Raw genomic sequence first — 71,079 nt, forward strand, 5'->3', positions numbered from 1 at the left:
TGAATTAGTTCCTACAATTTTGGGATTTTTCCGCCTTTTTTTTCTCGTGGATGAGTAAAATGCCAAACTGTCCTTACTGTGTGACTTTAAATCCATTGATTTCAATCTCAATACGTCAGTAGGGTTCACCTTTTGCCGTCAATGCCCTTTTTCTCATCCATTTTTTTTGTCTCTTCTTTTTTATTTTTTGGGTTTTTTTAATCCAATATTCAAGTATAAGAGGCGTATCTGCGTTGACTGTTGTAGCAGAGACTTTTCTCTGTAAAAAGAGGGATTTGGGGTTCGATTCAGAGTGTGTTTTGAGTTCTCTGAGAATTTTTGAGGTGACCCAAGTGATAAACAGAGGAGAAAGAGGTTGACAAGGTTCAACAATGGCGGGTGGTTTTATGGCTGCTGGGAAACCTGGAAGAGCAGAGCAATATAAGGGGGAAATAACTCGTTATGTGGTGTTTGCTTGTATGGTTGCAGCTCTTGGTGGATCTCTCTTTGGTTATGACTTGGGTGTTTCAGGTACAAAAATTGCAGATTTTACAATAAATTGAATGACATTTTTTTTAGTTTTTTCTGCATTTTTTTTGGGATTTTTTTTTTAGTAACTCTCAAAGTTTTATTTCTTAAATCTTAATTCTATTTAATTATCTGCAACTTTTATGAAATGGTGGATTTTGGATTCCCTGTTATCTGTGTTTTGCTGATAAGCTTTGGAAGATCTTTGAGTTTTTTATTTCCGAATTTTGATGCAGTTTTGTTGAATGTCCAGGATCATTTAGTTTCTATCAGTAATTTAAATATTGGCGAGTAGTTTCTCCTCGGTCGAGTTACTTGTGCTCAGGCTCTTGTCGAGCCCGAGTTACCGGAGCTGGGTATCCAACTAGTGATATTAAATAAATAAAAATAAAAATCATCAAAATTCTAAACAATTAGGAATTTATTTGGGATACGTGCTTTTATGTTTTCTGTCATTGGCAAAAGATTGGAAAGTGCTGCGGTCATAAATACTTATTTTTTATATTTTTTTTATCTTTTTTGAGTTATTTCAAAAATACCTCTAATCACAAGTTGATTTTTTCAAATCTATTTTTTGTTAATTTTTAACATCATTTTGATGTGTTTTGCTTAATCTTGCTTTAAATATATATTTTTCTTCTTTTTTTTGGAAATTTTATAGTTTTTATAATTTTTTGGCCTTTTTTTTACTGCGGCAATATTTGGCACTAATCAGGCCAAGTTACTCGGGCTCGGCTGAATAATCGGCTCAGGCCAGGACCAATTACTAGGTCTGAGTCACACTCTAACACTGGTTTTGTGGTTGAAAGACAGTTTTTTTTTCCAATCAATGATGGTTTTTCCCCTTCAATCTGTCATTTATTTGTTTGAATCTGAGGATTTTGGGTTCATGTAGTCATCATGGTTTTCTATTTAGGGAAACTCCAAAGGCGGGGTTTAGGTTTGTTAGAATAGGCTGTTGGGTCACTCTAAATAAAAATGATGTCAAATCTGTGAAATCTTTATCTGATTTTTTTTGAAAAATGGGGGCTTTGGATTCTCTATTTTTCTATAAGTTTCACTTCTTTCCATGTTGAGCTTGAAAATAAGACATAGTGAAGGATTATCATGCGCTGAAATCTAATCAGTTTCTTAGTCTGTTGATTTCTGTTTTTTTTTTCTTTTTTCTTTTAATAACTTTAAGGTTAATTTTTGTTTTTTTTTAGAAATGTAGTTTCTTGAAAGAAAATCGTATGTATAGTAGTCCGAGAAATCTCCATCATTTCTTGGTTTGATGGAAAGTTATAGCAATTTCTTTTACATTGAAGAAAAAGTTCAAATGGAAATTCTGCAACTAATACTTTTATAATAGATAAAAGGTAAAAGTTTATCTAGAGCCTGAGGCTTTAAACAGTCAAATTAGAGCCTACCTCAAAAATTTCACTAGAAGAGGTTGTTTTGATGCCCAAATATATTCAAATTGATCATCTAAACATCAAGATGCATGGACATGAGAAAAAAAATGATTTCGAGTTTAGTATATTTTGTAATGATAGTTTTGGACCGTCAATTTTCAAGATTTTCATGGATATGTTGATCTACACTATTTTTGAAGCTTTAAACTTTATAAATAAAAAAAATCTATTTTAAGGCTATCACAAAGATTTTCAGTATTGAAACCTGGTAGGCTCTAATTTGATTGTTTAGAGCCTAAGTTCTATACAAACCGTAGATAAAAAGATGGCAACTTTTTCTTCCAATTGATAAAATGTTCGCAACAAAGTCATTGCAAATTTTCTACTTTTGTGTCTGATAGTCTCAATCATTCATGAGAATCTCAAAAGCTTTGAAGATGGCTACCTCCTAGTATGGAATAAAACTATCTCTCTCTCTCTCTCTCTCTCTCTCTCTCTCTCTCTCGTACACACACAGACACACAGCTAAAATAGAACCTTAAAATTAAATGTCAACTCATTGATTTTCATCTTGATGCAGGAGGAGTGACTTCCATGGATGATTTCTTGAAGGAATTTTTCCCTAAAGTTTACAGGAGGAAGCAGCTACATCTACATGAAACTGACTACTGTAAATATAATAACCAGCTCCTAACTCTCTTCACTTCCTCTCTCTACTTTGCTGGCCTTGTCTCCACCTTTGGAGCCTCACATGTTACAAGAACAAGAGGAAGGAGAATAAGCATTCTATGTGGTGGCTTTAGCTTTGCCTTGGGTGCCATTCTGAACGCTTTTGCTCAGAATATTGCCATGCTAATTATCGGTCGATTGCTCCTTGGAGTAGGCATTGGATTTGGAAACCAGGTAAGAGTGAGAAAAAGGCACAACCTGTGTTAATGTTATGCTCATTTGGTTTAAATTGAGGCTAATGCTAATTGCCCTCTTGTTCCCACAGGCTGTTCCTCTGTATCTCTCTGAGATGGCACCTGCAAGGATCAGGGGAGCCATGAACCTAATGTTTCAGTTAACAACATGTGTAGGCATCCTCGTTGCCAATATTGTAAACTACTTCACTGAACAAATTCATCCATGGGGCTGGAGACTCTCACTTGGTTTAGCCATTGTCCCTGCAACTTGCATGATTGTTGGGGGCTGGTTCCTCCCTGAAACCCCGAACAGTCTCGTCGAGCAAGGAAAACTCGACAAAGGAAGACAAGTTTTAGAGAGAGTAAGAGGCACAACAGAGGTGGATGCGGAGTTTCAAGATCTAGTTGAGGCTAGTGAAGCTGCTAGAGCAATTAAACACCCATTTAGAAATCTATTGAGTAGGAAGAATAGACCCCAACTGATCATTGGGGGTCTCGGGATCCCAGCTTTTCAACAGTTATCAGGCATGAACTCGATCTTGTTCTATGCCCCTGTGATATTTCAGAGCTTGGGTTTTGGCTCTGGTGCTGCCCTCTACTCGTCCATCATGAGCAGTTCAGTACTCGTCGTCGCCACTTTTGTTGGAATGATGGCAGTCGACAGGCTGGGGAGGAGATTTTTGTTTTTGGAGGCTGGTCTTCAGATGATTTCTTCCATGGTAATTGCTTCTCTCTCTGTAGGCTCAAGTTCTCTCACAAATCATAACTACTAAAAAAAGGTTCTCGCGAATCGTAACCACTCAACAACCTTGCATCTATTTTAGCTAGACGATGAGGATGTCGTAATGCAATGTCAAAATCTAATATAAATTTTAAGATAATGTCAAATCTTCACTCTCTAACTAAAATAGGCAGTATCTATTAGATGGTGTAGATTACTACATTTTGTAATCAATCAGCCAATAAACCAAAAATACTGAATCCCTCTCAAATCGGAGAACCCACTGTGTGTGTAGCATGATGTATCATGTAACCGATTGTGGCTCATTGCACAAATCAAATTGGACTGTCTGTTATTCTGTGTGTGTATAACGCTAATATATGATCCTTTCTTTTGCAGTTGATCATTGGCATTGTCCTTGCACTCAAGTTTGGACATGGCTTGACGCTTCCGAAAGCTTATGGTGCAACCCTAGTGATCATGATCTGTGTCTTTGTGGCTGCCTATGGGTGGTCTTGGGGACCTCTAGGGTGGCTCGTTCCATCTGAGATCTTCCCTCTTGAGACACGATCAGCGGGCCAAAGTGTTGTTGTCTGTGTAAATCTCTTCTTCACAGCTGCCATTGCGCAAGCATTCCTTGCGTCACTCTGCCACCTCCGATACGGGATCTTCATCCTTTTCTCCTGCATCATCGTTTGCATGACTCTGTTCATATACTTTCTTTTGCCGGAGACGAAGCAGATCCCGATAGAAGAGATGGCACTTCAGTGGGAGAACCACTGGTACTGGAAGAGAATTGTCACCACACCTTTGCCATCATCTAGCAAAATTTGAAAAATAAAAATTCTTTTTCATTTTTTATTGAGACAAAAATTAGATGAAAATGATCAATGACTAATTATGAAGAAGTTTGTTGATGTTTTGCATTTACAAGGATGTTCTAAATAAGTGAAGTGAAAATGATCGATATATGACTAATTCTGAAGAAGTTTGTTGATGCTTTCCATTTACAAGGATGTGCAAAATAAGTGAAGTTGCATTTGGTATTAGTTGTAACTATTGGTTTTTGGATTTTTCTTTCAATTGAATGTATTTGCCATAAAGTAAGATTGATGTTCATGGATTTTCTTTTAATGGAAAAATCCATAAACATCAATCCTTCTTATTTACCTTAAAGAAAGATTGCTGTCTAATGTTGATTTTGGGTTTTTTTTTTTTTTTTTGTCTTTATTCTGTGTTCCTTTTGTGCAATTTATATTAAATCTTTTAACCGGACATCCTTACTGTACGTCTTTGGTTCCTTTTACTGTATGGTTGGCTGCTACTGGTTTGGGTCTCATTTGAGAGTTATAAATTCTTTTGAGCTTTTGTTCGTTTCAGTTGTAGAGAAACCTTTAAATGTATGCGTCATGCCAACACCCATATCATCATTATCATTTTAGCTTTTTCGGATTGCTACCGACCATTTCTTTGGGGTCTACCCTACACCTACATATATTTATTACTGCTATTTCAAAATACCCACACCTACATATATTTATTATATAAAATATATGTTACTGCTATATATTAAATTTTGATAAGAAATTTGGGAGTGCCCTCTTCTTTGTGGTATCACCTAATAAAAAATATTTTAATAAACAAAATATTTTAGAATAGTTTAGTCTTTTATTTTTGTGAGAAATATTTTGTATTACTTTTATTATGCACCCCCCTAAATTTCATGTTAAAATAATATATAAAATCTTGTGACATTATTTCCGGAGTCCCATACATTGGATAGTCGGGAATAATAGTTGTACATATACATTGGATAGTTGGGAATAATAGTTGTACATATTTTACACATGGGTGGTACCAAATAGAAAGCCTCTTTTAGTGTTGAAAAACCTTACAATGGCTTGAAAATTCATGTTCAACCTTAATTATAAAATTTAAAATTTTAAAAATAAGATTTACCCAATAGATATATAAAACCTTTAAAATCTTTAAAATGAAGAACTTTGAAAATATGCACTACTTTTAGAATTTATATATATTTTTTCTTTATATCTACATCTCGAAATCGAGATGATCAATTATAAGTTTTCCGACTTCATAACACTTAATCTAGTGGATTTTTTAAGTGTACCTCACTTCAATAATATATAAACTTTTTCCTATACTGTAACATTGGTTTTGATTCCTTTTTTTTGTTCCCCACTAGTGCTTTGGATCTCAACCAATTTCTTGTAACTTGGGCCATCTAAAATAATATGGTCTTGTAGGCCAATCATATGATATATCTAATTATGGTTTGGCATAGCTATAGTAGGCATAATATTAAACATAGAACATGCTTCTAACACAAAAATTTCAACCATTAGGAACATTAAATTCCCATAAATTCACATATGGAAAAGCATAAAATAAGATCAAGGTCACAATTACTCCTACTTGTAGCAAATGGATGGGATCACAAGTGACAACAGTCGAGCAATGAAAATAGTCACCTTTAGTCATGGATGTGAAATCATAACATACGATGGGGGCATACAATTGATTGTGCTCAGAAATGACACATCCCAACTTCATATTTTGACTTGGGTTGTTTGTGACCTTTGCATATGAAAACTTACGAGTGTTGTTGCACACAATCCCTTTGTATTTATGACCGTGAACTATAGGAGCATAATGTGCAACAACTCCCTTGAACTACATAGCTATTTGGGAGATCTATTTTTATTCAAAGTTGGGATCCATTTAACTATCAATATGTAATCATTTTATGAAGAAAAAATTTAAATTTGAGTTCTTGAAATATCTAGATCTTTCCCTCTAAAAAATAGATGGTTCCTAATCAATCTTTGGATATCAATATATTTTTCAAGCACATAAGAGAGTACCAATTTTTTTTTATTTATTTGAGGGATCATTGGGTTCTAAAGATATCGCAAAATTGCGATCTAACACATATTTCGAACATATTTTTTGCCTAAGGAAATGAATAGATAGTATGCTCCCACGAGAGCAAGAATTTTTTCACCTTATTTATAGACCCCAATCTCAAGAGGATCGAGACTACTTGAGTATGGTCTCAAGTTGTGTTACCAGGATCTGACTTGCCACTTTGGCAAATAAGAGTCTAATCCAATCATAACCAGTCCAGCAAAAAAACTGGTTGACTTAAGTTTTAGCAAATTTAAAAATAAAAACAAAAGTTTAAAGAGTAACATACTCCACAATGGAAAAAGTAACAATTTCATACAAAAAAAAAAAACTGGATAGATAACAATTCCACTAACCCAAGAGCTTGGCCAACTCATCAACAGCCAAATTCCCATGAGGAATTGCATCAAAATGCACCTCCCTCCTCTTCTGAACCTTAACACTACTCTTCTTTCTCTCACTACCCTCTTTAACCTTTCTCTCACTACTTTCCTTAGCTTTGACCTGCACCACCCCCACATTCTCTCTCCCCCTCAACTCACTCCCTCTCTCCTTACCCTTGTTGACCAAAACCTCTCTCTTATTGTGCCTGTTGTGCACAAATACTGGATCTTTTGGAGCAGTCAAAGCCAGCTTAACAGCCCTATCATACACAATATTAGCATCAATATAACTTTTCTCATCTAGAACCACGGCCATGCCCTCCACGACGGCTCGCTCTCTAAGTCGCAAGACCCCTAAGACTGCCATCCTTCCCTTTCTTTCAGAATCTTCCGACACAGTTCCAGGAGCTTCCCGCAACTTCAAAACTGTACCACTGTCATTGCTTCCAGAAGCATTCAGAACAACCATCAGATTGCCTTTGCTTCCCTCCTGGTCCAGCTGAGTTTTGCTTTCGGAGCCTTCCATTGAGACCACCATTTTGCTTCCCAAACCTTTTGGAGTAACTGATAACTCACTGATGCTTCTAGAACCTTCAAAAGAAGCCAGTGTTTCGCTTTCTGAACCGTTCAATTTAACCTCCACCTCACTTCTGGAATCTTCCAAAACTGGTTGGCTATTGCTTCTAGAACTTTCCAAAAGGACCAGTGGGTCAATGCAGCTTCCGGAACTTTCTGGAGTGATCTCGCTACAATTGGCACCACATTCTGATGAGATTGCCAGCGCATCTTGAAAAGTCGGGGTGGGGCCCACTTCAGTTTCTTCTGTTAGCATATTGTTTGAAACCTTAAGCATGCTTATATTATTAGGCTCAATGCAATTTGAATCAACTTGGTTTGGTTGGCTTGACGTAGTAGAGCATTTCTCTGTATCAAGGGCTGAACTCGAAGTGTCGGGATTTGAAATAGGAAGAATTTGAGGATCAGGAGCTCCAGTTTCGGATGAGACTTCTGCGATTTCTAGGGTTTCTGAATCATTTTCCAGTTTAGAGGGAGATGATGTCCAGTCTCGTCCTCTCCACATCAATATATGTTCATTCTCGAATGAGATCAATACACAGGGTACAATGTCCTATAAATCACCAAACTGAATGTCAGCTCTAAGTTCATCTAAAGAAAGTACTGTTAACTTAAGAAAATTACAATCATTAATTTCTACAATGCAGCTAATTTTAAGGAAGAAAACTATAGATCTACAAGAAACAATGGAAACAAGTAATCCCATGGCATGTGTACATGCATACATGTGAATCTACCCATATTGAGGAAAACATGCATGCATGCTCCAATATGCATATACATACATGCAACTTTACGCAGACAGACTAGATGCATCCATAGTAACCAGTTTTTAAAACCACAGACTCAGGCTCAGACTCAGTAGGGTCAGTGCGGGTCACCCAGTCAGACCGATCATATCGAAACACAAAATTTAGGGCTTTGTTTTTCTTTCTTTCTTTCTCTTTCTTTTTTTTTTTTTTTTTTGTGTGTGAGTGTGTGTGCGTGGGGGGGGGCGGTAAGGGGGGAACTCAGGGGCAATTCAAAGGTTTTCCTGTGGAATCTCCTAACCCCAGCTGACTTGGGCAAGTCCCACACTGAGCTGGTGATTTTCTGTACACTGGCATATAAACACAGATAGATTTCTTTTCACTGAAAACATGGATATAAACATACATATGCACTTACATGGCATGCACACACATATCTCAGAGGAATTAACAAACCTTGAGTTTTGCACCTATCTTCTTGTAGTCACTCGCATTCAAGCCCTGACAATTTATGCGCACCAGCTCACACTCTTCAAAGGCCTCTTTTACATTTTTCACAAGGTCTACATAAACACCATTCTTCGCTGTCCAAAGTACAAATATTTGTGAGTCAAAATGAACAGTTGCTTAACAAAGTCATCAAAATATCTACTTATCAAGGAAAAGAAGAAAATTTGTTAAAGCCACAAAACAATAAAATAAGTGAAATTTGAACTGCTAAGAAATGTGGGAGCATACTCATAATACAAATTTATGGAATTCCTTTTATTTTAATGATAAAAAACAATGGAGTTCAATAATACCCAGTATGGCAGTCAACCAGGTTATAGAAATATTATGAAATATACAGCAAGCTACAATGTTAAGCTAGAATGGTCCTTTTGAAGAACTCACATTTTTATTTGTTCACTTAATAATAGTCAAATCGGACTTTCATTGATCTCGTCTTGGATGAGGGTTAAAAGCTCTTTACACATAAAATAAAGCAAAATTAGAAAGCACTAACCTAGCTTGCATATTGGAGGCACCTTTCGTCCCTTCTTTCGCATCTCCTTTGCCTCTTCTAGAGTCAATCCCTCAGGTACCAGTGGAATCAACCTTGGATACACTGGCGTTATGGGTCTCCAAAGCATAAGAGGAAACCTAGGTCGAAGTCTGTAATTGTAGTTCCTGCCACGAAAAAGGTACAATACCCCTCCTCTCCTGTAAATGATCTTCCCGCCTGTTTTTTCCTGCCAAAAAACGGTATTCTTCTTCATCATCATCATCATCATCATGAAGAGTAATGATCTTCATGTTAATAACTTAATATTAATACCACTGATTGAAAAAACAGAACCGGCCCTGAATGGCCACAGGTTTGATTCCGACTCACCCAGTCGAGTCAGGCAATTACTGTATTGGATCATGCCACAGTTAACAATGAAATTAGAACAAGCTAAAAAACCTTGGAGAAATGAGGTGATTCTGGGTGTTCCTCTGGAATTGCTCAACTCCCAATCATTTCACTTGGGGGATTCCAAGTTGGATCCAGGTTTTTAATTAATAATCCATACTAAAATTTATTCTAACATCAACAATTACTTTCTTAGCATGGGAAGACATGGGGTTGTGGGCGTTGGAAAAAATGTGCAAGTCAATCACATAATACACGTCAAAACTAGAAGTCCAAGTTCTAATAAGAGAGACAAACATCTAGGTTTTTCGTCTAAGCAAAGTGCATAAACAGAGAGAGAGGTGATGTGAAACCAACCTCAAGTTGTTCACAGACATTGTCCATATCAACCGTACACACCCCTTTGCATTTTATCTTGCACGCTCGCAAGCGTTTCCAATGCGCATGAATATTATCCAGCATGTTGTGTGTCAGGCCATCCCTACCTACACATCCGAATTGTGATTAGTAGAAGGATCGATGTGGAAGAGAGAGCGAGAGAGAGAGAGAGAGAGAGCGAGAGAGAGAGAGAGAGAGATACTATGAGAACAAGGACTATGACTTTCTCCCAAAATCTTATTAAACTGGGATGTAGAGAGAACGATAGTGTCTTCCTCTCCCTCTCTCTCCATTTTCTTCTTTTCAATGGTCATGGTGTATTCACCTCTAGATAGTCAAAGGTAGACGCCTTATAGCAAATATTTTTTGAAACTTTTAACCATTTATAGCAAATATTCAAGCCAGATATTGAAATTGGTTGTTTTATTATTCTTACTGATAGTGAACTGAGACAATATCTGTTATGAAAGATTCAATGTCACACACACATTAATATATCATTAGAAGAGGCAAATGTAGATGGATTGTTCATGAACTTGAAAAACATTATCTCTTAGCAAAACCTTGTAAAATTATCATATTCAAACTTTTTCTCTTAATTATTTGCAATCAGTTTCAGCTTTAATTCAAACCATAAGCTTGGACAAAGCTGCATGTTTTTCACAGTCTACATTACACTCCCTATTAACAAGCCCAATTACATTGATCAGTTGTTTGCAAAATAGAGAACTGCAAGAAAAACCTAACCTCTTGAAGTATTACTCTAGCATAAAAGCATTAGAAGTAGGAAAAAATTTTCATGCGGGGCTGGACCGCATGACTACATATGCGATCCAAAAAAGTGTAAGGCATCCATCTTAAAGATGGATGCAACAAGTAGGTGTTCCATCTAAAAACAATTGAACAGTCCAAATGTTTTCTTACTAAAATTATTATTTCTAGTTTTTAAAATTTACTTATTTTTTCATATTCATGATCTCCATGTTAGAGATTACAAATCCTTAAAAATTAAGTCCACAAATCCATCTCAAAAATAGATTTATTAATAGGCCCGCACTTCTACATATGCGGACTTGGCCGCATAGAAACTGGGTCCTTAGAAGTACTTATTTACTACTTATTTACTTGTACACAAACGTTAGCCTAACAGAAGAAATACAAGTAACAACTAACAAAAGCAATACAGGTAAACTCCACCTCTGGCCAAAGACTCTGTGACGCCATTAGCATCTCTACAGGAAAAAGGAAATGGACATGTACTTGCTAAGCTCAACTTTCATCATATAACTTAGCACTGTAACTAACTTAGGGAACGGGATCAGGGCATTGGTCGTTGGGGGGCAGGTGCCTCACCATAACTAATGTCCTAGGCTTCATTCCCACGATTAGCACTTCAAAATAAAAAAAATAAAAAGAAAGAAAGAGAAAAATGCAAAGTACCTTACTCAATTTTCATTTTACCTCAAAGCTGGGTAAAAATGAATTCACCAGTGTTATATTCTCATAGAAAACCAGCTCCTACATTTTCAGCTTATATTTCAGTCAAATTGGAAAAGATAAAAGGAAAACAATTCCTTGCACCATTCGGTTTTTCTTATCAGTAACTTATTGCAACTCATCCATTTAATGGTCTCAATTGAACTGGAATCAACTCCAGATAAACCAACAAACCGAAAAAGAGTAGCAAAAACTACAACAGCAAACACTAACACTAAAATCTTAAAACTCACCCATATTGAGTTGTCTTTTCGACTTCAAGCAAGTCCTTATCAGAGAATTCACCTCCTCAGTAGTCAACGGCTCACCAAGAATCTCTTCTCTTGACTTCACATATCTCGGTCCAGTACCAGGTAAATAGGGCCCAGGAGCTTGAACTGGTTTAACCCCCTTCTTATGGGGTGGTGGTAATTTGAAAGAATCGAATTCAGGTAGCTTCTTCTTACTAGGTGGCAATGGGGCTCTACCAGTCCATGGCCTTGGCATAGTACTAGGCCCAAATGGCATAAATGGGGGTTCTCTTAGAGCCAATGGCTTCACCTTAGGGGTCTCTGTGTAACTGTACTGGAACTCAAATGGCGCGTTCACCAACTTATAAGAAACCCCATGTTCTCCTACTGAAAACCCAGTTTCTGATTTTTCAGAATTCCTAGAGAAAGACCCATGAGACCTAAGGGGCTTGTAAGCCCTAATTGGCCGGAAAGCAGGGTGCTGCGGGTCCTTCTTTGAAGATGAGCTTCTGGTGTCTTTCCTGGGGTTTGATATCTCATTGGCGGGTACATTTTCTGAAGAAAGTTTATGGATTTCAAGGGTTTTAGAGTCCTCCAAAGCCCTAATTGAGGGAAACTCAGTGTTTTGAAGATCACAATCAAAGGAATCACCATTTTCCAAGGAAATTTCATGGTTTTCAGGGGTTTCTGAGTCCTCCGAAACCCTAATTGCAGGAAACTCATTGTTTTCAAAGGTTTCTGAGGAATCAGAAACCTTTATTGCCAGAAATTCAGCGTTTTGAATGTCACCATTAATCACAGAAGAATTATCATCCTTTTCTAGGGTTTCTGAACCCCCTGAAAAACCATAGAACTCTCCAGAAACCCTAATCGGCCCAACCCCACTGTAACTCCTGCCCCTCTTCCCTGCATACCTCCTGAGTTTTTCAGGGCGGGAATACTTCGATTTCTTACCAGGAATGGACGGTCTCGAAGGAGAAGAAGGTGTGCCCGAAGACCTAAAAATGGGATTTGGGTCGTTTGGGTTTCCATCAAAGGGAACATCTGATAAGTTTTCAGCAAGTTGGTCCTTCTTGGATTGGCGAAGTAGGGCTTCCAGCTCTTGCTGGCTTCTTTCATGGCGGATAAAGCGTTGGGCGTTGGCGTTGTTCCATCGGGAGAGGTGGGTTAGAGTGAGGGTCCGGGCGGGCTCCGGTGGGCTCGGGAAATGGGTTCGAGCCGGGGTTCGAGTGGGCTCGAGAGGTGGGCTCGGTGAGAAGATAGGGAAACAAGAAGGGGTGGAGCAAAGGGACATCACTTTTGCCCTTTGATGCACTACTAGTGAGCTTTGACCCCTGCTCAAGAAACAAGGGCGAAAATAATTAGCTGGAAATTATTTAAATGAAATATAAAATGAGAGGGTAATATAGTCATTTTGGGGAAGTTTAGGGGTAGTACAGTTTTTGCGGGAGAGATAATCCAAAGGCCCGCACATGTAGAAATGCGGCTTGGCAATAAATATATTTTTTAAAGGTGCGGTTTGTATAAAGAGCCTAGGTTATAAACAATCAAATTAAAGCCTATCTTCAAATAAAGTTGAAAAATGTGGTTTTAATATTGAAAATTTTTGTGATAGCCTTAAAATATATTTTCATCTTTATCTATAAAGTTTAAAGTTTCAAAAATAGTGTACATCGACATATCTATGAAAACTTGAAAATAATGAAAATTGACGGTCCAAAAATGTATTACAAAATACATTATTTTCAAGACTTGAAATTTTTTTATTTTCTTTTCTTCTTATGTCCATACATCTTGATGTTAAAATGAACAATTTGAGAATATTTGGACATCAAAATAACCTCTTCTAATGAAATTTTTGTGGTGGGCTCCAATTTGATTGTTTAGAGCCTCGGCTCTATATAAACTTTTCCCTTGTTTTAAAATGTAATTTGATCCTGATTTTTAGAGAGTATATGAGTATTTATGTCCTTTTGTTTAATATTTTGTTTTCAAATTGCCTCTATTTTCAATCTTGAAAGTTTGAAATTGGGTTTGGGGTTTTGAATAACTTCGGACTTTCATGGCCTGAAAAAAGTTTATGAGAAATGACATTGAGGATTCAAACCTTAAATATTTAAGTTGACAACGTCAAGCCTTCAAGGTTTGAAGTTGTCTAAAACCGTTGTCAACTCAACTTCAGACATTTGAGGTCCAAAATATGGGCAATTTAGAAAAAAAAGAAAAAAAAAGTATGAACGTAATATTGAAATTTTCATGAAATTTTTTAAACAAAAGATATTCGTGGAAAGAATATGTCTTGAAATTGAACAAAGATTGTTCAATTTCTTAAAGATTTAAGGGTTTGGATACACAAAATTGAAGCTTTCTTTTGAAAATAAGGAGTTAATCTAAAATAGACTCCAAAATTTAGGAGCCAACAAATACTCCATAGTAGTTCTTTTGTTCGTGGGAGTAAGGGTGCATTATCCCCTATGAGATGATTTGAAGAATCACGAATGCAAAAAGTTTAACTTATTTAGAACTTTGGTTTTTTATGTCATACAATCAAATGCAATTTCATTCAAATTTCACCTCATGCATGGATTTTCGATCTAAAATTTCACAACCTTAATCTCGATCATGTAACTTTTCAGGGAAAATAACTTATTTAAAACTTTGATTTTTTATCCAAACTCACGCACTTAAAAAGATACGAAAAAGAAAAGGAATGAAAATCCAATTCTTTTTTAATTTTTTTCTGGTAAGTGGCAAAGATTTCAAGAATGTCAGAAGTTGTTCCTTTTCTTTTTTGTAACTAGGAGATAAATTTAAACATTGGATGTCCAAACCAGTTCTATTTTTGTTTTTTATTTTTTTAAAATTTATTTTTGCTTTTTAAAAAAATAGTAGATGGGTTGAAAGATTAGGTAGTTTGGATAACGTAAAATAGGTATTTTTAGATTTGCATCACATAAAGAGGATTTACGTGTAGGTTTTCCTGAAAATTATTCGTGTTTGTATATTAATGTATTGAATGAAAGTCCTTAGCATTTCGGAATGATCAAATGTTAGTATGCTGAGGAGCTTTTATTGCCCATGTCTAAAATCTGTGGGTTGCTTTGTCTTTTATGGGAATCAAATAAAGTAGATAAAAAAAGCCTTCAAATAAAATTAAGGCTTCACACATAAAGATCAGACTCACTCTTAACTGCCAAATATAAAATCAAATGACTAAGCGTGTCATTGATGGTGCACAATGCTCAATAAAAAATTTCTCAAACTTTGCAAATCATTTTTAGTGCCCGGATTTCAAATTTAATGGTTAATAATGAAAATGACATTTTTCTGCCAAAAATAAATCTCACTATGCATGCCGGGATAGGTTTCCGTTTAATCATATATGTCACATTTCTTTCCAAAATTTTGAGATATTTCAATTTTCAGCAATAAAAAGAATTTAAATCAATTTAAAGAAAAACAGGAAAAGAAAGAATAACATCTCGCCAAGAAAACAAGAAAATTGGAAAATGGTTAGAAGTGGATGGTCGAGAGCCGCCAAAACTACCTGATCCAAAGGTTTCAACCAGTCAAGTGCTGGTTTTGCCCTTTTTTTGTCGAACTTAATACATTGTCTTCATCGGACATGCCAAGGATCCAATCGGATATGCTGAGGATCCAGCCGCCGGTGCTACCAGTCCAACCAACAGTCCGGTCCTATATTAATAACTTTGTATTTGTGAGTAAGAAAAAGTATCTAATGAGGAAAATCTTGGAAAGCACTTGCACCATGCTCACAATTCATCAAGTCAGAAAGATGATGCAACAGGTTTGATTGTAGAGAGAGAGAGGAGTATGAAATACCGAAACACCAGAAAAGAATTTCCAAGCTTGCAAAGAAACGTTCGATAAATGTTCAAGGACTACTTACTTCATTCTTCACTTCTGGTGATTTGGATTGCGCTTTGTATCATGCAATATCAATTATTTGAATTCTAAAAATTGAAAATCCATTGAACTTTGAATCTCGACACAAGTAATCACCAAACCAGTCCATGGAAAAGGAGATGAAATTAGAGGCAATTTGGCTTTTCCATGGAATCAGCGAAAATTTCTTGCTCGAAAAATTTGAACTTCTGCCTCGTAACATCATTGATATTCTTTACATTTTAGTGTTTAAACTTCCTCATATGCTTACAACTGAATGGTTCATATTTGGTCTTCAAAACTAAGTGCCCCTGTTTTCCACTGTTTCGACGGTTCCAACTTTAGACGAATCTGTATCATTTTCCTTGCCAAATCCAAGCTCTGACATGTCTTGCTTTGCCATCAAATTCCTAAAAAAAAAGACGAAAATCAGTGCTTGGAGATAGCAGCCATTGCCATTTCACAGGTTTATTTTACTTCTCCTTCAAGTCATTGAATGTGCAACTGACATAAGCTGACTTTAAATCAGACATGAAATCAGGCACAAACATGTTCATGGAGCTCACTTTTATTTTATTTTTCATTCTTTTTCCTTGTGGGCAAGTAGCAAGGTAAAAATGAAGCAAAGTGGAACCAATTTTGGGAATCAATATCGCGCAATACAATTCATAATGCAGAAAATCAACCATAAGAAAAAATGGAGGAAGAATGACTAGTTAATGATAAGTACATGCACCTTATCTCCACTGTGTTTATACTTGAATTCAAGTGACTAAAAACTCGTTTCATGTGGAAAAAAACTTGAAGTTCTATGAGTTATTCATACATTGGGTGAGTTTTATATATAAAAAACTCAAGTTGCATCCATGTTCGTTTATATATTAACTGGAAAAATAAGTGTTGAGGTCCCCTGTCTCAGTCGAAAAAATGTGGTGCCCCCTCATTTCTCCATAATTTTGATGGTTGAGGAACTAAAAATCTGCAACTCAATCCTCTTGACCCCGAAGATCAAGATCCTGATAAAAATTGGATTTGGAGCCCCAAAAGCGCTCCTTCTTGAATTCCATCTGAACGCGCAGTTTCGATAGTCCATTTCAATGGCACTTAGTTTTCAGTTAGAATTGCACCATTTTAGGAGCTCCAAATCCATTTTTCTTGAGAAAATATGATTTGCAGGGGCTTAGAGTGGTTTTGAACTCTCCAGCTGATATTACCCTATATAACTTGTTATACATTTACAAAGGAAAAAGCTTATATAAGATGACAACCTATATGATAGAGACAAGCACACCTCAGAAAACCCAGCAAGAAAGGTCATTCTGATGCTAAAAAAACCTTTAAATTGATCACCTCAACCTTAAGATATATAATGTGAAGGAAAAAAGGATTTCAAGTCATGACAATGGTGCATCTTGTAATGCATTATCCGGACCGTCCATTTTCAAAAAATTCCATCGCTTAAAATTTGCTCGATCTGCATCATTTGTTTAGCATTAAAGTTTATAATTAGGCGTGACTGTAGATTATTATTCCATCGCAAGGCTTTGTGGAACCTAAATTGCAACCTTTGACATAGTTTTGAGGTGTGCCTTACTTCAAAGGTTGACAGCTTATAAAAAACCTACCCTTTTGACAAATACGTAGTCTCTGTCAATGTGTTAGTATTATGGCATATATCGGATGAGGAGCAGGGATCAATTCCCACTACCAAAACTTTGTATTTTATTTCTTCACAAAAAAACAAAAAAAAATAAAAAAAAGAAGGAAAACTCAGAGAGTCAACTAGGTTTTGGCAGTGACCAAGTTGGCCACTGTTCGAGTATTAAGCATCGCTTAAAACTACTTATGAAAGTAAAGTTTTCCTTAATATTTCTAAATTTAACTTGACTAGTGGACTATCCCTTATTTCAATTAATATTTGTAATTATTAAGAAGAAAAATAACTGATGAGGCCCAACTGCCTACACCATATACTAAGTCCAGCTCTAATCACTAGCACTGCTTTCCTAACACTTATTAAAACCTTTGGCTACATCATATTATGTATTTTACGCCGACCCCTAATAGTTGGAATAAGGCTTGGATGATGATGATGATGATGTTATGAGTTTTATAGACAACAAAAACCATTTTAATGAGTGACAAAGTCATACGATTGTACCAGACTGATAGAGTCTAGAATGGGTGAGTTCTTGGCACTGCTCTTGAACCAAGCAATGCAGAATCAGTATTTCAAAGGAGTCAACAACCAACCCACCCGATTACAAATCCCATTAAAATTTCATTATAGTAGGGTTTGCCTGTACCAACTAGCCAAAGGCACCATCAATTTACTCAGGTTGCTTCTTAGGGCCAAACAGTTAATAGGCACATTTTAATATCATGAAGAGAGATTTGCTAGTTGACACAAAACAAGAGATTCGAATAAATACTCAATTCAATGAATTTTGACCAAGCATACATACCTTTCCATGCGGCATTCCAGGTACTTCTTTGATAATTGTCTGCATCTTTCTGACTGATAGTTAGATGACTTGAGGCAAGAAATGTATGCTTTCTTTTCCTAAGAATACCACAACAATCAAATAAGAATATTGAAAGCAAAAGATAAACTTGCACCTAGTGTTTTAAAAACTGCAACGGTTCCAAATCGGGAATCAACAATCCATACAAGGAATCGGTCCAGACCGACCCAGTTCCTTTTCCAAATTGGCAATCAGTTCGGCTCCCATGGACTCCCAAACCAGGCGAGTCTGGTAGGGAACTAGGCAATCCGAAATCAAGACCGCCTAACACGCACACATTATATTTTTATCAGTTGTTTCTTTTTTATTTTTTTCAATTTTTTGATTTGGTTGGATTGGTTCTCACACTAGAGAATCAGAACGATTCACCGATCTGGACCAAATTTCCGAAAGGTCGGTTCACCTAGTCGATTTGGGTTTTCAAACATTGCCTATACCTAATAAAGTAATGATGTACAATGGAAACATGACTTGCCTTCCCAAAAATATGATGAATATCAGAAAGGTTATGCAAAAAACAGAGGAAGATACTACCACGTCACATTCATGTAGATGATCCAAAGGAAATACACCTTTTTCAGGAGGCACAGGCTTCAATCCCCTATTCCCACCAAATGCACCACCTGTATGGTCAGATAAAATATAATTGTTGTATGGAAATGGTTGTTCATGCATTCAGATTATTTAGACAAAATATAGCCACTTCATTACTTTCTTCATTTATAATCATAGAACCTATGCTCAAGTCTCTTAAAACATGCACATTGAATTGCCAAACATTCTTGTTGATCTGTCACATTCAAATGTCAAATTTAATATATGAACAAAATGAACTCAGGAAAGATAAACAACCTGAAATAAAAAAGCCTTCCAAATTTCATTAATTAGAAGTCAAATTCAAATGTCAATAAGTCAATGAGAGTTTTGTGTATAGTTTCAAAAGGCACAAGGAACTGGCTGGTTTCAGTGCATCCAATACACATATTCCTCATAAGAATAAAAAAAAAAAACGCAATATTTCATGGGAAGTGAATAGAACACCAATACCATACACATAGTTCTGATATCATTGCCCAATTATCATATAATCTCAGAGTAAATAACATACAATTACTATATACATCATTGCTTAAGACACATTTCTAGTGTAAGAACAAATAACCCCCTTAAGTAACAGTGTGTTTGTATTTAATCTTCACATTTTTATTTTATTCTTCTTCAGGTTTATACTTGATTGTAAGAAGATTAATCTCCCTCAAACAATCCAGGTGATCCCATCATCTAATATCTTAGGCCTGTTTGGACAGGCCAGATGAAAAGGACTAACACCGATGTTCCACCCTCTCATTTAGGAGAAAAAAATAGTGGAGCATTGCCCACTAATATTCATGGCGAGCCCGTTATGCAACTCCACTTTTTCCAAAAATGGCCCCAACACTGGGAAAAGAGACTTCTTTCCAGATCTCTATTAAACTACCTTTCTCACTGGAGTTGTTTGGCCATTCAAATGGGGCCTTATTTTATTAAAGAACTCAAGCTGATTGAACTCCAAAAAACGCAATGAAATGAATCAATTCAACAAGGATTCTGTAATCACAAATTAGCTTGCTCCATCCTGTCATTCTTCTTCTTCTTCTCCTTTTTTTTTTCTGTTTCGCAGCTTTTCCTTTTTCCCTATTTAGTTTGAGTTCAATCTAAAACTCATTTTAACATATTAAACAACATTATAAAACAGAAGAAAAATAACAAGATTAAGAAGAAGAATATGACGATGATGATAGTGAATAAATTTAACTTCGACAAGGTTCAGAAGCAATCTCATAGCTTATAACTAACTTAAATTAATCCCATGGAAATTAAGCTAATTGTGACGTATTCCACTGACAAATTTTGCCATAATCCAAACAGTAACACAAATCATCCGCAGTTACATAAGATAGAGCAATTATCATGGTATGAGACATAAATTAAGTGAGAAATTTAAAATGCAATAATGAAGAGTCAGTGTCAAACAACTAGAATCATGGATTAAACATAAGTACAAGAAACTAAGAACTATAATCACAACAAGGAGAGCTATTCCACCACAAAAAGAGAGAGAAAAAAAAAAAACCAGAAATACAGCATAAACTGATAAACAAGCTTAAATTTCGTATAATGACTCGAACAAACCCATTAAACCCTAGAGATTTTCAACGCTTAAGCTCAGATGATAGCTTAAAATCAATTAATTGATCAGAGAGAATCTCAGAAAGCGCTAGAAATGGTTTGGGATAAGCTTACCTGCATTCATTTCTCCGTATTTGAAATGAGAATCAAAGAGAACTTTCTCTCTCTATAAACAAAACAAACATCTCACTGTTTCTCACTCTAAAAGCAGCCTATTTTCCCGGCTCCCCAGTCTGTTTTGAACCTTTCCAATTAGGTGCGGTTTGTATAGAGCCGCGGCTCTAAACAGTCAAAGTTGAGCGCCCCTTCAAATAGTGCCAAAAAATGCGGTTTTAATATTGAAAATTTTTGTGATCGTTTTAAAATATATTTTTATCTCTAATTATAAAATTTAAAATTTAAAAAATAGTGTAGATCGAGCAGATCTATAAAAACTTTAAAATCTTGAAAGTAGACAATCCAAAAATGCATTATAATATGCACTATTTTCAAAACTTGAAATTCATTTTTTGGCATCAAATAACCTTTTCTAGTGAAATTTTTGACATGTGCTCTAATTTGAATGTGTAATGAATGTTTAGAACCTCGGCTCTATATAAACTATTTTCTTTTTGAATTTAGATTTGGAAATTTGTTTCATGCGGTAAACATCTAGTTTAAAGATAGATGCAAATAGGTGATCCATCTCAAAACTAGTGTAACTCACAGTCCAAATGTTTTTTTAATATAATTATTACTCCTAGTTTTCAAAGAAAAAAAACTTTCATATTCATGATCTCCATGTTAAGGATTATATATCCTCTAAAAATTCGGATCAAATTAAATTGAAAACATATATTATTTGCCAAGCCCGCATTTCTACAATATGAGGGGCTGACCGTAAATAGATGCCGAAAAGATTACATGCTTCGGGTTGAGCATACTGTCCTTCACTCCTAGTACTGTATTTTTAGGACCTCAAAGTTTGGGGCTGTAACTTTCTTGACCATCCTAAAAAAAAATTAAAAAAATATGAAGTTTTAATGGATGCAGTTTGCATAAGGTTACAACTTTAAACAATCAAATTAAGACGCATCTTTAAATTTTGTCATAAGATGTAATTTTGTTGCCAATTATAAAACTTTAAACTCTAAAAGTGGTTCAAATCAAGTAGATCTATAAACTCATGAAGATCTTAAAAATGAACGGTCTTGATAATGTATTGCAAAATACATTATTTTTTAAACTTAAAATTCTTTTTTTTCATATCTATTTATTTTGAAATCAAGATAATTAATTAGAGGGTTTTCCAATGCCAAAATGACTTTTTTCTTATGAATCTTTCAGGCCACTTTAATTCTACATTTTAAGGTTGCAACCTAATAGAAACTTTTTCCAGTTCTAATATCGAATGTCCAATGGGCATGAAAATCTAGGTGTTTAAAAACTCAAGCTTGTACTTTGTTTGTCTTTTTTTTTGTACTAATCTATACTTGTTTGATGATTCTAAATTGGATTGCAAATTTATTGAGAAAGATCTTTTTCGAGTGGCTCTTTTGTGCTCCCATGGGAGAATGCAATCCGAGCTCATATTCATATTTGTATCTAAATACTCAACTTACTCAATTATGAGTCTTTGTCCTCTCTCTCCCTTTCTTTCTAGACCCCCCGACTAGGCCCTTTCTTCAAATGAAAAAGTTTATTTGAGGCGTCAACCTTTTATTGTAGAAATAAGTCGCCTCAAAAAATGTACTTGAAAACGTTGTTAGGACATAGGGCATCTTGTAACGTATTTCTTAAACGTATCATCTAAATTGTCCAATTCCAAAAAAAGACTCAGTTTCAATGCGGTCAAGCCGCATATGTAGAAATGCAAGCCTATTAATAAATTTATTTTGGAGATGGATTTTGGACTTAATTTTTAAGGATATGTAATATCTAACATAGAGATCATGAATATGAAAAAATAAATAAATTTTAAAAACTAAAAATAATAATTCTAGTAAAAAAAAAATTTGGACAGTTAGTTTCCATTGTTTTTATATGGAACACCTACTTGCATCCATCTTTAAGATGGATGCTTTACGCTTTTGTGACCGCATATGTAGACATGCAGCCTGGGACAATTTTTCTTCTAAAAAAATTTAAATATTTATAGATTTACTCATTCTACACTATTTTTGGACTTTTTAAATTTTTATTTCCAGTGAAAATAGGTTTTTTAAGTCATTGCAGCAGTTTCCCGTACGAAACTACATTTTTTAAACAAGATTTAGAGGTGCGCCTTACTTCGATCGTTTAACGTCCACACGTTATAAGAACCAACCTCATCCTTTATCAAATGGGAGTGTATAACTTTTTCCCGCTAGAGCAAATTGTACATATGTTCTTTCAAGCAAGTCATTCGTTTGGGAGGATTTGTTTGATATGGAATTTTGGTAGAATCCTGTCATAAGTAATATCAGAAAAAATTAAAAATGAAAAATATTCATTTCAAGTTTGAGAGAATCTACATTTGGCCATCCAAAAAATGGACGGTTACACATCGAACAGGTAGAGTGGGCCCCACCATAATGTCAAAAAAGTCAATTCTATGCTGCACTCTACCGCCATCACCTTCCAATCCATTGATCGGATAGTGATTAACATCATGACCATATGTTACTACAATCATGATGATCATGGTACACTTTCCCACATTATATTTCTTGCAATGCAATCATGATGCAAATTACTAAAGTACCCCTGATTGACGCCGAAGATGGAATAGAGCCTAACAAAAAAATACAAATTTTGTCTTCCCAGTTATAAACCTAGAGAAACCTTGTAAGAAAACAGATAAATATATAAAAAATATTTAAAAAAAAAAACAATAAGACTTCCGAACAAATACATTCAGCACAAATCACTTTTCTTGAGGATCCTCATGCATGCATGCATGTGATCATACTGATTATTTTTCTCCCCTTTTTCCAATGACTATTTTCTCGTCTAATTTTGAGAACTTAACATGTAGATGTACTTTTTCTCCCTGTGAATCTTTTTGCTTTAAAATGAAAGCACTCAAATCTATGAAGCCTTTGAAGAATGATTGGGAATTTGCGATTGTGCCAAATTTTTCCGAAGAAACTCTGAGAGTTTGGCACTCGCAACACGCCCTCGATCAAGGCAATCAAAATAGTCGTCAACTGCAAACAACAAAGAGAAGCCAAACCATGAAAGCCATTTTATTACTCTTGTTATTTGTCGTAACATAAAAGTGCTTATTTATCTATCTGCTCTAATTTTTATTAAAAAAAATATTATCCAACCTTAACAACCAATCATGTGGAGATGAGGATCATGAGCATCTGATAAATGGGTTAGTCAACGATGGAAACACAGTGGGGCCCTCCAGAAATGGCATGATTTGGATGGTAGGCCCCATTTTTCTCTCCATCATTACTGTTCCTCCAACAATTTGGACCGAAATGATCGCCATGCACATATCCCATGAGGCCAAAAGGAATACAGCATGGACTTACTATTAATTATTGTCAATATACATTTTTGAACACACATCCCATGAGGCCAAAAGGAATACAACATCCACTCGTTGTTTATTATAATGAAATGTATACAATGAGACCATTTACTTTTGATATAAAGACGTCACAATCATCATTGACCATTAGATTTGAAGTCGTGCGGTTGAGGATGTGTCATAGTTTGGATTCAAAGTCAAAAATAAAATTTCTCGATTAACGTGACATTTTCATCGATTGGATTTCACATCTAATAGCTAAAAGTAATTGTGACCTCCTTGTAGAAAAAAATAAATGGTCTCATAGTATACAATCCCTTGTCATAATTATTATATTTACTATTACTACTACCGCGCTATCACCTCTACTCCTGCTACTGCTGCTGCCATGTACTGCTGCTTATATTATTTGCGATGGAAGTAGCAACAGCAGCAGCAGAAAGTGGCAAGATTTTACTTTTATTAGTACTAATACCACAATTACTTCCCATCACAACGATCATCACCATCATCAGTATAGAAATTTATGAGCTCACCTAGCCAGAAAGGGAAAAAACATGAATATATGTGGGTTTCTATATATATGCATATCAATACATGTATAGAGATATCAAAATTGTTATGGTATGGTCTAAAAAATAATCAGTAATCTGATAATGATCTTATTTCTTCGTAAGGATACCTTAAACACAAATAATCAAGAGTCTGCAAGTTTAACGGCCAGAAAAAGGGCACTAGAGATGTTAGCAAAAATCAAGGGAAGAGGGCATTTTTTGAAATGAACTGGATATATGCAAAAATAATACCTAGACTGAAATCAAGATTTTTAATAGAGTCTACAAGTTTAACGGCACAAAAAAGGGCACTAGAGATGTTCGGAAAAATCAAGGGAAGAGGGCATTTTTCGAAATGAACTGGATATTTGCAAAAAGAATACCTAGACTGAAATTAAGCTTTTTGATAGAATTCCAGTCCTTATTGTCATTCACATCCAATGAAACAGTTATGTCGAAGTAATGCTTATACAAATTTATAATAATGACGATTGCAAATTATCCTAAACTTTTCCTAAAATGGATGCTCAAGTGAGTGAGTGTGTGTGTGCGCTATTTGTGGTGGAGAGAGAGAGAGAGAGAGAGAGAGAGAGAGAGACAGAGAGAGAGAGTACATGTTATACCTGACATTGCACCATGAGTAACAGAGGTGATGATCCCATGTTCGACTGGTTCACCTTCAATAAGTGGAGGAGTTCCAGGCAAGACAGCCAAGGAAGAGTTTGGGAATACCAAATAAGCAAATGCTGGCATTTCCTGCATAAATTATGAAAGGAAATAAGTGGAATATCTTTGTAGTTGTTTCCTAATTCTATCATTTTTCTTCTTTTTTTTCTCTTATGGAGTTATGTCCTTAGGCTGTATGCTTCCTTCCTGCTGATGAACCTTTCCACTTACTAGTTATCAATATAGAAAAATAAAAATGGAATTCGAACAAAAGGATAAAGAAAAAGCCTTAGAACTCTGAAAATCAAACTTAATACATGGCCAACATACTGTTATTTTCCTTTGCACAAATCCAAAATTAAAATTATTCCTAAATTTCTGAGTTTCAAATTTCTAAATTTGTATTTTGTTTCTCAAGACCAGTACCTTCCTTTTGGTGTTTCCCTAACCTTACAATTAGAAAACCTTATAAGAATACTTAAGTACGCTGAAGCTTTCACTAGAGAACATCATATAACGCAGGGGTCTTATCCATTTAGTTCATTAAGAATGAATGTGATCTAGGCCTTAACAGTCAAGTCGTGGATTTGCAAAAAATGTGATATCCAAATCTAATATACTACTACAACAAAGTACTTTGTATAATAAGCAATCGAACAGAATACAGATAAATACTTCACTAGAAGCATCCCACAGCATGTGAGAGCTCATGTTTATATGCAGTTGTACATGACAAAATACGATAATAAGCATGTTATTCTATAGAGCTAAATCTGTGTCTACATGTGCATTACTAGTATGTAACTCTTCCTCCCTCCCTCCCTCTCATTTCATCGTTGATCACATTTTTTCAAGTATTAACACTATAGCCTTTATTGTTATGGAAAACTAAATGAGTCAAAATACGAAGTTGGATTTATAAGTAGTTTCTTAAATAAAAGTTACACCATTGGGTGAGGCATGAGAGCGTTGGCATTGCACATCATATGCCAAAGACGATGCTGATCATGCAGTTGGTTACAGCCCTGAATCAATCAAGTTATCAGTATTTTTGTAGATGAGTTTTCAATGCAATTATTTATGCCTATTTAATTCCATTTGTCTGAGTACTGAAATGTGCTCAGAGGAACCACCAAACCCCTCTTCTAAGGAATGTAATTCCCTAAAGGATCAATCCAAGGAGAATTCACTATAAAAGATACATAAAACTAACGTTAAGTAAACTGCAACATGACAAAGAGAAAAAGAAGTAAAACTACGACAAATCACTATGTTTAGTTGAGAGAAGCAAGCAAACTACAATTGCACAAAAAACCACATTTATGAAATAAATAGAAAAGCATTAGTAGGTCATTGTATTTTGATAATGTTTAATTACTATGATAGGTGATACGTAGAACAAAGAACATTTATGTGATAAGTTATCGAACGGTATTATACCCCATCTTGGAGAGAGAGTGTGAGAGAGTATTGCCAATGAATGTTTCATACAGTCCAGTGAAGTCATGGCCTTTCCGGCAGATCCCACTGTCCCTCCATCATAATCCATCATTTCAATGGACAGTGATGATCCAAAGGACTTCAACTTTTCCATATTCCATTGCATTTCAAGCCAGTCATGGTACTTTGTTACTTGGCAATTGCCATCTATTGGTTTTTGTTAGAAACCATAGTGCCAGAACACCTCATTGGAAAGTTGAACAAGGGCTGTGACCAAGTTCCAAAACTCATCTTAGATAGTTCCAGGGCCTCTTCTTACCAGCATTATTTTTGTATAAATCTTTCTATGCAACAACTCAAATAAATTATTGCATAACAAGCTACAAACTCAAGTTAACCGGAGGGAATGCATATAACAAAAAATTCAGAACAGTACCTGTTCTTCTTGCTTGGTGGGATCTAAAATTATTGACCCGCTCTCTGTTATACCACAGCAGATTGCAACTGTAAATTAATCATGAAAGGGTTATTAATAAACCACAAAATTTGAAATGACAAACATAACTACACTGATAAAGATTATAAATGAAAACATCAACATTAAGAGAGGTTTAATTTTAACTTACCAGCAAGGCTTTTCAAAGGTATCCCAGCATCAACAAGGGCGGCACAAGCAGCATTTATGGCACATGGAAGGAGCTAATAAACTGTCAAGGATATGGACCATGGACTTGGAGTATACACATTGAAGGTAAAGCAGTTTTTGTGAAGTGGGATGATAAGCATAAGAGCAAGTTGAACTACTCAACCTAGGGTAAACTTTTATTTGGTGAATAGCTTTTTTAACCAACATTATGTGGTGCAAAGTTGGGATGAAATATTTCCCTAGGATACACCGAGCAACTTTATGTACCAGCAACTTCTAAACATATTTGAAAAGATGAAGTAAATAACAAATCATAACAGCAAGTGCATGAAAGTAAAAGGTAAATGAAGTACATATCAAGTATATAGTATGATGTTACTGAGAACTTCATTTTCCTAGCTTAAAAAAAGAAAGCCTCAGATAATAGAGAGAGAGAGAGAGAGAGAGAGAGAGAGAGAGAGAGAGAGAAAGAAAGTGGCCACTTAACATAAGAAGATGCGATTAGAGGACAAATTCAAATAAAACATTTGAACCTTAGATGAGCACATGCACAAATGCACGTAGTCTATGTCCTAATTTTTTCTCTGCGGGTTGGATTTGGTGTTGAGCCAATTAGGTCTGGCTTGTAACAAAGCTTCAACCTTAAAGCGTTTTGCCTCTCATCCGAACCAGGCTAGAATAGCTCATAGTTATCTAGTTGTCACTCAAAACAAAGTGAGCTTTCATTATATGAGGCCAAAGGTGTTCATAAGACATTGACTCTTGGCTTCCCTAAATCAACCGCCGCCCCATAGAGCAAAACTGGTTTCACCGTCATCCTATAGAACTTGCCATTCAGCCTCATTAGTATGCGGCGATCACATAAAATTCCAGTTGCACATCTCCACTTCACCCACCCAGCTCTAATTTTGTGTGCGACATCTTCCTCGATCTTTCCATTTTCGTGGATTATCGACCCAAGATATCAAACGTGCAGTCTTTTTTGTACTTCCTAACTGTCAATCTTAACTACTTTCTCGTCTCTACTTGCACTCCATATGCTTTGTCTTAGTCCAACTAATTTTAAAATCTTTGGATTCTAGAGCATCCCTCCAAAGTTCTAACTTCAATGGCTTCCCTAAATCAACCAATTACTTAAGTAACTTAGTCACTCTGTCTATCTCCAATGAATATCCGAATCTTGAAAAATTGGATCATCAAAGCCTTCCCACACAACATCTAAACCAAAAAACTACACCTCCTCCCCCAATCATTCTTTAAAATCAGCTTGAACCAGTTGAACAGGTGGTTATACCCAGACTGGTACGCAAATACACATGCGTGCCCTTTGTGACTGGTCTTTTTCAATAAAGGATAAATGTAGTAACTTGATTTCAACCAAAATAATTTCATGGCAACTAAAGTAGCCAAACTAGATGATAAAGACAACTGAAGCAAAATATAGCATAGAAGCATTAAAGTTACTGAAAAATCAAGAGGAACATTGAGGTAAGATAAATGCCGATAAATGGAATGTTAATGGCATTAAACGTTTAAAGAAGATACAGCCCCATCATCATGCATAACCTGCAAAAGACATACACAAATCTTGAGAAAGAAATAATGGTCAAAATGCAAGAATTTTGTGGGGGCTTAAGTTATAAGAAAAATAGAGGCACTCTAAATGATATCAAATTCAAGTAATAAATGGAAACCATAAATTTGCTATAATAAATTTATGGGATGGCTCTGGCAAACATCTAAACATGAAGCTAATTATTTCCTGAACTAGAACAGGAAGATAAGAAAATCAAATGACGGAAATTTAAAAATTCAGCACCTCATTAGAGGCATGGGGTTCCATATACTAAATTGAAAAATGTGGATTTCTAGTTAACAAGTTCAGACAAAGGGGCGCGGATTGAACATTACAGGAGCCAAAGTGTAAAAAATAATTGCCACCAGCATTTTTAAATTTCACTCCAACTTGGACTAACCTGAGTTACTTGGGTTAGGCAGGGTGCTGAGCCCAAAACCCCCCAAATTTGAAGGGTATATAATTGTTATATAATTACTTATAATTTATTGATAATTGATTTAATATTTGATTAAATCTATTATAACATAACTAGGTTTATTTATTATTTATTGTTACATGTTTTTTATATTTTTCTATTTTTGAAATTTTCTCTTTTTTCTGAGAAGATATTTTCTACAAGATTTTTTTTTTCAAAATTTCTATACTTTTTTCTATGGTTTATCACTTGTTTGTGTTTTTTTTTTTTTTTTCTCATTATGACTTTCACCTGTTTCTTATGATTTTCTTTAGCTTTTTGAGGTTTTTAGTTCATTAAGCTGCTCAACCCGTACTTGGGCGAGTCAACTCGGACTTGCCTGAGTAACTCAGCCCAACCAAGGGCCAAGTCATGTGCCTGAGCCGAGTTGTAAAACACCGACTACCACAAAAAGTAATGACTCATAAACTGTAAAGTGTAAATGCAAGTTGATCGCTAGGGTCAGAGAAGTAGAACATCTCCATTTAGTTAACTTGATCCAAAATGTAAAATCAAGTTGATGACCAGGATTCAAAAAGAAAGGCCAATCCACATTAACTCTTAATTGACTCTATGTTCTTGAACAAAATCAAAAGTTTCTGGATAAGGCTAAAAATATAAATCAAATTTTTATGAGAACAACAAAAATCATAACACAGAAAAATTTTGAAACAAGGAGCAATGCTTATGACAACAGCCCCAATTTTTCTTTCTTTTTCAGGATTTTTCAGAAGTTAATTATTGTACATAAGAGTCATATTTTTTTTGGCAGAAGAGCCGGCATGGGAGGCAGGTAAGTGACGAGATATCAGGTTACAATGCATTTACCAGTCCCATAAAGCCCTCAATAAGATCCAATAAACCAAGATATAGCCACAAGTTTCTCAGTTAATCATTATTTACAAACAAAAAGAAACTGAGAGATGTCGAATTGGACCATATTGATTGACCATATTACAGTCAACAAATGCATCACAAACAGATCTTAACAAGTGTAAAAGGAAGAAATTAGTCGTTAAAACACTATATTCTAAATTACAAGGGGCTTCTGTGATATACAGCAAATGATTCAAAATGCTAGAAAGAGTAATACCATGTTAAGGAAAGTAATTACATCCATATCCATCTGCAGTGTCCTTGAGCACATATAAATTCCAATTATTTTCATTCTTGGTAAGGATTACAACGCCATAATTCCACTAGGCTATGAGTGACACCATTATTCCACTAGGCTATGAGTGACGTAATTTATCCCAAGCCGAATAAAGGAGGAGGGTTGTGTTAAGTATGGCAGCCAGCATAAAACTTTGCCACATCCTTCCATGAATCCTGAACGTATGGTCTGACTGAGGGTATGACCTTTGATTGAGAAGAATGGTGGAAAAAGATTTGTGTAGAGGAAACCCCAAATAGTAGGATAAGGCTCGGATGATGATGACGATGGTGATGATACTATCTTATGATAATTCTATCTTATCTATGTACCATAGGAGGCAATTGTATGAGAAGTCATTTCATATATAAAACATGAGAATGCTGATATACACCTGTATTGAACCTTTTAAAGTTCAACAATCTTGATTAAGCTGTACCTAAGTTGTTTAAACCTTAGGATTTCATTAGGGTACATGAACAGTGTTAGCCTTAAAATACCTACTCATGGTTCAGGCTTCTCATACAATTCAGTCTCTATTTTATATTTCATAAAGCTAATATAACATAAAATTCATAGGTGATGAAATTGATGCAAACAATTTGCCACATAATTTATTTCAAAGAGAGAAACAACAACCATTTCTGCCTCACCTGAATTATAACAGATGTAGTGGTATTTGGGTGAATAGTTGACAGAAAGATGCTCTGCAATGTTCTCGTTAATATCATCTCATACTCCCTTTCTGCTTTGCCTAAACATTTATCAAAAACCTTCAAAGGTCAGAGAACTGATTGATACAAGGAAAAAAAATGAATACACGTCTGGTCTTAACTACATAAAAAACTAAGCAAGGCATGTGAAACATTAAGTATTCTAAACCAATAAAACTACAAAAATACTAAAAATGTCCAAGCTACAACATTACTTTCAAAAGTACAAGGATGCTAGCCATTTATGCTGAATTGTCAAGAAAATATGTGACCAGAAAATGTCGAGAAGAAGTAAGGGAAATGACAAAAAAGAGAATAAGTCAAACAAAAAAAAAAGAAACACAAAACCATGAGAAACTTACCAATTTGTCCTGACTTGGGCTTCCATAGCACCTCAATGGAAGCTTTTTCTGGACTCTCATTCTTCTTCGATCCAGCTTTTGGGCCATAAACAGCAGCCAACACAATTGTATCCCCTGAAATTCGAAACCCACAAGGCCAAAAGGTGATTTTTTTTCTTCTGAAATAAGACGCCATATGTGAACTTTTTCTTGTGAAATAAGAAGACATAAACCCAAGTTTCAAGATCAAATCCTAATCTAAAGTGGATAAATACTCCCTGAAATCAAAACCCATGAGGCCAAAATTTGAATTATTTTAACCTGAAACTTTGTTAAAAAATTGGTCTTGAAAACCACGATTTCAATGTCAAAGCCCAGCTTGAAGAATGACAAACATCCCCTGAAAACAAAACCCACAAAGCCAAAACTTAATTTTTCTTTTTTTTGCCTGACACTCTGGCCGAGAAAACATCAACCTCAAATCCCAAATCAAAAAAATACCAACTATTCCCTGAAAATCAAAACGCACAAGGGTAAATGATGAGCTCTCTGATTGGGAATCCCTTTCTCACAAAAATCGAGACCAAATCTGGACAGAAAACTTACAAATCAAAATCAAAGAAAACAAAGAAAAAAAAAAATAAAATAGAAGAAATGGATGGTTTTGGGACCTTGACACCAACGTGCAGAGCCATGGGGCCTAGTTAACACATTGCGTGAGCAAGTGAGAGGCCTCAGCTGGTTTGGAGAGCGACCATCAACCCTAGAATCCTCCATTAAAGCCTGGTCAATATGCTCCAGAGAAGAATTTTTAAATCCTGGCGGGAAAGAATTCGGATCAACGGCTAGATTTTGAGAAGAAATAGGGTTTAAGCAAAAACCGGTCTTAAAAACCCCAGTATTTGCACCCCATGCTGTCACGTATAACGTCGGTGGAAATAGGAAATAGCGCATATATCATACTCCCGCGGGAGCATGCCTGTACATGAATAATTTGGCAGGGCCAGAGTGCACTTCTCTCTTAACTATATATTAAAAAAAAAAAAAAAAAAAATAGTGCACTTCTCTCTCACTCCCATGGAATTTAGGATGATTTTTATTTACAATAAAAGCTATTCAATAAAATTGTTTAAATTTAAGGATCTATGTTTGCAAAAAGATGAAACTTTAAAAAATCGTTGACTAAATATGCCGAATGGGCGAATATTTCTTTTTCATTTTTTTGTTGTTTAGGTTGTACTCATTTTTATTTAATATTTTTGACAGAGATATATATTACCTAACAGAACAGAAAATGTTAAGGTTTTTGAAAACCTCCTTTATCTCTTCATTTTTTTTTAAAGAAATTCATCAAAATTTACCAAAGAGATGAACGGTAACATTTTACTTGTTATTTCGGTATATTTTCGAAAAGACCATCAAAATACACGTTATAATGAATTGGAATAATAAAAAATATTAAAAAATTGATAAATTAGGCTTATTTTGTAAATTCCATTTTTTTATTCCATTATTATTTTTATTTTCATACATTTTCCAATAAGGATATACTGAAAATCTCAAAATTCTCACCCCAAAAAAAAAAAAAGAGTTAAAAGTTTAGAAAGACCTCGTTTCTTCAGTTTTCTGTTTATGCATTTGTTACTTTTAATTTTGATCTTCTACTGAGGAAATTTAAAAATAAAATTACTCCTCCTCAAATAATGAGATTTTAGCAATGGGACCAACTTTTGCAATTCCTTTGTGGAACAAAAGAACATAGCGTCTAGTATTTTAAAACCTGACGATTTCTCATCCAGAATGTCGATCGATATGGAAGCAGTCAGGACCGAACTGGTTACGAGAGGGTGTGGGCCTGGGCTTGGTTCTCCCAAAACCATGATCTCTATTTTTTTACTTTTTTTTAAGCTAGGCCAGGTTCCCCTCTAAAACCCTACTATCTATTTCTTTTTTCTTTTTTTTTAAGCTTATGTAATGTTTTCTAAGGTCCTTTCTAAAACCCAACCCTATAAAACCCTAATTCTAATTTTTATTTTATGTCCTTTATTTTAAATATTATTTGGATCACTTATGCGGACCGATCCATACCTAATCCGGACTATTGATCCAATAAAGATATGTGAGTGAACAATCCACCCCACCGGAGCAGCTTTTAAAACGCTGATTCTATCACAACTTGTGACAAGTTCAACCCAAAGTAACAATTGTGTACTAATTGACGAATTAATTTATTAGAATACTAGTTTGCTTTATTGTAACTGACTTCATATTTCTAGAAATGTGTTAGAGCAAACAATGAGACATATCTTAGTTTGGGTTAGGAGGCATCTGCATGCAAGATTCTGTAATAGGAAGGGTGAATTATCCTAGAATGCAGTGATTGTATTTTCATTTGAATGTCATTTCAATATGCGCTCACGGATGCAAAGGATCCACTGTAAATTCAAAGAGTCTTAAATGGCACAACAGGGGTGCAAACAAATCCATTGAAAGTGCCTCATGGTAATGCCATTCGATTTGTGGGTGCTGCAACAGTGCAACTTCACAGTGAATAATACTGCCACAGATCATCTTGCCTAATTTGGTGTAAGAAAATACAACCTTGTAGATGCAAACCCCTTAACATGACATTCAGTACCACCACAATGAAATTCAGGATTCTCAAGCTTCAATGCTTGATTGCAATAGTTAATCATTGGCATTCATGAATACAAAATATTGTGGACTACATGTTTGGAATATAAAAAGCGCCCTTCCAAGAGTCAATTAGGTTATCCTTCGAGAACACAAGTCAAAATCATTGCCACACGTATATTGTATAATTATATCCAAATAATGAAACTATTGGACAGTGGACATGAGAAAGATCTTGGAAAATTCGTAGAAGAAAGTATGACAGAGGAAATTGATGATGATGAGGAAATTCATATACTGAATCTCCAGCTTTCTAAACCTCTAACATCTCAAAATAAGAATTTTGTTTGTATATTATTGCAAGCCCAAACGTGGGCCAGCTATAGGAATCAGAAAGACTTTGTATTTGAGCATGTTTTAGTTGATTATGTATTAAAACTAGCTTTGAATTTGTTATCTATTATATCGCTTCTCATCTTTGATTGAGAGCAGAAATCCTCAATTTACATGTACATTTGGTAAAATATTTCACTAGGTTTTTTTCTTAATAAGAGGGAGAACATGTAAGCAAAAGGATAACTACTTCATAGTGACTTGTCCTTCGTTCGAGGGGAGTTTTAATCAGAATCATGCCATTGAATCCTAGAAATTCTCACATGGTGTTGTCTGGCACTCCATTCCACATGAGGGCAACTCTCCACCCATTACTCATTCTCCCATTCGAAGTAATTGAAATGCAATATAACGCAAAATTTCAACCATTTTCTGATGACTTGAGCCATCTGTTTTCTTGATATTACTATGGATAGGCTATAATTAAGTCTCATTATTATACAACAAATCTTATCGAATAAGTATTAAATGAAAGGCTAAAACCGACTGATTCCCAAAATCTCAGCATTCCATGACCAATCGAACAAGCTGTTGCAAAAAGATTGCAAATAGGTTATCAAACAAGATGTTTTCTAGATTTCGGTCTCCAACAAGTTACCCAAAAACCCTTATTCCAGTGGTTTTCTGAAGCTGTGCTGTCAAACATGCCTTCTGGCTTTGTGTTAGATTCTTCAAGTTTGATATATTTGACATTGGGGACAGAAGCAGGGTCAGATATGGCAGCTATTTGCTTTTTCTTGACAATGGTTGAAGAGAAATTGAACACAAAGCCTAATGTTTTGGAGGCAGTGTGTATGTGTGTGTGTGTGTGTGTGTGAGAGAGAGAGAGAGAGAGAGAGAGAGATAAGATTCATAGAAGATCATGTAATAATATTTGAAAACAAATCAGTGTCATCAACTCAACCCATTTCCATTCAACCTATATAAGCCTCACTGTTACTTCCTAGAATGACACTAGAAGCCACATAATGCAAGCTTTTCCAAAGCACCTCCACTTTGTCAAAACGATTCCAAAAGAGAAGACATTTAGAGAGACAAAATTGCAGTTCTCTACTGCCACTATTATGCCTTCTACAACTTACAAGAAAATCGGTACTGGTGATAAGACTGAACAAAAAGGTGCCGTGTCACCATAGAACACCCAAGTAGCACATTACATACAAGAAACGAAAGGCCAAAGAGAGAGAGATTCTTCATGTAGTAAACATAGATTGCAAGGAGAATAGTGAGAATGATTATGATAATCCAGATACCCAAATCTGCAGAAATATCAAGGCAAAATCAAATTCCTTCATCAAAAACATAGTAATACGAATCATAACAAAATAAAGAATGAATAGTGAACAATCCTTTGTTGATATTATAACCTTCATTAATAAACAGAGATTTCAACATAATCTTCTTAATTGTTTAAGGAAGAAATTCCATCACGCAACAATGAATATAAGGTCTAGCATTGTAACAGGCTAAATCCATACGTCACATTAGCAAATTTTCTTTAATTTTCTTTATTACCTGAAAAAGAGGGAAAAAAAGGTGACAGTATGAATCAACCTAATTGATACTATAACACCATTTAGGAACTATTTGTACAATAAACATATCCAAAATACAACTGAAAAGGTCACCAGTTTGAATGCAATAATGACTACCAAAGGATGATTCTCAGTGAAAGCCTTAACATTTTGCTGATGATGAGTTCACCAGCATGGTAACCTCCAAAGCACAAAGAAAACCTTAGACAAAATGGGTACTAACAATGAGAACTCTTGGAGAATATGACTCCAAACACAAGGCCCCTTGGGTGCCGACTGACATCCTATAAGGTTCGACTGTTGGACAGGCCGCAGATATGTCATGCTCTCATGCAAGTTATGCAAAGCCAGAGAGTGAGGAAACAGAGCAACTGACAAAAGACAGGTCCAAGAGACAATGTTGGAGAATTCGGGTGAGTCAGCCAGTCCACTCAAACTCGCCCGAGCCCAACATTTGGGAAGTGGCCAAATTTGGCCGGTTCCTTACAGTTTAGTAGGTTTTTTTATTAGACTTGGCAAAGTCTCTGCGAGACTCTATGTTCGGTTCCGCACACCCTGTGGAGCCCAAAACAAACATATGGAACCAGCCAACTTCTGACCCAAGTCATTGTTATCCACCACCGCTAAGAGGGCACCACTAACTATGACAACCATGATTAGGTGGTGTGCTGCTTAATCTGAAGATAAGTAGTCATTGTGCGCATATAGTATGTAATGAAAGAGAAGAAAACTCGCAAATTGAATCAAGCAGAGGACAGCCATAGATACTGGAGCGAACAGCACACTGAAGAGTTGCAATACGAGAAAGAGCATGGCACTACCAAGCAGCTATAATTTCTCTATCTACTTTCACTCCATTCTTAACAAAAAATAAATCAAATTGAACACAAGAACTGCCGAAAATCACGTCAATTGACATGAAAACTCAGTCGGAGCTAAGCTACAAATACAACACCAAACCTTCAAAAGTTCCATGAATTCCATGAAAATTACATCTGCAACAATCAAATCAACAGCGATTTCTAGCAAGGCACACCGAGGAGGAGTTGTCATATGGGAAAGAGCACAGTACTACAAAGCAGTTATACCTTTTTTTATCTAGTTTCACCCCATTCTTAGTAAAAAAACGAACCAAATTAAACAAAGAACCACTGGAAATCAGGTTATTCTCCACGAAGACTACGATGGATCAAAGCTGAAAATACAAGCATTAACTCTTCAAAAAGCCATGAATTCCCTGAAAACACATCCATAAAAAGATCAAATCAAATCAAAACAAATTTCATATGAAACAAGATGGATTGAGTACCTGGTAATAAACACTTGTATAACAATGAAAAGAGGGAAGATTTCGCGATACTCTACTTGGTAAACGGGTCAATTATTCGGGTCTTTTTGAATACTTGAATCAATTTCTCTGATATAATAAACACATGAATTAGCCTCTGAATTTTATTAAATCAGCAACATGACGTACTAAAAAGGAAGAAATTAAAATACATAAACTCAGTCTCTCAAAGATGGATACTCAGAAAAGTGTCTGAATAAAAACCTAAAAATTTACCAAACCCCAAATGAATAAATTATTCTGAAAATGAACAAAACATTCACCTAGGGTTTCATAAGAGCACCATTTTCATGACCTAGCCCCTATTCTCCTCGAACCCACAGTGAAACCACTAAACCTAAATCCTCCAGTACAATCAACAATGCTAAGGACACATATAGAAGAAGGATAAAGCAGCAATTTTTTTGGTCGGAAACTAAAAAGCATGTTGATGTTGTCTCTGCAAATACGGAAGAAGAGGAGAGAGCAACGACTTTCACAAATTACTCACCCTGCAAAATAAATTGTTACATTCCATACAACAAAAAAATTTAAATTCAACTGAAAAGACTTAACCTTTTTAAAATTTGTTAGAATAATTATGCAAAATTAGATGAATGTTGCTTTAAAAAAATGGTTAGATAAGTATGCAAAAAATAAAATTAAAAATTTTTAAGCTTAAACAATCATTTTAAAATGGTTAAATGAGTATGCAAAAAAAGATTAAAAATCACAAATTACGTACCCATGGATATTCACCCAGAAAAAAATCACAACAAAAATGTCAAAAGAAAACAATCATAAAAATTATGGATATTCACCCAGAAAAAAATAAAAAAACAGAAAAAAAAAAATCACAATGAATATTCACCCAGAAAAAAATCACAACAAAAATGTCAACAGAAAGCAATCACAAAAATCTATTACTCACCCATATGGATATTCAGCCAGAAAAAAATCACAACAAAAATGTCAACAGAAAACAATCACACAAAATATCAACAGAAAACAATCACAAATATCCGGAAAAAATCACAACAAAAAAACAAAAATGTCAACAGAAAACAACCACACAAAAGGTCAACCGAAAACAATCACAACAAAAAAATAAATCACTTTAGCTCAACAGAAAACAATCAAAACAAAAAAATAAATCACTTTAGGTCAACAGAAAACAATCAGAACAAAAAAATAATCACTCGGAATCATTTTACGTCAACAGAAAACAATCACAACAAAAAAATAATCACTCAGAAAACAATCACAACAAAAAAATTAACCAGTTTAGGTCAACAGAAAACAATCAGAACAAAAAATAATCACTCAGAATCATTTTAGGTCAACAGAAAACAATCACAACAAAAAAAATAATCACTCAGAAAACAATCACCACAAAAAGAAAACAATCACAACAAAAACAAAAACAATCACAACAAAAATAATAATAATCACTCAGAAAACGAGAAAACAAACAAACAATCACAACAAAAAAAATAATCACTCAGAAAACAATCATCACAAAAAAAAACAATCACAAAAGAAAACAATCACAAAAAAAATAATAATAATCACTCAGAAAACAAGAAAAATAAATTTATCAGAGCCAGGTTTCGATCCTGGGACCTGTGGGTTATGGGCCCACCACGCTTCCGCTGCGCCACTCTGATGGTGTTGAAAGTAAGGTAAACAAAAATTTAAAAGACTTCTTAACTCATATAAGTGATCTTTGGATCATGGTTTTGAAGCACAAATGAATTAGTGCTCCGTGTGGACTAGGATTGTAGTTTTTTATGGTTGGAGTACTAGACCGTCCAAGAAAAGTATTTCCTACCCGAAAGCTTAGTATTGGAAAAGTTGTAAATTGATCGTCTCAACCTCGACCATCATGAGTCTAGAAAAAAGCGACTTCAAGCCCAAAAAGTGATGTATTTTGTGGGAAAGATTTCTATACTTCCTTTATTGTATATAAGATATATACTTTCTTTATCCAACTGTCCAATTTAGATCACTTGCCGTTTGATTTAGATCCGATGCCTCAAAGTATTTTAATTTTAACTTTTTTTTATATAAATTGTATAAATATAAAACTTGGTATGCCCCATCATATCAATGGGGCACACTTAAAAAAATAAAAATAAAAAATTTGATAAAATACAATAATCAAAATACCCCTTTAAACTTTCAGAAGTATTTTGGTTATTTTATTTTATTAAGAATATTTTTTTTATATTTTTTATACCCATTATTTAGATTGTCTATTTCAAATGTGCTACATCTATCATATATGTGCTTCAATTCTATAGTCACAGGGGAACATATATTTTTCAAGCCATTTGCTAGGGTCTTGGGCACTAGAATTACATTTTTCGGAAGGTAAATTGTTTTGTATAGACTAGTCTGCTAGCCCGCATAAATCTCCACCGTCCAAATTGTTGGATGGTGGAGATTGCACGGATGCATAAAAACTGCGTTCTTTCAAAACAAGTTTTAAGGTGCGACTTTATCAACAACTCCACAAAGACCGTATCCTTAAGCTCTCCAATGAATATTTAAGGGAGAAGTTGGTATAGGGTCATCATATTTTGAAGTTGTAGCTCAAATCCCATCATGTTTTGATACCTGAAAATTTTCACATTGATTATCTTGATCTTGATAATTATGGATCTAACAGAAAATAATTTCATGTAACACATTGTTTTGGACAGTCAACGGCTCACGTATTAGCATGTACATGCCCTCACAAGAGCATAGTTTACGCTTACTCGTGCAAAAGAGCTACTTGGAAGGAAATTTTTTTTTAATTTGAAATTTTGGGTTCTATGTAAGAATCATCTGGTAGTTATTTTCAATAATAAAAAGAAATTGAGGCCTTGAGTTCTTCAATACTTAGCTCTCGTCGTATAAAATTAAACGGTCTCTATTCAATCTTGGGATGTTTATTTTTTCAGTCACATATAGTGTGCGATTCAATTCCTATTACTTTCCTTTTTCTTTTAATTAGATAGGAGGTTACATCCCAATATTTGGGTCCTCAAAATACTCCTAGATTGGGTTTTACCTGATGGAGTAAACAAGTCACTCCCATAGGAGCACAAAACCTCTTGGCTTCAAGTAATTCGGATATCTTGGGCCTACACCATCCATAAGGCTTCAAATTTTAATGATCATGAGTAAAAACATTGCAATATTATGAAAGCTTTTTAACATTAGAATTATAATTTTGGCAGGATTTTGAGGTGTGGCTTTACTTTTTGTCATAAAGCCTAGGCTTTAAAACAAGTACACCTAATTTGTAGGGCAATGATTTCATGCAACCGTTGTATAGTAATATGATGCAACAACCTTAAAAAACCATCTCATGGCCATTTGTTTAATCCAAAATTTGAAATATACGCTCTTTTTATTCTAATGAACAATCACAAAGAAAGAAAAAATTAAAAATACAATTTAAAAAGTATTTTTTTAGCCTAATTAACATATGCCATTTATTTTGGTAAGATACCTATATTTAGGCCTTAGAAGGATTTTTTTTCATTTCCAATTTTTTTGGATGGCTTTATTATCATTAGATAAACAATGTTAAAAAAGAAAAAAATGATTTTGAGTCTATAAAAGCTAAAATCTTGAAATTCGTAAAATTAATGGTCTAGATTCGTTTTTGGAGCGGATGCATTTTGCCCATATCTAGAGTTCAAATTTAACTTTTTTTTGGGGGGGTCATTGATTATTGAGATGAAGAGAGTATGTATGCACAATTTGGGGTAATACAAGTACCACAAACATGATTTTTTAGAAGTGTCGTTGCATTATACTATGATACAACCGTTGCATTGGATCATTGCTCTAGTTTGTATACTTGTTGGACATGGTTTCTATGAATACATATAGAAATGAGCCACCTAATAAAAATCTATTTTTGATATGGGATTTTGGTCTTAATTTTTAAGGACATGTAATTTCCGACAAGTAGATCAGGAATATAAATAAATAAATAAATTTTAAATATTAAAAAATAATTTTATTAAAAAACATTTGGACTGTTAATTTCAATTTTTTTTATACGAGGACCACAAATGTAGAAATGCGGTCCCCACCACATGAAACAATACTCCACACTTTTCTTTGGCCAAACATTATGATAAATGCAACCATAGCGTAATTTGTAAGGAATGAACCCCAATCGAACACCAATCTAACAAGAAAGAAATAAGTGTTGTGTGATACCCATACCCTCATCATTGATAAATGATAAAATTAGGGATATTTGCATGCATATCCCCCTAACGATTTATTCAAAATTTTCCTTATTATGTTCCTTTTTTTTTTTTTTAATGTTATTTTGTTTTTTTTCCAAATCGTCCCTACAAAGTCGAGTGGGGTCCGAAGTTGCAATTTTGGATCACATGATTTTCTCGTTAACGTAATTCAAACCTTGAAGGTCCAAACTTGTCTAAAACAGTGCTTGCAAAACCACTGGGCATGGCTGGTTAGGGTGGTCAACTAGCTTGGCCACTGGAACTTTAAAAAATTAATTATATATATTAAGCGTTCATTCTTCTCATCAATTTGTACCTAATAAAAATATAAAAAAAATAATTTATAAAATATAAATTGACCAAAATACCCTTAAAATGTTTCGAGGTTATTTTAGTCAATTTATATTTTACGAATTAATTTTTATATATTTTTATTAGATTCTTATATTTTTTAATAATAATCTCTCCAAATTTCAAATGATTTGGATTTATAGAAAAAAAATAAAAATTCAAACACAAAATTAGATTGTGACCGTCGGATAGGTCCAGATTCAATCTGGCACATTGACTCACACTGCAGCTATCAACCCGTGGGCTGACAAGATCTTATATATATATATAAGAGAGAGAGAGAGAGGGGGTCTAATGAGAGCTACCTTTGATGCAAGGTGATCACAATTGCTTAGAACAATATGATGTGAAATTTGACAGCTAGGATATGTCACAAAGTTCGAGAAAATTTCTTTTAAAGTTCGAGCTTGGTCAATGGAATAATTGCACCCACCCAATTTCAAATCCAATGATCAAGATTAATGTGACCACCTTATACCAAAAATAAATGGTTTCATTATATACTTTCCAAAAAAAATGGAAAAAAGTTGTTTATAATAAGCCTTTTATGTTTTCTATCGTTTAGGAAAAGAGTGGAAAGTATTATGGCCATAAATACTTATTTTTTAAAAAAAATATTCTGTTTTGGATTATTTTTAAAATATCCTTGGGCACAAATTGATTTTTTAAAATCCTTTTTTTCACCTACTTTTTTAATCTCATTTGGATGTATTTTATTTAATTATATTTCAAACATGAATTTCCTTTTTTGGGGGGAGTTTTTATGCTTTTGAATTTTTTTAAAATATTTTTAACCAAGCCAGGACCTGCCCAACTCAGGCCAGTTATCAGGACCGGTTCTAGGTTGTCCAAACCCGGCCAGGTTCCGCAGGATTATACAATCGAACTATGGTTTGAAACCTCAAATTTCAACTTTAGACCTTGAAAGTCGGATGCAAGGGTAACTTAAAGGAACAAAAAAACAAAAAAAAACAAAAAACAAAGAGGTGTCAACTTAAAACTGAAAATTCAAGAGGGATTTTTAAGTAACAAATTTTCGGAGGACGTACGCATAAATTTCTCTAACAACTGCACCCCTACATCGAATTTTAAAAACTAATTTGCTTTGCTAAAATTGGACCATGTAAGAAAATTACACCTCATATTTCCATAATCGAAATTCATTTCATTTCAAATATTAATATATAAACAATCGAAGGTAAATTTCTTTGGGTCTTGCTGCTTAAGAGAGAGGTTATGATCCGATCTGGTGGAGTGAGGGCTTTGGTATGAAATTGAGAATGTGGATATTGCGTTGACTTTCTTTTGCCCCCTTTTCAATATTGATTAAATTTTTTAATTATCAAAAAAAAATTGAAGGACAAGACTTTATTTTCATTCTTGGACATTTTTTTTTTTCAAGCGCATAAAAGTGCACCTACGAATTTTTTTTTTTTTCTTAGAGATTAATCAAGGGATTGAAAAAGTTAAATCCCTAAAATTTAGAATCCTAAAATTAATCCTAAATTAATTGAGTTTTACCCGGGGGAGTAAATGGATAGTATCACTCCGGTAATATAATTTGGCTTCAGGACATAGATTACGTTAATAGCCATCGCAAATTCAAGGCAAGAAATACAGCTTAAGAAAAAATACATCCCATAAGGCCAAAAAGATAGATAAATTTGTTCATCCATCACACACACACATAAAAAATTAAGATAGAGCAGTTAAATGCTGATTGCAAGTCCCAAGAAATTTACTCAGCCCCTCAAGTAAAACTAGGACCAGAAGAATTTCATACACCTTGATGAAACCAAATTTAGCATGAGGCTACAAAGCTACAAGGTCTATACCCTTCCGATCATCATTATCATTGTCGAAGCCTTTTCTCAACTAATTTGGGTCGACCTCACGAATCTTATTCGTGTCATTCTGCTCTATTAAGGACCATGCCCCACCATAAGTCTCCATATTTCCATATACTATCCCATTTCGTAATTTCTACATAATACATAAAATTTCTTCACCGACCCCTTTCAAAGTCAACACGGGTCCTGCTTGACCCTCCCTCGTAGCTCTCCCTCATTGCAGCACCAGCACTGGCCTTCATGGTGCCGCCACCCCCTATTTTATCCATAGCCTTCTTCCCTTTCTTCACCTCTGTTAAGAACTGATCCAAACCGAAAGGATCAGCCTCTTCTGCCTCTTGCTCAAACTCAACAGGCCTATCTCTAGGTCCTGCCTTCTCACTGGCCCCAGCAAAACCTTTATCAGGCCGGAATCGATCGGTCTTGAGCACCTTCTCGAGTTGCTCATCGGCCCCTCCATACGCATCTGAATCAGTATCCTTCTTAGGCCTGTAGAGAGTAGAGAGCGTAGAATGTGCAGTAAACAAACCCTTGTCATATATATTGTATTGGTCATCAGCTGCAAAACCAGACTCCATACCCTTCTCTTGATTGAAAAGCCTTTGGTCATACATGACTTCACCTGATCGACCAGTAGTGGCCATGCCAAGAGCAACCTTCTCACTAATATCCCTATCCCTATCCCTTGTTATCTTGCTCTTCTTACCCATGGCTACTTCCTTTGCCTCTAATCTCCTCTCCCGCTCTCGCTCCCGCCTTCTCTCCTCACGTATCGCTTCACGCTTCAGCCTCTCTTCTCTCTCCTCCTTTGTCTCTCTAACATTTTCTTTCATCCTCTCCATATCTCCCCTTCTCTCACCTCCATTGAAAGGACTGATCTCCTCGCGTCCATCAATTGTGCCTTTATCTACAGCAGCAACTACAGGCCCTGCTCCAGTCCTCTCTGACCTTGCCTTTTGAGCGAGAGCACGTAACTCTTGCTCCTTTCTATTCTTCTCCTTAAGCATAAGCTCCCTTTGTATCTTAGACCTCATCTCTACAGCTTCTCGAGCCTTTTGCTCTGCAACATACAAGGCCTCTGAGAGCTTTGCAAAGTTATCATTGATCTGAACCTCTTGAAGCCCACGCCCATCAGCAGCAAGACGCTTGTCTAAGGGGATTGTGTACCCTTTTGGATTCTTCCAGTTAGAAATACAAGGGGGAATTTTCCAGTCTTGTTGGTCTTTCACTGTAACAGGGCGAGGTGGTGAATGCATAACAGGAACTGGTGGTGAACCTGAGGCTTTAGGTACCCTCTTGTGCTTGAATTTTGGGGGCTCAAGTGGGTCAACAGGCATATCAACCATACGGATAATCCTCTCTTTTGCACCCGAATTGAATGCAGCTGATTGTTGTGAAGGTTTATATTTAATGAATGTCGCATCGGTGGATTGTTGGGGAACATTCTTAGGTTGTGCAGCACTCAAACGAACGTTCACTATCTTCTCCAAAGCTTCCTTTGTTCTCTGTGTCGTTTCTGCTATTTCTTCTTCCTCTTCATCCTTCTTTTCCTCATCATTAATCAACTTTGGGAGCAAATCTTTGTGCTGGGAGTAGACAATCTTGGAAGCATTCTCATTTTGTTTTACTATGGCATCGAACGCAACATTTCCCTGGGCATCTACAGTGAGGGGAAGGATTTTCGAGTCTCTTTTCTCTTCTTTTCGGCCCATGCCAAGTGGGTACTGGGCAATGTGGATCTCAGGAAAGGCCCCACCATCTCCAAAATCTTCAGGTTTTCTAGGAACAAAACCAGCTCGTTTCCCGTAAGGAGGGATGGATTTGGCTTTGGAAACTGAATTACTACTGGATTTTGCAGGGTCAATGAACCGATCTTTGAACCATGGGTCTGATGAAAAGTCATAGACACCAGTGGTTTCCGACTTTGGTTGGGGAAGAAGCTCCTTCAACGTTGCCATACCATGCCACCAAATTTACCAAGAATATAATCCTCGAATAAACTGCAAGAGCAAGAGAAACAGTAAATAGAATCAGAAACTTTATCATATTGTTCTATGGATCATGATATAAATGTTAACCAAATTTGCAAGAATAATTAGTTCAAGAACTGGGGTACTAAATTATCACAAACCTTAAATTATTTTTATACCACGAAACATAATAGAAATGCTAACTAGAAACCTTCAATTATTTATTTACTAGGAAAAATGGGGGAAAGGAAGATGATAGCAATGAATCGATAAACTGAAAAAGTAAAATGTATCTCAGAGGCATGTAGTTCCAGAACTTAATACACTAACGTAATTTATGAAACCAGCCCTAGTTTCAGACTTGAAACCCCGTGAAAAACTTCCAGGAATGATTTTGTAAGAAGTGAGATAGGCAGATAACAAATGCCAACCCCAGTATGAAACCTAACCACCAGAAACAGGTAGCCAGAAAACTAGGAATTAATTACTAAAAAAAATCACCAATGCATTGAAAGATTTGCCATATTTGAGAGAACTATGAAAATTCAACGCAAACCCAAAACTCAGTAAATAAACCTTAGTAGGAAATTCGAAATCCTAATCCCAACATATGTTTGTTCAAACTAAATTAATGTATTAACTATTACTTAGAAAAGCTTCGAATTCTGATACAACTATTAAAAAAAATAAAAATCAATACATATAAAGATGATGAATAAGAAATTCCTAACCAGAAAAGGAACCTTAATTTCACTGTTGTTCCACAAAAGAGCAAGACATGTGCACAATAACACATAAATAGCAGACAAAGATCAAATCACAAATATCGCACTATTATATAAAATTGGCTCAATGTTATGCGCTGTTTGACCGAGACGTGTGTGTGTGTGTGTGTGTGTGTGTGTGTGTGTGTGTGTGTGTGATAGACAGAGGCATTAAGAAGCGCTAAAATTATGATATCCCAATGGATCCTAGCGAGAGAGAGAGAGAGAGAGTTTCCACTAAAATCATAAAATCTAGAGAGATAATCAACGAATCCAGAGAGATAAAATACCTATTAAGTTACTCATCATCGTCATCTCCTCCCTAACACAAGTTTAATTAATAGGAGCCTATCAACTGCTCTCTTAACATATCTACTACTTTATCCACCTATTAAGTTACTCAAGAGAGATCAGCATCATCATTAACATTTGAGCCTTATCCCAACTATTTATGGTCGGCTACATGAATCCCGTTCCGCCATTCCGATCTATTAGAGGCCATACCCTCAGTCACACAATAAATCAAAACAACTTTTCTCACTACATCCATCTCTTTTGGGCCTTCCCCTTGCCCTTTAGAACCTTCCACTTGAACCAAATCACCCCTCCTGACATGTATTGTTCTAGGTCCATGTTGTTCTAAGTTATTCAACAGAGATAAATAACAAAAAATCCATGAGATACTCTTTAGAGAAAAAGAGGCCACAAGTAATTCTAGAGGTAAAAAAAACTTACAAGAAATTAAAAGAATGATTGCAACAAACTATAGAGAGAAATCCACATGAACTTCTAGAGAGAGACCAAAAATAAAAACCACAGTAAATGCTAGAGTTGTATCCACCATAATGTCATATCCACCAACCAAGTAAAAACCACCATAAATGGTGAAGTCATCTCTATGTCAAGAGAAAGTTTATAGGAGTATAATAAAATAAATGGAGTTCCGCGAGGTAGTGTTTCAGGGAATCTCGGGGAGACTCTCCCAAGCCTAGGCTAAAGTAGTACAAAAGGAGTTGAGGAGTCTCTCAGTCTCTCTTTTAAATTTTGCTTTCACTATAATTAAAACTAAATTTTATTATTCAACTTGGATTATGAATTGGCCATTGGCCTAAACAAATATTTGTAACGGTTCACCCCTATATTTAACTTAGCTTGAGACTCAAGCTATTCTTAACTTTCCTAAAATCCTAAACACCAGCTCCCCTAAGATTAGGCAACTAGCTCAGTGTTCGCTTTGGTGGAACTTCTGGGTACTGAAAGATCCAAGTTCAACCAAACAGGACTCCCAAGATTCGGCAACTAGCTTAGTGTTTGCTTTGGTGGAACTTCTGGGTACTGGAAGATCCAAGTTCAACCAAACAGGACTCCCAAATTAGTTGCACGATTGTGGAAGCCACAAGATGGAACTTGCGGCTTGCACAAGCCCTAGATACAACAATCTTTTGATGTTGTTTTAGGAAGCTGCCCCTTCCACGCTAAATCATGGAAGCGGTGGCTTCCATACTTTGTGGAAGAGGGGAGGCTTAGGCAGTCCCCTCTTCCACAAGCAAACACTATTATAGATAAGGAAACTAAGCCTTTACACAATAGGAGCACTATCTTTTAGAATTCTTCTAATCAAATAGAAAACTATCTTCCACAAGCTAATTAAGGCCTAGCTTAGTCCTATAGCATTAACAAGGTCGGGCAAGGCTGGCCTTGGGCTAGGGCCCTTTGGTCAAGCCGGGCTGGCCCTCTAGGGTGTCTATGTTTGGGCTTTGCTCTGGCCCAGTTACTTGCCAGCCTTAGGCATATCTAGTGTTCATTCTTTGATGCTAATATTATCAAGTACAATATCTATTGATGTAGATCCTAGGCATAATACAATCTGCAATTATATCTTAATAAAATTAACTATACTAGATTATTGGAAATCGGTTCTATAAATAGAATCATGAAAGTCAAATTATAAGTTTGTGCTAGAATTTTGAGGTTGCTAACTTCCCTATAAGAAATATAACTTGTAAGATATTAAAGCTTACTAGATTAATATATTTGGGAATTAAGTTGTGGCTTCAATAGGTGATAAGATGAGGGAAAGTAGACTTAGGTGGGCTAGCCATGTGCAACGCAGATCTAACACAGCACCAGTTGGAGATGCGATTTGGTTCAAATGGAAGGCTCTAAAAGGGCAACAAGAAGGTCCAAAAAGATATAGATGGGAGTAGTGAGAAAAGATATGGTGACATATGGTCTTACTGGGGGTATGCCCATTCATAGAGTATAATGGCAAAACAAGATTCATGCAGCCAACCCCAAATAGTTGGAATAAGGCTCGGATGACGATGATAGATTAATATGTCATTTTTAGACACATTTAATAAAAAAAATACGTATTTTTGGACGCCTATTTTCTCAAGTGTGCCTAGAAGAATTTAGTACAGTCGTCAATTCACAATAACACATTAGAAACAAATTATCCAACCAAAAAATAAACAAGAAGCACAAGAGCTTCATTTCCGAATTTCAAATGAAAAAGCAACTGAAATCAAATTGAGGAAGTGATAATCATATATACACTAGTTAACTTTCAAAATACTTTTCATGATATTTTAAAACAGGTCACAGCTCATGCTAACTTTGTGATAGTGTTTACCAATGTTTGACTTGAATCAGCCAAGCGAATTGATCGTCCAAGAAACTATTTCGGATCAGTGGGTCACAATCCAGATCGGACAGTTCGGGACAATCTGGCCTTAAAAAATTTCAAAAAAAAGCTAAAATTTCTTAAAAATCTGGTTTGTAAAGTTTCAAGAAAAAAATGGGGCAATACATAATGGACGTTCATCATTTTATCAAAAATATATAAATATTGAGAACATGAAGAGAGAATGAGACTTATAAGAGGAAGTTAAGAGATCGTAAAAGGCAGAACAAAAACAACCCAATGACAGCTTTGGAGGAACAAAAGATTTCCCAACCAAAAATTTCAAAGAATATAGGTGAAAAATTCAGATGTTTTCTTGAAGTATTGGATAAAATTTCAGCAACTTTAGCATCATACTCAATAAGTTTATGTAAAATTTTGGTCAAATTTTAGGGATTTTCTTTGAATTATTGAATGAACAGAATCATAGGTTCGAATGCTCATTCTATTTGAAGTTTCAGAAATCTTGTTAAGTTTCTAAATAGTAGGAAAAACTTTTGAATACATTGTCCTAAATTTTCTTAATTTCTAAAAGAAATTAAATTTCTACATATTACATTGTAAGGAAGTATAAGACAATGTATTATATGATATATTTAAGAATTAAGACAGTGTATAAGACAATGTATTTATATAAAATAAAAGTCTTGTACTCTTGTACAATGTATTATAATAAGACAATGCTAATTTTATAGTATGCCAAACAAATACAAGTGGTTGGAAATTCATGGGGAGGGTTGGAAGCAATGGTCAAAAAAGTGGAGGCGGCCGCCCAAGACTAGGCTACCCTCACAATCCTCATAAAAATTGAACCCCCCCATCCCCCCCCAAAAAATAAAACAACAATGGACTCTTTAGGGCAGGGTTTTAAGCTTTAGCGATTTTTAAGGGCAAGTTTAGAGCCCCAGACGCCTCGTGAAATAGACAAAAAGCAAGTTTTAGGGCAATTAAGCTGCTACCATGTTAGTTTTACAATAAGACTTTACTCATTAAGATATCATATAAGTTAGAATTTAAGAATTAAAATATATCATATATGATATGATATCATTAAGATGTTAGTTTCAAAACAGTATGAGGTATGACTTAATATTACTTTACAATAAGACTTAAATGAATATATAAGATCTTAGTTTCTCACATAAGGCTTAACTCATTATGATATCACATACATACATAATTAATTATTCATTAAATTAAGTAAAACAAAAATAATAAAATATCAAAACATGACACATTGTACAAAAAGGAATAAACTATTCATAGAAGAATATGATATATGCTCAATTTCATCGACCAAATGAGAAAAATTCAATTAATCACAAAAAAAAAAAAAATCAATTTTTTACCTATAAACATGTAAATATATCGTAATAAATAAATAAATAAAAACGTATGATTCATATTATAATATATTGTAGAAAAATAAAATAAAAACCGTCTTTCAAATATGATAAACTTAGAAAATATCAAAATCAAATCGATGTTCATGCAAACCTCGGGTATTGAGAGCCAAAAGTCCTCAAAATAAACTACTACAAGCTCCAAATCCACCCTCAAACTATTGCCTTTGCTTTGGGAAGAAATTGAAAAAACAAAAATTTATTGATCATTTGAAAATCTCAAATGAGTGGTTTTTTTTAGAGTTTTCTCACACTAAAATCCTCGGTTTTTGTTTTGGGGGTTTAGAATACCCCCCAAAACCCTTTTCCCCAATTTTTATGGGGGAAAAATTACATTTTTTGACCTCGTCGAGACCCATTTTCCGCCCTTTGGCCACTTTCACTACGCGGCGCCTACACGGGTGCCTAGACTGTAGCGCCTAGGCGGCGCCTTGCCCGCCGTAGCGAGCGCCTTGATGCAGAACGCCTAATGACCCTGCCTTGTTAGTGCCTAGTCATTTTTCAAATTTTTTCGCCTAGGTGGTCAGGCAGGCACCTTTTCGAACACTGATTGGAAGTTTACAAGCACCGACAATGTCATTTTTAGTCTCACATCGCAGATGGTTGGAAGTTCAAGGGGAGGCGACTCTTATAAATATGGGTTACAGCTAGTAAGCAATGCGTATTTGGCATGTGGCTGCCCAATTTTAATGAGAGGGGGTGGGCTACTTTACCAAAAATTACAAATAAAAAGATTGAAAAAAAAAAAAAGTGTGAACCGGGAGGTCCAACCCATGGACCCAAAGTGTGTGTGTGGCCATCCACAAAAAGATGTCTGGCCACCTCTGATAAATAAAAAACTTTAAAAAAATAATAATAATAATAAATATTTTAAAAAATTTGTGGGAATCAGGCAGGATCGATAGGTTCCCTGACATATCTAACCGAACTAGCTGGTTATGTCTGATAACCAGTTGGTTCTGTTGGGAACCGCCTGGTTCCTGATATTATCGAGGAACTGAGACGGTCCCCGACGATTCCTGGGTTGGAACGGGTGATTCCGATTTTTAAAACACTAGTATTTACAACTGTTCTGGGATTGAATTGAGTAGGATTCATGTGGCCAACCTCAATTAGTTGGAAAAAGGCTTTGTTGATGATGATGACGATCACAATTGAACTCAGTGATCATAATGGAACCATGAAAACATTCAAATGCTCAAAATGGAATTACTCTATCATGACTCATGAAGTCTCAACTAGGCCAAAACAAAAGCATAGAAAGGAAGATTCAAAGAAATACAAATTATGTCCCCAAATTCCTAGATCAAATGCACATTAAGTACTTATGTAGGATTGATAGTAATCATGCTCTCAACTTGCACCAATAATAACATCTAAACCATCACAATATTAGTGCATAATAATCCAAGCATCCAGTATATTGGTGTATAATAACCCAAGCATCCAATATAAACCCTAAACTGCCAAATTTCTAGTCAAGTCAATCAATAATCAAAGTCGAGACTGCATTGAGGAAACCTACAAGACAAGTCAGATTAAAACATTTAATTTCACAGGAAAAAACTAATATTTTTTTTTTTAATTGTCAGGAAAAACTAAGCTTGATGAGCAGAAACAAACCCTAATCTTAATTAAGCATTATCAGGTCACTTTCAGATGTACATAAAATTAAGTTGGTAAATTTTTTGGGCCAAACCACTCTTCTTGAGAAATAAATACATTGTCAAATTCGGTAATTTTTCTGCAATCATATGTAGTCAGTGATTAAAAAAAGAACGAACTACTGTTTTTGACAGATAAATACATTAATGACAATTACCAATGACAATTACCATAAAACTTCCTAATTAACACAATAATTTAAGATTCATCACAAAATTAAAATACACACAAACACTAAAATAAGAAAAAAGGCCCCAAATGGACTTTGCAACTCACGAAATAAATCGAACACAAACCTCTCTCTAAGACCAACCTGTAGAAAAACAATATCAAAAAATTCCATCCTTTAATTACCAGATAAGCCCTAATAGAAAGAAGCGTCAAAACTATTTTTAGGTCCATCAAGCCCGGAAATCCACCTTCTCCTGTAATTTTCACTCTAAAAAATCTACCCAATAAAACTAAAAAAAAAAAGAAAACAAAAAAAAACTTAAATTTCAATTATAGCTCTGCACCTCGGAAGCCCTCCCAACCCTGACTCCCCAAACCTCTATTTACCACATGAAAAGCTCAAAAACCTCACAAACCTGACAACCTATACTCTCAAAAACTCTAGACATGAATCGCGCTCTAAACTCCAAGTATTCCCCATAACCCTAGAAAAGCATCAGGTACAGGTTGCAGGTACATGAATGGAGGCCGAAACCCTAAATAAATAACATCTGGTAGAGACGCCATTAATTAGATCAAGAAAACTGAGATCTGAGTGAAAAAAACAAGGCTTCGGCTCTTCGCCAACTAATTATTATCCCAAATTTCGATAAGGGACCAACAATTTGTTATCCTTACGTAGTTGTTGAACATAGATAGAGAGAGAGTACCTGCAGGCGTTTGAGCAAGAGATAGGTTGATGAAGAGAGACGTTCAGTGGAGAGAGATAGAGAGATAGAGAGAGAGAAAAAAATAAAAGAGAAAGAGAGAGAAAGCTGCTCAATTCTCAGGGCATCTGGACATGGTGGTGTTCCTAAATCATTAAATGAAAGTGCTCGTATATTGTGCTCCAGCTCGAGCATACTGCATATCTACCCCTTCGGACAGATGTCCGATAAACACCCCTAGTCTCTGTATCATTCGGAAAAACTGCTGCTCTAAACAATCATATGAGAGCCCACCTCAAAAATTTCAAAATGATCATTTCGATATCAATAAAGATGCATGGACATGATAATAAAATGGATTTTAAAGTTTTTTAAAATAGTGTATCGCATATTTTAGTGTGAATTTTTAAGATTCTTAATTTTTTATAGATTTGTGATTTATATTATTTTTAAAATTTTAAATCTTATAATTAAAAATAAAAATATACTGTAAGGCTATCATAAAGACTTTTGATATTGAAATCACTTTTTTCAATACCATTTGAAGAGGTGTTTTACTTTGATTGTTAAGAGCCTTGGCTCTATACAAACTGCATACTTTACAGTTTACACAAAGGATGAAGTTTTTATGCCGAGTAGGCACACTTCAAATCCGCATCCCTCATTTTCAGCATAAAAAATGACTATGATGACTCCAAAATTAATTTTTGATATCAATAATAAAATGTTGAAACTCAAAAAATACTATAAATCTGGCGAATATATCAGCTCTTATTTTTAGGACTCAATGATTTGTTATAAAAAAAAGTTTATATAAGGATGCAACTTATAATGTAGAACTATGGATGCACCTCAAAAATCCATTAGAAAATAAAGTTTTAATGTTGAAAAACTCTTTGATTGATCATCTCGACATCGAGATGTATGACCATAAAAAATAAAAAGATTTTAAGTCTAAAAAATAGTGCATTTTACAACATACTATTTATACCGTCAATTTTCAAGATTTTCATATGTTTATAGATCTATTTGATTTTAACTATTTTTTAAATTTAAAATTTTATAATTAGATATAAAAATAGATTTTGAGATAATCCTCATAACATTTTACATCAAAATTATATACCATGATAAAATTGAAGGTGCACCTTACCTTTACAGCTACATATGCATCTGTATGCTAATTGCACCTTTTATTATAATATGCACTATTTTTAGAATTTGAAATCTTAATTTTTTTCACAACCATAATGTGCAACCTCATATGATTGATTTAAAGGTTTTTTAATACTTGAATTACAATTTTCAATGAGTTATGAGGTGAGGGTTTACTTGTTCTATCATACCATTTTCATTATGCGAAAGTAATACTCCTTATACAATATTATTTTGTTAGGTGTTGGGACCGTTTGGATCGTGGAGTAAACTCCAATGTCTAAAATCAACATACTCTTCATAACATTGTTTTATGGAATTGTATACTATAAGACTATTTACCATTTATAAAAGCAGGTCACAATTACTTATAACCATCCAATGTAAAATTTGATACTTTGGGTGTCTCACAAACATCGTTTTAAAACTTAATTGAAGCAACTCCGACTCGGACTCGGCCTAATAACTCGGCCTCGGCACATGGGCTAGACAAGTTTTGGAAAAGTTAGTTGTACACAATATTTTCGCGCCTTAACTATAAGTGCTAACGAGTAGACTTTCACTCCAATGAGGGATTCAAATCCCGCCCCATGACCTTTTTTTAATGAGGGTTCAAATCCCCGAACATTAACCTTCGTGTTTTTTAAGGCACGCTCAAACCTCCTACACCCCAAATGAGAATTCGAATCCTGCCCATCAACCTCTCTTTAAAAATAATCGAGCTCAATACCTCTCATAAAGAGGTCATTTGACCCAAGGTACAATAACCAGCACACCATCCCTGATTTTATTGATAAAAGGGGCACTTGTATATATATAGCCATTATTTTTTCTTCATTTGTTTTTTAAAAATATATGGTATTGGGCAAGTTACTCGGACTCGCCCGAGTAATTCCCCCCGGCAAGGTCCCGAGTAATTTTTCTGAGTCGAATTTTTTAACATTGGTCACAAAATTCAATAAATTTTCTTTTTAACTTTGAGCTTAGTCAATGAAATAAATCTAACCGCCCAATTTTATATCTAACGGTCAAGATTAATTGTGACTACTTTGTATCGAAGATAAATAGTCTCATTGTATATTTTTTTTTATTTCATTATAATACATTTTATTAATTATTTGGTATATGCCTTGCATTATATGTGTATATCATTTAATTACTTATTTTTTTGTTATTTTTAGTTAAAACAAGTGAGCTTCAACACATTGCTTCGTGTAAAGTCAAATAACTTTTAAAAATGATAAACTCATATGAAAAACTATTTATAATTTTATTTCAAATGGTTTTATGACTAATACTAACATCGTCATCATCATAACCTTTTTCCCACTATTTAGAATCGGTTGCACGAATTCTAGTCCGTTGTTCTACTCTATTAAGGGCTATACCCTCAGTGAGACCATAAATCCACATATATTTTCTCACTACTTCCAATCATACACTTTTAGACCTACCCTTTTTCTTTTTTGAGCCTTCCATTTGGAGCCAACTTGCACGTCTCAACAGTTACATGCTGGGTATGCGTTACACATGCCCATCCCATCTAAGTCTATTTTCTCTCACTATTGGAGCCACACTTAAGTTCTCTCGATTGTATTCATTTTGAATCATATCCCTTCTTATCTCATCATTCATCTATCTCAATATCGTTAGGATTTGTGAAAAGTTGTGGTAGAGTTTTATGTTGTATACGTACATAGCACAACCCACCTCCTTGACCTAGGTTTGAGACGACTTAAGGGAAAATTTAATGTTCTCACCCTTCTTAGACCATTATGACGAACATTTGTAAACAACAAATAATTTATTATCAAAATTACTTTTTAAAAATAACAAAATAGTTGGAAATATGCTAGGATGATAATGAACAAATTAGTAGTTATTCAAATAAATGCAATCAAGCTTTGAGGGCTTGAGCCTAAAGTCCATCTCTATATAACGAAGGACCCAACCCTTATGTTCTTGCTCCCTTAAGTTATTTCCTAAGCTTAGTTATCAAGATTGCACTAAACTACCGGGTTTTACCAGTTTGACCTTTTGCTAATGTCTTAGCTAATCTAGTTTAAATCAAAAATCTAATTCGACAAAAAACATATGACACTCAATGTCAGGCCATTTTGGCCCATCCAACCATCATATCCAGACATTGGTCATCACTATAATTATTGTCTAATAAATTTCATATTTTAAAACTATAATTTTACTCTTTATTTTTTAAAAAGTTTTAATCCAAGACAATTAAACATGTTTTGAAACGGGCCAGATCCCTCACCAATTCGGAGGTTGATCCATTTAGATATCTATGGTATCTATTCTCATAGGGCAAATTTCTCACTACCTAACCCTACAGGCTGACCTCGGGTCGGTTGGTCCTATCAAGGTCTATCTGGTTAGGTTGGGCTAAGACAAATAAAACTAGAGAAAAACAAAACAAAAGATAAAGAAATAAGGCCAGGACTGGGCCGGATCACGCTAACCCGATATTGGCCTTGGCCACGACCTAGCCCGCCATAACCCTGGTCCAAACCCTACGGCCACATTTTATGGCACAAGCCCTTGTTTTTTAAGGCCAGACCAGCCCACCCGTCCCATTACCTCCCCTATGAATCATAATCCACACGAATAGGAAAGTTCACAATCAATACGTAATCTACTTCTACTTTACTATGCCCATTTACACAAATATACTGCCACATATGCCCACCAAGGGTCTGGGATGGGATTTATATAGGGCCCGGTTACACCATTCAAAATTCAAATGGCTATCTTCACAGTTGTGGAGACCAGCCTTTATGCATGCATGGCCAATTTAAGGACACCAAGTGGCTAGCCAATACCCCACCCAATTAGTTACGACAACCTACTCCTTGGTCAGTCCTGGTTTACGGTAATCGCCTCCCTACTTCTAGTTGCTTCGCCTCTTGTCCATGGTCCGCACCTATATCCTGTGTGAGATAGAGCTATATTGGGTGGATTAGCATTAGCCATTTGTCTACACCATTGCGCTTAAGGTCTCGCATCAAAAGTCTCCAGCTATTAATCCATACGTTTTCCATACACCAATGCCGCAGTTTTTAACATTTTCTCATAGTCAAGATTGATGGTACTTCACCTCCCTCAACCCAGGATTGTTGGTTTGGAGAACTGACTTACAAGGAGAGAGAGAGTTAACTTTGGCAAAGTAGCACAAATGTATATGGCTTGTGTGAGAACCTTGTTGGCTAAGTCAAGGAAGATTTCTCGAGTCCTCAACCAATCTAAGTTCACTAATTAACTTGTATGCATGATGCTAAGGACAACGGTTTGTCGCATCATTGTCGTCATCGTCATTCTCTATTCCCAATTTAGAGTCGGCTCCACAAATTCTTGTTCTACAATCTAACTATATCAACAATCACATATTTAACCAAAAGATATAACAAAATTTTTATGTTGGTCGCCAACCTAACATAATTTCTCTTGTTTAGAAAGGTTAGAAATCTACGCCCTTACCATTCAAGGACCCCACCATGCACTTATCACCTTACTACTTCTATGTCCTCAAGTGAAGGACCCTAGGCCAAGGTTTCTCTCTCTCTCTCAATCTAGTTTAAGCCCCTCCATCTAGAATAAGTCACCTCCTAAAAATCTATTTTTAAGATGGGTTTTTGGACCTAATTTTTAATGATATGTAATTGGAGATCGTAAATATGAAAAGATAAATAAAATTTTAAAATTAAAAATAATAATTCTATTAAAAAAATTTGTACAATTAGTTTCAATTTATTTTAGATGGACCTTTGTATCTCGGGGGGACCACAAATGTAGAAATGCGGTCCCCGCCGCATGAAACAGTTTTCCCCATTTAAATGCTTCTCTCTCTCTCTCTTCTCTCTCTCTCTCTCTCTCTCTCTCTCTCCTAATTTGCATTTTTGCTTGTTTCTGAGAGGGACGGTATCCGCCTGCTTCGCCTGAATTAACCAGAGGCTCCACTCCTCTCTAGCTCCAGTCAGTCCTGATTCCAAAACCCTAATTCTCAAGAATTCCAGTCTATACCTGACGTTTTGTTACTGAGAATCCAGTTCCTGTTTGTGAAAACCCCAGTTTGTGGGTGTCAGTCTGCGAGTAAAACCCTGGTTTGACGAACCAGAGCTTCTACATCAACTTCATGGCTGACTCACGAACTAATCTTTATGATGCAGCATTTCCTTTGAAATATTTCCCGGAACATACATGACTGGTATGCAAATTGGTGAAAGATTAATGCGCAGTCATTTCACCAATGCATTTTTAGTTACCCTAAATTCATAGAAGATTTCATCAGGGCAATGATGGTGTGCTCTCTGGTTCATTGTTCTGCATTGTTGCCTAGTTGCACATTGTTACCCAATTATTCATTGTTGCCCAAGCAATTATGGAATTTGAGCCAGAAACACCGCCATAAAAGGTTAGTTTCCCATCAAGTTTTATGTTTGGCAATATCATCGGAGACTGATGAGAAGATAACGAAAAACGTGGTTAAATTGCTTCAACTATCTGCAACTTTAACAGTGGTCTCCTATTCTGCACATCAACCCCATGGACTGGCAAAAGTTGTAGAGAAAGAGAAAAAGAAATCAAAAACTTCAAAAAAAGTTGGCACGTTATCACCTGAAGAACTCAAAGCATGGTCTAAGGGCCTTCCCAGTGTGACAGAAAGGATTCCTTACACAGAGATTCTCTCTCTAAAGAAAGAAAACAAACTTAAACACATAATAAAGCTCCCAACTGTAGCTCTAAAGCGAAGGCCCGGACCTATTTTAGTGGTATTGAATGATGGTAGGGTTTTAAGAACAGTCATTCCTACTGTAGAGAGAGATGGAAGGTTTTGGGATACATGGGATGAATTGCACATGAATTCGATGTGCATAAATGCATACACCCCACCGCTGCAAAAGCCTGAAATCCCAAAACCATTTTTGGGTTTCTTACAAAAGGTACCTCGTTGGCTTTTCTCTATCTTTCAGGCCAAACCCAAATCAAAGCGAGTATTGGAGCTTGAAATGGCCCAAAAGGAGTTGCAGAGGAGGCGAAAAGAGGAGCTTGCCAGGGTTAGGATAGATACGGAAGGGATGGAAAAAGCTCTTAAAGCACAGAAGAAGCTTGAGCAGAGGGAAAAAAAGAGAGAACTGAGGAGAATCAAACACGAGCAGTCTCTTAAGCAAGCAAGGCGTAGTTCTCAGCAAATGGATGCTTTTTGGATCAACCTTGCTCACAATTCAGGTGTAACTACTGTAATTGGGATATTCTTTTTCTATATATTTTATCAAGTGGTGGTTGTTAATTATCGAAAGCATCAGAAAGATTATGAGGACAGGATCAAGATACAACAGGCAGAGGCAGAAGAGAGGAAGAAGATGCGGGCTTTAGAAAGGGAATTGGAAAGCATCGATGTTGATGATGATGATGAGAATGAAGGGGAGGGTGAGAAAAACCCGTATCTCAAAATGGCGATGAAGTTCATGAAATCGGGCGCAAAGGTTAGGCGTGCCCGTAGTACGAGGCTACCCCAGTACTTAGAGAGGGGTGCTGATGTTAAGTTTTCAGATGTTGCTGGTCTTGGTAAGATACGACTCGAGCTTGAAGAGATTGTGAAATTTTTTACACATGGTGAAATTTATCGCAGAAGAGGAGTGAGGATACCAGGTGGAGATCTTACCCTTTTGAAATAGCTTTATTTGTTTTTTTTTTCTCAATCATATGGCATTCGCATGAGAAAATATCTATTGGGCAATGTCATTATATGACATTTCGACGATTTAGGTGGGATACTTCTTTCTGGACCACCTGGAGTAGGAAAGACACTATTAGCAAAAGCTGTAGCTGGTGAGGCAGGTGTGAACTTTTTCTCAATATCTGCTTCTCAGTTTGTTGAGATCTATGTTGGTGTTGGTGCTTCACGTGTGCGAGCACTTTATCAAGAAGCAAGAGAGAATGTAAGGCTTCCTGAGTTTTACATTGTTTAAATGCTTTTATTTTTAGATTGCACATTTTACAATCCTCTTTCATGTTATGATGCTCCAGTCTGTAGTCATAATCAGTATAATTTTGCACTGCTGTCGTAATTTAGAAATTGATAACCGTTGTACTGCACTAGTGTCCATTAGGAAATATTGAACCGATTCGTTTATAGCTGCTTGCTACTTTTATGGTATTTATATGAATAAGGAGAAATAGGTCAGTTATGGCTCTAAGATTTATACTGCTGATGACCAGTGATAGTGATAATAATTAGAGCTGAGCATAACAAAGCAAGCCATCAATTAGCAGTGAGCAGTGTGAATTTCATCATAGTTGAAATATTGATTCCAAAATAATGCATTCCATACTGCTCCAAAGAAAGGGGTTACATAATGATAATAGCTGTTAACGTTTGAAGTTTGAATTGAACATTTAATAAAAAATTTGTATTGAAGCTTGAACTGTAAAGTAATCCATTATTTCTTGAACATTTAATCAAAAATTTGTATTGAAGCTTGAACTGTAAAGTAATCGATTATTTCCTCTATAATGCTTTGTGGGATGTTTAAGATGCCTGAATCACAAGGTATTCATTACTTGGTAACTGAAGAATTTTTTATTTTTTATTAGTAGTGATGACTACGCAAGTTGAATAATACTTTGATTTCAAGGAAGTTTAATTGTATGTCTTCTATTGTGGAGTGTCACAGTTGGGTTTCTTCTGGAAGGCAATTACAGTTCATAGTTCCATTGTTGGCATTGACATTGTTTCAGTATATATTATTGATATGCTGTTTTCATAGGCACCTTCTGTTGTCTTCATCGATGAGCTGGATGCAGTTGGGAGAGAGCGTGGGCTTATTAAGGGTTCTGGTGGACAGGAACGAGATGCTACTCTCAATCAGGTTGAGAAGCCTTATCAAATAAGAGCTGTACTTGACATTCTTCTTTTATGTAAAGTAAAATAATCAAAAGAAGAGAAAACTTGACATCTATTTCTTATTGATATTTTATGTGTGCTTACCATTGTGATTTTAGCTCCTTGTATGTTTGGATGGATTTGAAGGAAGAGGCAATGTGATCACTATCGCTGCCACAAATAGACCAGATATTCTTGACCCGGCTCTTGTTAGACCTGGACGTTTTGATCGGAAAATTTATATACCTAAACCTAGCGTGACAGGCCGAGTTGAGATTTTGAAGGTAGGATGATACTTGTTTCATCCTTTATCGTCATGTGATAAGTATGACTAGCTACATATTACTTGCTATAAGATGATAAGGTACTACTGTCATTCCTCGTTCTGGATAAAACTAATTGGGTTATCTTTTTTCTTTTCTTTTGGAGATCACGACGACTAGAAATTCTGTCTTCCATATTTTCCTTTGCATGCTACATTCCTTTTTTCTGTAATGTACATTCTTTTTTTATAATATACATATGTTCAAAGAACCTATTGTCATGATCATTCCATGCATCATCATTGGGATTCCGGAACTGACTTGAATGGTTTCGGCATTCATGATTACATCCAGGTTTGAGACCCATGGCTGACCCTACACAAGAATAAATATAGAAGCACTGTAATTAATTCTTGATGTCTGGAGTTTGTGCTTGAGAGGCCGACGAAAGATCCAATCCTTTAAGATTGAGAATTACTATGCTAGAAAATGTGACATATTCTTCCTACTTCCAAATAGGTTGAAAGTTGAATGCTGTATGCATTTGCATACTATTTGATGGGGGATTACTCTTGTTTTCTTAAAGTTCCAAGTTAAATGTGCTATATTTGCTTTCTCTTGAATGATAAGCAACTTAATTACATCATATGAAACGATTTATGTCCATACAACTTAAAAGGTACTGTCAATTGGGTTGTTAATGTCATGGCCTTCAATTGTATTATTTGCTCCTTCATGTCTGTTCGACGCAAGTTGTTTTTTGAATTTTGCAGTAAATGGTTAAGATTTCATTATATTGTACATTTCACCTTCGCTGTGTCTCATAATTACCTGAATTAATTAGGTAAACATAAAGTGCTCTTGTTCCCATATCTTTTTGGATGGGATTGTGTAACCCAATAGGCTGTAAAAAAGCCGTAGTTCAATGAATCAGCATTGTCCACTGAAATGGTGAAAGATGATGGAAAGAAAGCAGGACCCACTATTGGAGTCATTTCCTGTTCTGGTTGATTCCACCCTCTTGCCGTCACCATCTGTCCGTTCATCATTTTAGCAAATGGTGATGACCTAATGAAGTATGGTCTTCCCTAAGTGGAGTGTAATATATTTTTACATTCTTAGATTGTATACATGCTTAATGCCACTCAAGTGTGTTGAATAATCTCAGTTGCATATGTTAGATGCTTTGCTCCACTTCCACTCTTATCCTCTCACTGTTTTTGTGCTTCCAGTTTGCTTTTTCACCTACTAGATATTTAGGATTTTTTATAATTGACTTTTATTGTTGATTTTCCTTTACCTCTTTGTATTTCTTGAGAGTCCTCTTATTTCATGTTGGTGGAAGTTCTGAGGTTGTAACTTTCAAAAAAAAAAAAATAAATAAAGAAAGAAAAAAAGAACAAGGGGTAGTTTTGAATTAGTTTGTGCCTACAGGTACATGCTCAGAAGAAACCAATGGCTGATGATGTAGACTACATGGCTGTTGCTACTATGACTGAGGGAATGGTTGGGGCTCAGCTGGCCAATATTGTTGAAATTTCAGCCATCAATATGTTGCGTGATGGAAGAAGTGAGGTAAGCCACTGGATGTTATAAGTAACTTTGTTTCTTTCCGTGATTTTTCGTATAACATAAGAGTGGCACATGTGGTATAATGTGTTTCGAATCCATTTTCTATCTTCTAGGAACTTGTGGGGTTGATGCATTTTCATTTGAATGTGCAACTTTTTGATATTTGGTTTTTGTTTTCTCTTTTTTTTTTTTTTGTATGCCATTTGTTTCTGTGCTTTTTCAAAGCCATGCACTTTACCCAGGAATCCTGCAGGGGGCTTGAAGTTCACCCTGATGGATGAGAAAATAAATGTGTAGCATTAGCACTTATGGAGCAAATGAATATCTCATTATTGTATCTTATTTGGTTATGGAGATTGCCTTAACAATTTATTTGTACTTGTGCAGATTACAACGGATGACTTACTGCAGGCTGCACAGATTGAAGAGAGAGGAATGCTTGATAAGAAGGAGAGGAGCCCAGAAATGTGGAAGCAACTTGCTCTCAATGAAGCTGCCATGGCTGTTGTAGCTGTGAATTTTCCCGACATGAAGAACATTGAATTTGTAATGCTCTCTCTTTAGTCACCATGTCCCTTTTTGTTAAGCAGTTAGGTTCATGTTGTGTTCACAAATTGTCAATATATCTGTGGTTTTGTTCATGTGAAGTCTCAAACCTTGGCTTCTTATATTTGAAAGAGAACCAAAAATTTTAGTTCAAGCAAGATCTTTGGTTTTTAATCATTTCATGGAAAACATTGCCCCAGGTACTAGACTTTTAAGTGGTTTAAATCTATAGGATGTTTTAGAGACCTATTATTATCCTGTTTTTTGATCTGTTATTCTACTGGATGAAACACGTGTTTCTAATGCTTGAGTTACTCCATGCTTGGAAAGGCTATCAAATCTTTTGATAGAAGGGATCAATGCTACCTCTACTCACATCATTCCATCTGATACTTCCAATCCTGGGGCGATGTTTACCCCAAACGTTTCTTGTGATTTCTTTCACTTTGTCTTCCTGTCCTGTCCATGTAATGAAATGACATTTTAGACTGGAACGGTGTCAATTAAACTTGTTTCAATACTTTCATGTACATGCCATGGAGAAAGTTACAGATTCCAGGGAAACCTATCATAAAGGTCCGCCCTAGAAAAGAATTAGGAATGAATTAGACCATAATCTACCATCTCTTGGCGATGGTAGGGTGAATGTCCACTCTGAAATTGGATAGTGTTATTCAAGTATACGACTGCCTGTGTAAGAAAGGCTATAAATAGAACCTGGGCTATAGGAAATTTTCCCTATATGGAGACTTCAGGAGTCTCCCAAGAGTCGTTCTGAATTGATCATAACCTGCACCTCTGGATAATTTATGATTATTATCACTCAACTCCCCCCTCAAAAAAAAAACCAAAAAATAAAAATAAAAATAAAAACAACCACACACACACACACAACAAAAAAAGCTTTGCTCTATGTATGTTTTTAAGTTTGTGTGGTGTTAAGTATTCTAAGGATGTGTGATTCTTACTCTTGATCAGTTTGTTGATATCTTAACTTTGTTGAGTAGGTCACCATTTCTCCCAGAGCAGGCAGAGAACTAGGTTATGTTCGAGTTAAAATGGATCATGTGAAATTTAAAGAAGGGATGCTCAGGTTTGTTTGGGATAATATCTCATTGTGCATTAGTGTCATTTATTTTTATCCCAATTCACTTGCTTTTCTCAAATAAATGTAAGGTAGAATCCCATCATCTGAATCTGAATTTGTGTTGTTTACGGGCAGTCGTCAGTCTCTCCTGGACCATATTACACTGCAGTTAGCCCCACGTGCAGCAGATGAACTTTGGTTCGGTGAGGATCAGGTAATATATTCTTTACTTTTTCCCATTTTTATAATTCTCTTATGGGCAACACAGTAGTATTTTACGTCCATTTTTCCATGATTTGCAATAAGAAAAAGGTAGATATCTGATCTGGGATCAAATAATTATAGAGGCTTTCATTGTAACTGTCTGAGGGTCAGTTGGAAATGAGAAGTTTATCACTTAGTCTGAGCTAGATTTCTATTTCAATTCTGCTATTGCATATAACAAATCAGTGGATGTGATTTCCACTTATTCTTACAGCAGCTTTCATGTAACTACAAGCGGCATCCATTGTCTCTTGTTCATTTTTGTATTCCCTAATGGGAGAGTTGTTGCCCTTAGTTGCACGAACCTTGTGCTTGGGTACTATCTGACTCCCAAAACTAATACTCCCATGATGATTCATAGGTGAATTTTTTTGTGTGGTAACTTATGAGTACCTTCCACCACTTATGGAGGGAGTCAATTAGGTGGTAGATTGTTTTGCTAGATGGATGTATTGAAAGACTCTCTTAAAGTAGATATTATAATTTGCAGATTGATCAAACCTTACTCCAATTTTGTATAGGACTGTTATAGGAGGATTTAGTTCACGGGGAGGAATTCGTTTTTGTAACCGTACTTGTACATTCACTTTCTGATTCAAATGAAGTACAGTGAATTACTTAAGATTTCTGGATGATTTCTATTGGAAAATTGTCTCCACCCTTCCTTGCTCCTGTTCCTGTAATGCCTCTAGTGACCAAGATGTAACATGAATCCACTAAAAAAGGAACTAAAATATGAAATCAATCATGAATATGAATGGTTAAATTTCGTAAGTAGTCGATAGTTTGAAATCTAGTTCTGTTTATCGGTGCTATTTTTAATATTTTTAGACTAGTAACTTGCTATGATAAATGCACAGTTGAGCACAATTTGGGCTGAGACAGCTGATAACGCAAGGTCAGCTGCACGAAGCTTTGTTCTTGGTGGTCTATCCGAGAAATATCATGGCATATGTGACTTTTGGGCAGCAGATCGTCTCAATGTAAGGGTTCTTTGTTACTCATTGAATGTAGATATTTGGACTCAAACTTACAAGAATTTTATCTATATTACTCTCCATATTTAGGAAATAGATGAAGAGGCAATGCGGGTTCTTGACATGTGTTATCAGCGAGCAAAAGAGGTATACTTGTCTACTGGGTGATTCCTGTTTACAATAATCTACTCTCTCTTACTTTGTGCATGTATGTTTTTCTTTTTCTTTTTTCTTTTCTTTTTTTTTGCAAGAAAGGTAACAATCAAAGTTATATAGATAATGCCTACATTAAAAATGCTTTTGGGAGCCATGTTTGTTTGATGCAATTTCAATTGGACAAAATGTTGCACTATGGTAGCTTTTGCTGTGATGGACACATACAGACCAGAATGGATGATATATTTCTGCACCTTACAGATAGCAACTCTCAATGTGCCTCTCTACAGTGATGGAGTTGACACATTTTTTTGACATTGTCAATATATTTGGGAATGGTGGGAAAATGAAAGTAAAGCAAATGAAATATTCGAAAAGGGAGGGGAGGAGGGGGGGGGGGGGGATCTAAGGTCACTGTTCGCCTCTTTTCACTCCATGTGTGTGTGTGCGCTTGTGTTGTTACTACGAAATTAGAAGGCAAGGAAACAAGAGATGCTTACAAGAAGCAAGCAACCATTCGATTCACTAAGCACGAAAACACACTTTCAAAGGAATGGGTTCATGAGTTTCCTGGATCGGTTTAGCGGACCCTCTTAGACCACCAAGTGTATATGATACCAGGGCAAGCCCACCCACTGTGTATGATCGGATGGCAGATTCGATCGAGGATTTGACATGATTTCTTGCGGAGAATTCAGCCTACCTTGCTCGTTCTTAAGCGAGAAGAATATCATGCGTTCGATTCAAAATCCCGGATGATCCGATAGAGCGAGATCGATCCAATTCGAATCTGTTTCCAAATTTTGATATTCTTTCCTTGCTTTGATTCTGATAATCAATAGCCGAATTAGCCAAAATTGTTTCCAAATTTTGATATTCGTTCATACAAGTTTTGGCTAATTCAGCTATGGATTTCTTGGGGCTCTTTTGTGAACTTGGGTCGTTTAGGGGGGGAACACCCACTCAGACCCTAGAGAAAGAGATCTGAAAGGCCATATATGAGTTATCCGACCTCCGATTGAGCTTAAATTTGGGATTTAAACCTTTTGACAAAGTTTCTTTCTAACATAAAAATTTCAGACCATTTGGCCATGGGTTTCATAGAGCTCCTTTGTAAATTGAGCGCCGATTTGGGCACCCACTTTGCACTTTCAACTTTATGGAGCCGGATCGTGGTCACGTGTCATCGACTTGGCTTGATTCTTGGAGGGTAGTCTCGAGGTACCTTAGATTAAAGTTCAAAACCCTCAAATTGCAGTTTAGAGCAAGTTTGATCGTGCTTTTTTCTGGGTCGTCTAATTGCCAGCTTGATCATACAACTAGCTTGGTTTTTCTTCATTTTTAGCCGAGGGCTTCCTATCATCATCTTAGAGGTATCTATGGATTTTGGGCCCCAATCTGAGGCAGTTTTCACCGATTGTACTCAGTTCTGGTAATTCTTGTGGTATTTCGGCAATTGTTGTGCTGGGTGTTTATTCGGCTGATTGACCTAGTGGGTTGCATTTAGTGGGCCACTATTGTGAGTTATTTCTTCATCTCTTTTATTTAGGGCAACGAAATGCCCTTCAAAAGTCCAAAATCTGGGGTTTCACCTCCCCCCCCTTTCCACATGCCTTCTCTCCCTCTCCCTTTCTCTCGTGTTTTTCCTCTGCTAACTTGTTGTTACTGTTTCCCTTCTCTCCAGAGATCTAGGCACAAACTTTGCATTGTATCAAAGCATTAAGCAATGCCTATAGTGATCAACATTTGCATCCATCTTTTTTATATCCCTAGATCGAAGTTTGGAACAATCCCTAGGGTTTGCACCCTTTTTCACGATGATCAAATGCCTGCAACTTTCTCGCCGAAATGATCAAGACTAATCCTAAGTGTTTAGAGATTATACAAGACTGCATCTTTAAAATTGGGAAAGCTTCCATTTATCAGATTCTCTTCTAGGAAGTTGCTTTTATCCATTAAATGGCAGATCAAAGAAATCTACCTTCAAGGGAGACAATTGTCATGCAAATTGGTGCTGTCAAGTTGAATGACAGCAGCTATTTTGACAAATCCATCCAAGTGCTTGTATCCTTCGAACCCTAAGTATGTAGAGTGAATGGCATTGGATTCACTTATTATGGCATGGATCCTTAGTTTTATAGATGAAACCATTAGCCTCGATTCAACCAAGGAGATCTGGGGCACCTTAAAAGAGAAATTTTGTCAAAAAGATAATATTGCTAGTATGTACTAGCTTTTAGAGGTATAGCCTTGTGCTCTCAATGAGAGCAATCTTTTTCGGAATATTATGGAGCACTTAAAAGCATGTACAAGGAACTTAAGGCTTTATAAGCCCTCGCCATGTAAGTGTTGAACTGTAATCTTGGAAGGGGAAAGGCAAGTTGGGAAGATGCATATTTTCGAATTCCTAGTTGGTCTTTAATGATATGATCATGAGATAGTTGATACACATGTATTATCCACTAAGAAATTACCATCGATCAATGTTGTCTATGTTCTTCTTCAAAAGGAAGAATTGGCCAAGAGATTAGTCCTTTTGTAGTTTTTGTGGGACAAAGTTGCCTTTGTAACTTATAGTGTATATGTAAAATACATAAAACACAAGCCTTGGCCAATCACTTGGCCACAACCATGGTTTCCTTTTGTTTCTCTCTCACATTATCAATGTACGTGCTCTTGTCAAGCCTGGGCCAACCTCTTACTTTACCCTTCACATGGACAATAACTACAAGTGAGAGGAGGAAAAGCACGAGAGAGGCCCATGGGAGGGTCCATGCACTCAACATCTCACATGTGGGTGACTACTTTGTCTCCGACGCCCTCTCCAAAAATCACTGGCAGACTATCTTTGAAATTCATGGCTGTCTATGGCCCTAACTCAATGATTTAGCCCAGAACACTGCTCTTGAGTATCTAGATAAGAGAGAAGCTTAAAGTTTACAAGAGGAACTGCAGAAGGAAAAATTAGTTATTGAGTCTATTCTTTTATGTTTTTTCTTGAATCATTTTATTCACATAGGGGCAAAAGTAATAATTTCTGGAGTCTTTATGTCCTTTTATTCACTTAAAGTCTTTTATAGCAAATGGCCATGATTAAATGAGATGGATGGCCAGGATTAAGTCTTGTTTAGGGTTTTCTTATATAAGGGATGTACTCAAGCATAATGGATGATCATGACACTAGGGCAGCAAGTGCTCCCTCTTTTATCTCTAGTTCTTGAATTTTTCTCTAATTTTGGATCTTCCCTATCTTCTTCTTTGCTAAAACCCTAGCTCAAGCTACTAGGTTTGCATCAGGTTGGTATCACAACCTGAAGATCAGTAAGGACGGTATTTTAACATGTTACTGTATCACAATATTGTAGTAAGTTACTGTAGCATGATACTATAGGGTCAATTTTTGTGCCCTAGATCAACAAAATGCCTCCATGTAGAGGAAGAGGAGGAAAAGCGGCAACCGTAGAAGCCATTGATGCTAATCACGAGAAGGGATTGTAGACTTGAGGAGATTGGTTGAAACCCTAGCTTTGCGTTTGGCACTGATGGAAGCCCCATCTCAAGAGGATGAGATCGAGGCAGATGAGGAGTCTATAAATCCCTTCCATGATCAAGCTCCAAGCAGAGAGGTAGCTGATCATATGGATATGGATAATAGGAGGTGGTGGGAAATCGGCTTCAAGGTTGAGATCTTAGAATGTTATGGAAGTCTATCCGAGGAAAAGCATGGAGAAACTTTGTTCTCATCAAATAGTTCTCAAGATCAGCATGTTGTGGACTGGGACTCACTGGCAATATTTGACAAGTACCTAGATGAAGATTTGGGTGTTACGGAAGAAGCGGATGATCATAGTTTTAATGGTTATCCAATCCATAAAGAGGATCAAGAAGAAGATCCTACCATTGGACATGGTGAATGTCAAGGAGTTGTTACCAAAATATTGGAGGTAATTGGTTTTTAGTCCCCAGAGAAAGTAGTGAGGGGAATGGTGTTGACGGAGGTAATGATGACGATGTTCTTCTTTTTGGAGTTTTACGTGAATATGGAGTATCATGTGAGGTGCGCCCCAAGGGTTTGGTGATATTTTCCTATGAGTATTTTGCTATTGAGTTCAATATAGAAGCTGGCCATCGTATGGGTGCTTATGTGATTTATGATGTTGGAATTCAACTTCAACCATGTTTTTATTTTGAGTGGAGAACCTTTGTATCTAATCACTATGTGTGGAATGGCCAATCAATCATTGGTGGACCTGAACTTGAACCGGTCATGGAGCTCTCAACTGAGTTGTTCAGTCACATAGGCTTTCGCTTTCGGCTTGAAGGATTCTGTTCCGTAAGTAACTCAGTGAGTACTTTCTAAGAAGAGCTTGAAAGAAGAAAAAAAGAAATGAAAGATGTATCACTAGTTTTGCAGACTATTCCTATGACTCTTATTAGAAGTGTGCGAAGAAAACAGCATGAAGAAAACTACAGGGCGCGCTAGCTGCAAAGAAAACGTAGTGCGCACTAGCGCACGTAGGCTTTCAAGCCAGTGAAGACTACTTGAAATCTTTGTCTGCGTGCTTCAGGAGATTCCGTGAGTCACATAGGCTTCGGCTTCCAAATGAATTTGGTAGATAGTATATAGTAGTGCCAGTGTTAAAAAATGCAGATTCGAGTGCCTAGGCATTTTGGGTGCTTGGCTGCCTAGGTACCTGCCAGAGACGAGGTGCCTTCACCAAAATTGTAGCCCCCCCCGCCCCCCAAAAAAAAAACAGGGGAGTTCTTAGGGCATGGTTTTAAGTCTTTGGGAGTTTTTAGGGCAATTTTAGAGCCCCAAACTCCTCATGAAATAGTCGAAAATGTAATAGTACAATCACATAATAGATTTACGGATAAAAGTCTCAAAGAGATTGTAACTTGTAAGATATTAAAATACTTGAAATCCCAAATATCATTGTAGGAAACTAGAAGTCTAGACTAGAAACAATTACACCAAGTCAACAAGGCAAAATAAAAAAAACAAATACATCAGGTCATCAACCAAACATGTAAATATATCGTAAAAGAAAAAAAAAGGTAAAAGAAAAAACACATGATTCGCATCATAAAACGTTGTAGTAAAATACAATCAAAACCCTCTTTCAAATATGATAAT

General features: G+C 35.7%; 5 protein-coding genes and 1 non-coding gene across 29 annotated transcripts in view; 2 read left to right on the plus strand and 4 right to left on the minus strand.

The window, feature by feature from the left end:
- The first annotated feature begins 294 nt into the window (after nucleotides 1-294).
- Nucleotides 295-4,583, plus strand: STP14 (sugar transporter 14). Its single transcript, XM_006853546.4, has 4 exons — nucleotides 295-510; nucleotides 2,482-2,804; nucleotides 2,896-3,525; nucleotides 3,927-4,583. The coding sequence occupies exons 1-4, from the start codon at nucleotides 372-374 to the stop codon at nucleotides 4,359-4,361; spliced, it is 1,527 nt and encodes a 508-aa protein (XP_006853608.1). The 5' UTR covers nucleotides 295-371; the 3' UTR covers nucleotides 4,362-4,583.
- A 2,104-nt stretch (nucleotides 4,584-6,687) lies between these two features.
- LOC18443354 (CRS2-associated factor 1, chloroplastic) lies at nucleotides 6,688-12,982 on the minus strand. Its single transcript, XM_006853547.4, has 5 exons — nucleotides 11,668-12,982; nucleotides 9,917-10,044; nucleotides 9,170-9,395; nucleotides 8,620-8,747; nucleotides 6,688-7,967 (listed from the first exon to the last, which is right to left on the minus strand). The coding sequence occupies exons 1-5, from the start codon at nucleotides 12,956-12,958 to the stop codon at nucleotides 6,807-6,809; spliced, it is 2,934 nt and encodes a 977-aa protein (XP_006853609.1). The 5' UTR covers nucleotides 12,959-12,982; the 3' UTR covers nucleotides 6,688-6,806.
- Nucleotides 12,983-15,607: 2,625 nt separating this feature from the next.
- On the minus strand, nucleotides 15,608-38,885 carry LOC18443355 (Ribosomal protein S5 domain 2-like superfamily protein). 18 transcript variants are annotated; one of them, XM_088866841.1, is made up of 14 exons: nucleotides 38,133-38,858; nucleotides 37,486-37,713; nucleotides 37,240-37,291; nucleotides 36,963-37,111; nucleotides 31,984-32,130; nucleotides 31,334-31,447; nucleotides 30,912-31,012; nucleotides 28,618-28,638; nucleotides 27,053-27,125; nucleotides 26,863-26,930; nucleotides 24,944-25,076; nucleotides 18,630-18,718; nucleotides 18,036-18,133; nucleotides 15,608-15,980 (listed from the first exon to the last, which is right to left on the minus strand). In XM_088866841.1, the coding sequence occupies exons 5-14, from the start codon at nucleotides 32,087-32,089 to the stop codon at nucleotides 15,872-15,874; spliced, it is 912 nt and encodes a 303-aa protein (XP_088722967.1). In that variant the 5' UTR covers nucleotides 32,090-32,130; nucleotides 36,963-37,111; nucleotides 37,240-37,291; nucleotides 37,486-37,713; nucleotides 38,133-38,858; the 3' UTR covers nucleotides 15,608-15,871. The 18 variants fall into 18 exon arrangements, 17 of the variants coding, with proteins under 17 accessions (XP_088722967.1, XP_088722965.1, XP_088722966.1 ...); XM_088866839.1 differs by lacking the exon at nucleotides 36,963-37,111 and having other exon boundaries at nucleotides 37,184-37,291; nucleotides 38,133-38,844; XM_088866840.1 differs by lacking the exon at nucleotides 36,963-37,111 and having other exon boundaries at nucleotides 37,184-37,291; nucleotides 37,947-38,773.
- TRNAM-CAU (transfer RNA methionine (anticodon CAU)) lies at nucleotides 38,797-38,868 on the minus strand. The gene has a single exon. It is a non-coding gene; the product is annotated as a tRNA-Met (tRNA).
- A 4,538-nt stretch (nucleotides 38,886-43,423) lies between the features above and the next one.
- LOC18443357 (SNW/SKI-interacting protein A) lies at nucleotides 43,424-53,123 on the minus strand. 2 transcript variants are annotated; one of them, XM_006853549.4, is made up of 2 exons: nucleotides 53,028-53,123; nucleotides 43,424-45,658 (listed from the first exon to the last, which is right to left on the minus strand). In XM_006853549.4, the coding sequence occupies exon 2, from the start codon at nucleotides 45,614-45,616 to the stop codon at nucleotides 43,814-43,816; it is 1,803 nt and encodes a 600-aa protein (XP_006853611.1). In that variant the 5' UTR covers nucleotides 45,617-45,658; nucleotides 53,028-53,123; the 3' UTR covers nucleotides 43,424-43,813. The 2 variants fall into 2 exon arrangements, with proteins under 2 accessions (XP_006853611.1, XP_088722978.1); XM_088866852.1 differs by having other exon boundaries at nucleotides 52,501-53,123.
- Nucleotides 53,124-58,011: 4,888 nt separating this feature from the next.
- EMB2083 (AAA-type ATPase family protein) overlaps nucleotides 58,012-71,079 on the plus strand; it is a 20,215-nt gene continuing 7,147 nt past the window's right edge. For 2 of the 6 annotated variants that reach the window (XM_088866853.1, XM_006853550.4), the window contains exons 1-10: nucleotides 58,012-59,843; nucleotides 59,961-60,133; nucleotides 60,962-61,063; nucleotides 61,197-61,361; nucleotides 62,775-62,915; nucleotides 63,300-63,458; nucleotides 64,466-64,551; nucleotides 64,681-64,759; nucleotides 65,670-65,792; nucleotides 65,877-65,933. In XM_088866853.1, the coding sequence (XP_088722979.1) occupies nucleotides 58,487-59,843; nucleotides 59,961-60,133; nucleotides 60,962-61,063; nucleotides 61,197-61,361; nucleotides 62,775-62,915; nucleotides 63,300-63,458; nucleotides 64,466-64,551; nucleotides 64,681-64,759; nucleotides 65,670-65,792; nucleotides 65,877-65,933 (2,442 nt within the window). In that variant the 5' untranslated portion in view covers nucleotides 58,012-58,486. The remainder of the gene's footprint in view (nucleotides 59,844-59,960; nucleotides 60,134-60,961; nucleotides 61,064-61,196; nucleotides 61,362-62,774; nucleotides 62,916-63,299; nucleotides 63,459-64,465; nucleotides 64,552-64,680; nucleotides 64,760-65,669; nucleotides 65,793-65,876; nucleotides 65,934-71,079) is intronic. The other 4 variants (XM_088866855.1, XM_020673014.2, XM_088866854.1 and 1 more) reach the window with 2 other exon arrangements.

The sequence above is a fragment of the Amborella trichopoda genome, chromosome 5 (assembly GCF_054954075.1).
Source record: "Amborella trichopoda isolate Santa Cruz 75 chromosome 5, AtrichopodaSantaCruz75HAP2 v2.0, whole genome shotgun sequence".
Lineage (NCBI taxonomy): Eukaryota > Viridiplantae > Streptophyta > Magnoliopsida > Amborellales > Amborellaceae > Amborella > Amborella trichopoda.

What these genes read in the sequence shown, in the direction of transcription:
- STP14 (XM_006853546.4), top strand. Translation starts at nt 372, where the DNA reads ATGGCGGGTGGTTTTATGGCTGCTGGGAAACCTGGAAGAGCAGAGCAA. An exon ending in TTATGACTTGGGTGTTTCAG is followed by an intron (nt 511 to 2,481) that starts GTACAAAAATTG and finishes ATCTTGATGCAG; the next exon opens with GAGGAGTGACTTCCATGGAT. An exon ending in GCATTGGATTTGGAAACCAG is followed by an intron (nt 2,805 to 2,895) that starts GTAAGAGTGAGA and finishes TTGTTCCCACAG; the next exon opens with GCTGTTCCTCTGTATCTCTC.
- LOC18443354 (XM_006853547.4), bottom strand. Translation starts at nt 12,958, where the DNA reads ATGTCCCTTTGCTCCACCCCTTCTTGTTTCCCTATCTTCTCACCGAGC. An exon ending in GCCTCCAATATGCAAGCTAG is followed by an intron (nt 8,748 to 9,169) that starts GTTAGTGCTTTC and finishes TACTTTGGACAG; the next exon opens with CGAAGAATGGTGTTTATGTA. An exon ending in AGATAGGTGCAAAACTCAAG is followed by an intron (nt 7,968 to 8,619) that starts GTTTGTTAATTC and finishes GGTGATTTATAG; the next exon opens with GACATTGTACCCTGTGTATT.
- LOC18443355 (XM_020673066.2), bottom strand. Translation starts at nt 32,266, where the DNA reads ATGCGCTATTTCCTATTTCCACCGACGTTATACGTGACAGCATGGGGT. An exon ending in CCACCAAGCAAGAAGAACAG is followed by an intron (nt 25,077 to 26,862) that starts GTACTGTTCTGA and finishes TAATTTATGCAG; the next exon opens with GAAATGCCAGCATTTGCTTA. An exon ending in ATCTACATGAATGTGACGTG is followed by an intron (nt 18,134 to 18,629) that starts GTAGTATCTTCC and finishes TGGTATTCTTAG; the next exon opens with GAAAAGAAAGCATACATTTC.
- LOC18443357 (XM_006853549.4), bottom strand. Translation starts at nt 45,616, where the DNA reads ATGGCAACGTTGAAGGAGCTTCTTCCCCAACCAAAGTCGGAAACCACT.